At 39.5% G+C, this 71,787-nt stretch overlaps 4 protein-coding genes across 37 annotated transcripts; 1 reads left to right on the top strand and 3 right to left on the bottom strand.

The window, feature by feature from the left end:
• The first annotated feature begins 4,440 nt into the window (after window positions 1-4,440).
• On the top strand, window positions 4,441-15,736 carry LOC122866189 (alpha-synuclein-like). The gene is made up of 6 exons (XM_044175542.1): window positions 4,441-4,742; window positions 5,169-5,327; window positions 5,567-5,596; window positions 7,458-7,600; window positions 14,111-14,182; window positions 14,948-15,736. The coding sequence occupies exons 2-6, from the start codon at window positions 5,207-5,209 to the stop codon at window positions 14,963-14,965; spliced, it is 384 nt and encodes a 127-aa protein (XP_044031477.1). The 5' UTR covers window positions 4,441-4,742; window positions 5,169-5,206; the 3' UTR covers window positions 14,966-15,736.
• A 3,464-nt stretch (window positions 15,737-19,200) lies between these two features.
• On the bottom strand, window positions 19,201-30,503 carry nop14 (NOP14 nucleolar protein homolog (yeast)). The gene is made up of 19 exons (XM_044175539.1): window positions 30,301-30,503; window positions 29,648-29,830; window positions 28,585-28,719; window positions 28,044-28,185; window positions 27,426-27,571; window positions 26,699-26,836; window positions 26,471-26,593; window positions 26,205-26,336; window positions 25,747-26,071; window positions 25,480-25,610; window positions 25,288-25,373; window positions 25,056-25,191; window positions 24,427-24,528; window positions 23,817-23,970; window positions 23,545-23,704; window positions 20,251-20,398; window positions 20,046-20,164; window positions 19,771-19,926; window positions 19,201-19,680 (listed from the first exon to the last, which is right to left on the bottom strand). Exons 2-19 carry the CDS (start codon window positions 29,828-29,830, stop codon window positions 19,584-19,586), a joined length of 2,613 nt encoding a protein of 870 aa, XP_044031474.1. The 5' UTR covers window positions 30,301-30,503; the 3' UTR covers window positions 19,201-19,583.
• Window positions 30,504-31,037: 534 nt separating this feature from the next.
• Window positions 31,038-37,663, bottom strand: LOC122866188 (transcription factor 7-like 1-B). Its single transcript, XM_044175541.1, has 9 exons — window positions 36,386-37,663; window positions 35,112-35,614; window positions 34,326-34,403; window positions 33,471-33,538; window positions 33,257-33,343; window positions 32,745-32,901; window positions 32,373-32,480; window positions 32,181-32,229; window positions 31,038-31,669 (listed from the first exon to the last, which is right to left on the bottom strand). Exons 2-9 carry the CDS (start codon window positions 35,496-35,498, stop codon window positions 31,305-31,307), a joined length of 1,299 nt encoding a protein of 432 aa, XP_044031476.1. The 5' UTR covers window positions 35,499-35,614; window positions 36,386-37,663; the 3' UTR covers window positions 31,038-31,304.
• Window positions 37,664-38,123: 460 nt separating this feature from the next.
• On the bottom strand, window positions 38,124-66,899 carry add1 (adducin 1 (alpha)). 34 transcript variants are annotated; one of them, XR_006375627.1, is made up of 22 exons: window positions 66,741-66,899; window positions 57,140-57,348; window positions 56,177-56,339; window positions 55,751-55,902; window positions 55,360-55,440; window positions 55,038-55,187; window positions 54,796-54,939; window positions 54,516-54,614; window positions 53,958-54,131; window positions 52,597-52,947; window positions 49,509-49,604; window positions 49,317-49,409; window positions 48,881-48,898; window positions 47,608-47,694; window positions 46,502-46,658; window positions 45,373-45,753; window positions 44,402-44,491; window positions 43,423-43,456; window positions 43,270-43,318; window positions 42,822-42,878; window positions 41,137-41,190; window positions 40,526-40,568 (listed from the first exon to the last, which is right to left on the bottom strand). XR_006375627.1 is itself a non-coding variant. In XM_044175517.1 (22 exons), exons 2-21 carry the CDS (start codon window positions 57,332-57,334, stop codon window positions 41,180-41,182), a joined length of 2,541 nt encoding a protein of 846 aa, XP_044031452.1. In that variant the 5' UTR covers window positions 57,335-57,348; window positions 66,741-66,899; the 3' UTR covers window positions 40,526-40,568; window positions 41,137-41,179. The 34 variants fall into 34 exon arrangements, 27 of the variants coding, with proteins under 27 accessions (XP_044031445.1, XP_044031447.1, XP_044031462.1 ...); XM_044175517.1 differs by having other exon boundaries at window positions 42,822-42,837; XM_044175510.1 differs by lacking the exon at window positions 41,137-41,190 and having other exon boundaries at window positions 38,124-40,568; window positions 42,822-42,837.
• Between the last annotated feature and the right edge of the window lie 4,888 nt (window positions 66,900-71,787).

Here is a 71,787-nt window from a genome sequence, read left to right as displayed (position 1 = left end):
GTGTTCAAGCTCATAATATATTAAATATGTTAATCTTACTTTCTAATCCGAAACTATTTAAGAGTGACTATGTTGTAGTGTTAAAAGTACAAAGACATTGTAACCACTGCTGTCTTCTTAGAAATGAATGATATTTGACTGCAGTGTTGTAGCTAAGCTTAACATGAATTACTGTATGTACTGAAATAATCAATGCAGCAGTGCTTTTACAGTTTATATGTATAAATTGTATTTGTGAGTGTGTTGAATTTACATGTTCTTTACAAATTGTCACATAGAGGTTCTACATCTAGTAAAGTGAAAAAAATGGTTCTACAAAAATACATGGTAGAACACAGACTGCACACCTTGTCAATTGTCTTTCTAGTACTCTTATATCCCTCTCATTATTGCTTGTATTGGTTGATATATTGATTATTTTGCCCTGCTTTGGATCCAAAAGATAGTGATGTCACTCAGGCAGTCGAGGTTTACCTGTTTTTTTCCAAAATCTTGGCAACTACTGGTCACATTGCTAATTAAATTTGCTGTGGGTTTTCATAGTGGATGGTGATTCACAGGCAGAAAACATAGCAACAGACTTTGGCAGGGACTAGGGCTCTGAGTGGGGAGAGGACATTAGTAGAAACTTACAGAACGGTAGAGGAGTGGAAAGTGTTGAGGCCATCTGGTTTCTCAAGAAGGAGATGCCAGCTCCAGAGTTCAGTGGGTAACATTCAGGAAGCCTTTTCCATTAGTTCCATAAGTTCTAGACTCTCCTCTAAATTCTCATAATAAATCTTGTCATTTGTGCCTCTCAGACATAGCAATGTATTTGTTTCAGCGACATTCAGCTCTCAGTGGGTACCATTTCTTTTTAATTTCATAGTTGACATTATTGCTTTTCTGTTGTGCCCAACTAAATTCTACCTGTGCCAGCCTTTTTCAAACACACCCAATAGGCTTCACAGTATTAATGTTTGCCACAACAATGCAGTGCCTGGGCATAATGGCACTATAGTAAGCAATATCAGCTAACAATTTAGGATTAACCAGGGAAATGGCTGCAAACATTTTGCTGTCAAAATGCTAGCAAGCAGTGCCCTGGTAGCCAGTTGACGTATACACTGCAAACCTGCAACAGCTCCGGTTCGACTCCAGCCGGCAGCCTTTGTTGCATGCCATACACCTCTCTCTCCCCCCTTGTTTCCTGTTTGCCTCTCTACTACCATACATCCAATAAAGGCAAAAATGGCAAACAATGAGCTAGGGAGAGTGAAATGCGATTGGAGTGATTTGTGTCCCACCTATCAGAGGCAACACAAATTAAAGATGAAGTTCAATTTTAAACTAAAAATATTTAGGAATTCTTCACCAGATAAGACTGATTATTAAAGCAAAAGTGAACTGTTGATGGTTTTGGGGAGATAATTGGCTGTCATCTAAAGAGTTTAAGAATCTACAGCCACACTAGTGACTCTGTAAGGCTGTTGTAAAATATACTAAATTGATCAAATGATCAACGACCAAAGTCATTAGGATTCCTCTGGGGACCGTGAATCTATGTGGAAAATGTAAAGGTAATCGATTCAATAGTTGGTGCGTTATTTAAGTGGTGGACCAACCGACCAACTGACACTGTCATCACTGATGTCACACTGCTAGCTTGGGAAAACAGCTTTGATACAGAACTGCGTTAAGATTTCTCAGTCATCCTCATTCAGAAGCCTGTCAGATTTCCATGGCTCTTTGTTTCCTGATTGTTGTGATTGTGTTTTCATGAACAACAGGTCTCTAACAGCCTTGTCAAAACTCCAAATGTTTATTTAGACATCTCTTGAAGTAAACACATGATTTTTCTGTACTATTAAAGACTATTATAGAAATGCATAAAACTGATGACATGAGGTGCTTCCAAAGCGACACAAATGCAGCACTTTTCTGTTCAAAACGTTGTAGCTGTACACCAATGCAAGGATGAAAGTGGAGACTCTGAGACCACCCGGAATTCGAAAGGAGTGACACATCACTCAAGCAGCTCACAGTGTGAATGCATGGCTTCGCAATGATTTCCCTCTCCAGTGCCTGCCTGCTCTACCAGCCCAGTATCATAGGAATTCCATTCATTTTGGACAATTCCTTACCACACGATTTATGTCAAGTGCCAACCTTCACTGCTAATGCAGGAAGTAGTGTGCTCTATATGTAGCGAGGGTTGCCTAACCCTAACCATAGTTTATTTGCCATGCACAGATATTGTAGAAAGTGAGAAACGTGGCTGTAAAACAAATGTTGTTAATAAACGTTCGATGTTCTTGTCTAGAGAAAGGATTGGCTACACAGAAGGACTTATACAGAAAACCCCTCAGAGAGTCCTGGATAGTCCATGGACAATATGTGTTGAGGTTGCAATACAGAATAGAGAAACTAACCTGTGCAAAAATTGAATAAAGAATATTTGAATTGGAGTTTGTTGAGAAAAGGGGAATTCTCTCTCTGTCTCATAACAACCTCATGTTACTGGCAGTCAATTTAAGTGCCACAGTTATCTTTGGTGGTGGTGAGGCTGAGGTTGTGATTATGTTACAGCTTGTCTTACTCAACCCTTTTGTACTGTTATTTAAATAATGTTTTGTAAATTTGTAACAGGACATGTGTTGTCTGTTTCCGTTTTCTTCTTTCTCACATCAATCATACTTTATGTCCACAATTTCGTTTAATCATTTTAGGTTCTGTTCATGTTATCATTACTTTTTCTTCTTATTTTCTATGTAAATCACTACACATCATAATATAAGATTCAGAGCCATGTTTTCAGCAATTGATCTGTTCAATGGGCAGTTTATGTGGACAAGAAATTACAAGCATAAGAAGCCTGAGATTTGTGTGTTCTTTTCCCCAGAAATATCAAAGACAACACACTTAAATCGTATTTTTATTGGGTAGTTGAAAAATATAATGTTACGTATAGATTGGCTACACACATTGCATGTCTTGGACACTGATATTTATTCTAGAAAATGAATGGATACTGTATGTAAGTGTATTAATAGATGTTATTATATAAATATGTAAAAGGGAAGTATAATGTATCATGGTGGGGTAGTAGCGAGAAGAAGAAGTGGCTGTTTACAGCTTATTTGTGTCTTTTCATGCTATTTATTTGTGTATTTTTGTCCTTATGTTTTTTGTTTCTGGTTGTTGTGTGTAGTGTATATTATACAAATGTTGAACAAGAGTCTGATTTGTCTGAGGACAATTTTAATTTATAATTTTTCTTTTTCTTTGGTGGTCCATGGTACAGCAGCAACAGCAAACAATAACTAGTGTCTGAGGACAAACTGCAAAATACTCTGTGCTGGGTCATTGTTTGTATATTTTGAATGCATTATGCAAAACACTTTGAATGTGTATGAAATTTGCTATACGAATAAACTCGCCTTGCCCCTGTTACACACCATTGACAACCATATTACTCCAAATAGACTGGAAGTGTTGGAAGAAAATGAGACATGGAAAGAACACAAATCCACAAGGACAGAGAGAGAAAGGCAGATGGGACAGGGAAAAGAAGGTGGGTGAAGACCCAGAAGAAAATATTATCTAAGTTTGACTCATATATCATTCCATCAAACAAAGTAAATAGTAGTATTCATAGCCAAGTACAGTACCACTTTCTAATAAGGCACCCTTTTATAAAAGGCTTATAAGTTGTAACTAATGGCTTTATTAATGGTTGATGAATCATTTACTAATGTTGTATAGATCTGTTTGAAAACAAACAGAACTGCTTCATAGCTCAGTTACAAGTTATGCAATTAAACAATTATGGAGTTGCCAGGTTGTGTATATCCTTTCTTTTTTTGTAAGAATGAAGATATAAATGTTTGTAATCTGTTAATAAATGCTCATGGGTTCCTCACTTTCTAATAAGCCATCTATGCTGCAGTTATAAATGTGTAAGAAGTTGTTAATAAAAGCTTTTAATCATCAAATCTGCAGTTGTATATATATTAATATAATTTTGGTCCAGATGTGTCTGCATCCCTTTTCTAGAAATAAGTGGTTACTTAAAGAGACTTTTCACAACCTGGCAATCCAGAACTTGGATCCACTAATATTCCACTGAATATTAAAAAGTGTGTGTGTTGATCAACATTAATGTAATGATTTACTACAAGCCAATTCCAACATGGCCTTTTAATTTACAATGCAAAAAATTCATCACGGACCCGCTGTGCAGCTGTAGTTAACGTCTTACTCACACGTGGGAACACTGAATAGCCCAGTAGTGTTATCTTGCATAATTATACTGCCACTAATTGGTAGTTCGGCCGCAGATGCATTCAGCCGACTGGTGATTTTAAAGGGCCTGCTGCACCTACACGCTGTGGGCAACCCACGTACAGAAAGAACTACGTAATCTTTGTGTGTGCGCGCGCACGCGCGCGCGCGTGTGTGTGTTACAGACAGACAGACAGACAGACAGCGGAGCATCTCTTCTCTCGCATCAGCATCACGGGGTTTAATCGCTCTTTCTCCATCACCGAGGCGTAGGAGGCGTCTGTCAAACCTGTGGAGCGTCTGTCTGTCTCCCTCTGTCTGTGTCCGTCTGTCTGTTTGGACGACTCTACGCACATCGGTCTTTTGTAGTAGTTGTAGTTTGGAGACAACAAACCGGGCTTACGGCTCTCTTGGGGAATCTCTCTGTTATCCCGGAAGACTCATCACATTCTCGCCTTGAAGGAAGTTTAAGCGAACAGGTGCGTGACCCCACAGCTCTTTTATTTCTTGTTCTCGTTCCCTTAAAAAAAAAAAATATATATATATATATATATATATATATATATCCTCTATTTTAGAATATCAGCTACTACATTATTTAATTTCCTATCGCATTGCAATGTAACACGTCCATTTCCTCTTTTTATTCAAATTAATAAGAAATCCATTCCTGGTTTCTCAGTTGGGCTGTAACCAATTCCTACAGGTGGGATTTTCAGCAGCCTCAGAGCAGCTGCTTGTATCAACTGCACACATATTTCAGACGGTGATATTGGCTTGACAAACCTGTCACAGAGAAAAGTAGGGCGGTGGCATCGTTTTTTGTGTCTTGTCACATGTTTTAATACCGTGCGCTTCGATTCCGGGAGTGCCTTCTCATTGCGCCTGTTTTGACATCCTCACAGCTGTGTGTGCGTGTAATTTGGGAGCCAATCAAGCAGCCATGGACGCGTTAATGAAGGGTTTCTCTAAAGCCAGGGATGGGGTCGTGGCAGCGGCGGAGAAAACCAAGCAGGGAGTGACTGGAGCAGCTGAGATGACGAAAGATGGGGTTATGTTTGTCGGTGGGTGCTGGGAATTAATTTGATTGATGATCATGTTACTAGAAAAATGGGACAGAAAGCTGTAAAACGTTGTTGTTTCATCATTATTATTATTATTATCATTATTATTATTATTATTATGATACACAACTCTGACTATTCAGAAACAGGGCATTTTGATCATTTGTGTGGACTACTGTAGTCTACTATAGGCTGTACATATTTTTGACTAATTGAGCTTCACCTGCATTTCCTTTCAGGTACCAAAACAAAGGATGGAGTCACAACAGGTAACACCATATATTAATTCAGGCTTAAATGCAACTGTGCCATTCTCTTGTTGGTCTGGAGAAAAAAATCAGTATTGTATAAATTTACAGCCCTTCCTGTTAACATCAACAGCATTTCTACACAAATAGATCTTTGACATAAAAGCAAAAAGGGGTCATCTCACTGGCTCCTCAGGTGGTTTGTAAGAGAGATGTGCTGTAACTGTGCAGGTGTCATATTTCATTGCCTTAGTCAACACAACCTGCCTAACTCCCCATGGGCCAGGCCTTGCCATTTCTCATACATAACAAGCAGAGAAGCCAAGGGAGACCTCCTGCTGTATAGGCATCCAGGGAAATGGCTGTATTGTTGTATCCCGCTGCAAGTAAAGTGAGTGTTTTGGAAGCTGGGATTATAAGAGAAATGTGTGATGACAGAATGTCTTATTAAACCCAATAAATGAGGGAGGAGGGAGGATATGTATTTTTCTCAGTCGGACCAAGCGGCTTACATTCAGGCATTCAGGAGGTCCACATAGGGAGAGACATGCCCTATAGCAAAGTGCAGCTTATTTGTGATTAATTACTATGTGTAACACTCTTGGACTCCATTACTGTACGGAGCAGAGCATTGGCTCCCAACCTTTTTCGGCTTGTTGGCCCTTAAAGCAATTTCTACTTGTGGCCCCATGTCACTGATCGTACATGTACCAGTTGTGACCAGTTTGACAAAAAACAGATAAAAATCAACATTATTTTGTGCAATGTTTTTTTCCTGTCCTGCTAATAATCTCGTGTCCCCTCGAATTTGTGATCCCCAGGTTGTATCAAAATACAGTAGTGTTTAGCAATGAGTGACCCTCAATCGAGCACTAGTTGTAAAAGGATCTGCAGATGCATTAGTTAAATACTGAGAATGTCTATTTTGATTGATATTCTTAGCCTTAATTTAAGGATACCTCACTGAATTTAAAAATCTTATTTCCAACATACCTCTCCAAAACAGTTACACAATAAGGTCACAGGATGTAAACACATGTGGAAGGATCACATGAACTGTGGAAGGGTTTTGAAAGGGAAATGCCACCAGGCTGTTTGTGAGGTTTTTCAGTTAGCCAAATTACACTACAGGTGATGATCCTATTTTAAATAATTGTGTAGGGTGTTCCAGGTAGAAGCAGTTGAGCATTTAATAGCTTGTTTACCTGTATAGATTGCAGGTACAGTGCTGCAGGCAGCTTCCACCACATTCAAAAATAGGAAATAAAAAGGCAAAATAACAACAAAAACTTAAGATCTTATGATTGTTTGTTTTGATTTTCCAAATTTTTTCAAAATTTATCTCAATGCTACAATATCCTACATTCAAGCAAAAGCACTATATACAGTATAATGAGACTACGTAACTTTTCAAAGAAGAAATATCACAATCTTTCTCTTACAGATGAATTTCTAAGAAATAAAGCATACCCTTGTACAATTCAATGCATTTAGGGGTTTTGAGGCAACAGAAACAAGCAGTGATAAATCATTTGGTTGGATTACTGAAGTATTAACATGTGACAAGTGTTGACTGTGACCATATTTTGAAACCTAATTGTTGGATTTTGGTGAATTATGATTGCTCTTTTAGCGCCTTCATCGGGTCAAGCTAAGTAATAGTAAAGTAACAGGTAGTAGCAAATCATATCTCTGACAACTGGAGAGTCACTAAAGGGCAGCTCCACTCAAATTACATTTCCTTCTGATCACTGTGGAAGCTTTGAAATCCTGATTGTTTATCTATTTTTCTACGTTCTAATCCTCACAAGTGTTGATGCTCTATAGAGATATATGCCCTCCTCATATGCCCTCCTCCTCTCTTCTTCTTTCGTTCCTACAGTTGCAGGTAAAACTGTGTCTGGAGTGTCTCAGGTTGGTGGAGCCATGGTTACCGGCGTTACCGCTGTGGCCCACAAAACTGTGGAGGGTGCAGGCAATATTGCAGTTGCCACTGGATTGGTCAAGAAGGATCCAGTCAAACAAGTAAGAAAGATAATTTAATTTTTATTTTATTTTTATAAAAAATCAGTTTATATATCATTGGTGTTTGTTTTGACTTGATGTATACTTATTTGGGCAAATTTGTACCAAGATAAAGAAATCTAAGTACAGTGGTGTTTGCCAGTGGGTGCAAATTTTTGGGTCCAACTGATGATGAATGTTGGTAATTTGATTGGTGCAATATCTTTGTAGGCGCCACAGTATCAAGGTCCTCCCCATACACCCAGGCAACTCGATCGCAAGCAGGGTTCAGTTGTCAATCATGGCGTGAAAGCCCATTTATATAGTATTAAATAACTAATTAGAACCAAACTTATCAGAAAAATTGACACTTGAACATACATCAGAGTGATAAGAACTACCTAAACTGACAGAAACCATCTTTGGGAAAAATTTATTTGATGTGTACTTTGATTTTTTAACATGGAGTGTGTGTGGTTTATGACCTATACTGCAGCCAGCTACCACATTGCAATCGCGATGTTTTGGCTTCACTTTTGGGCAGTTGTGATGTCGTCCATCTTTATATACAGTCTATGATTGGGTTTAGGTTACAGGAGTACTCCCTGCTGTGAATTTTGTTAGTCTGGTCCAACCCGTTCACATTCCCAGGGCATCAAATGCCGTCGTTTTTTTCACGCACATGGTACCCTTTAGCATCTGTTGGAGACGCCTTCATAAACTACTTGGTTTGGTAGTTGGAAGTCACGTGACGGAAGTGACGGCAGTCAAGTGACTTCTAAGTCACGTGTTGGTTAGGTTTAGGCAACAAAACTACTTGGTTAGGTAGTCACGTGACGTAAGTAATGTAAGTCACGTGACGTGACTTGTAACGTAACAAAATTTTAAACTTTAAATAACTCAACATTAACCTTTGGTTTCAAACAGGACACGAACTCTGGTCTCCTGGGTGAAAGCCCTGTGTTTGTTCCACTTTTCATGTGGAATACAAATTTAACAGAACAATGGTTCCTCCCAAATATTGGACGTTGTAAAGGAGTAGATATCTTAAATTGCTAATGGTACATGGGATTGTTAACGTCTGTATCAACGTTCGTAGGACTGACTATGTTCTAGTCAGTAACGCAACATGCAAGTTGACTGCCCGTTTCCTAGCAACGTCAGCCCTCAAATGTCAGTCAACCGCTGCCAGTGGAAATGCCCACCCAGAGGCTTGAAGCTTAGACAGTTTCCAAAACAAATGTCCAAAAACAAATATCCTCTTTTAAAAAATGAAAAAAACATGCACAATAACTGGAATATCATTATAGCTTATATATTCTTACACAAAAAATGAGAAGAATTCAAATTTCAGTTTGACTTGAATGCTTTCATTTGTCTGGGCCACACTTGCTGAATGCTTACACTTCTCCACAAACATATTGATGTACTGTTAAACACACCTGTAGAAATGGTAGTTTGCAGCACAGCACATCCCTCCATTTCACGACAGTGGCTGCCAGCTATAACATTTCACTGTGTCAAAATGGCCTCCTGACCTTGAGTCATTTGTCATCACTTCTCATATCAGCTGTGTGTCTTTCTTCTCTGAAATGAAAGCCGTTACATATTGTTAGCTTCCTGCATTGCTCATCAGTCAGTCTGGCCATCGTTTGTCCAGAGGAGGAGGAGGAGGAGGTAAAGGCGGTTTACCGTTGAAAACAATTGACTGCTGCGACACAAGTCAAATATGAAAAGATTTTCCTTTCCTGTTTTCAGTGGGTTCTTTTATTCTATTTTTTGCCGTCTGTATCTTTCTATTTTACCTTCTCCTTCTCTCTATCAAGGATTTTGATAGCTGTTCATGTAGATTTTTGCAGGTACAGTAAGGGCCGTAGCTATCATTAGGACAGAGGTCATGTCTTAGGTATTTTTTTCTGTGAATTTGAGGCTTTAGCAAAGGTGGGGAGAGTTATATTCTACATTAAAAAACTTACAGGTTACAGATTAGGATGATTGCATTTATTTCACATTTAATATCACATGTGAAACAGCATCTTTCTTTTTGACTGTACATATACAGTACAATGCACTTCAAAGATACCCTGTGGAATTCTTGACCACTAGTAGTGCTATGGAGCAAAGTTTTCCCAAGCGGGTCCCTGTTTTGTCGTAAACAGTGCACATTTTAAAATATTTTGGCTTTACAAATATTTTATGAGAAAGGGCATTCAACATGTTTGTTTGACCTCAAGGATAAATACAATGCATTTTGGAAACACTGAATGTAAACATAACTTTTTTTTGTTAACAAGAAAACTCCACAGGGCACCTTCAATTATAACGTGCACAAGATCCCCAACGTAAATCTCTACATTTTCACTTTCACTTCACACCAGCTCCTCTTAATGCAGAAAGTCTTTCTTCTTCAAACTTTACAAGAGGAACAGATGGCCCTCATGTTCATGCTCTGCTTTTTTTTTACACTGAAAAACACTGTTATCACTGTTCTTCTTTTGTTGTCAAACCATAGCAGTTACACTTCCCTGTGGTTTATATCTGGATTAATAAGGTGTTAAAATTGGATGTAATTCTGAAGGGAGAACTAAATTTGCCTGTAATTACCCTCAGCTCATCGCTGTGAGTAGTAGGAAATGATAAGCCAATCAAATATTTCCCTGGGCAATGCAAACACTTTGTTGAATGTTTGTTGTGATGCTCAATCTCCCATGCCTTAATTATAGCGATGAAACACAGGGAATTCCATAACAATAACTTGACACACACACACACACACACACACACACACGTACACATATTTCTTCAGCTATGCTTTAATTGACTGTAATTAGTGAAAGGTACCCTATAAAGAGATAAGATACCAAAGAAATTATCTAGTTATTTTTTCTGCCATGTGGCAACAACTGTGACTTCTAAACAAAATGCTTTTCACCAGTTCTTTTATTGAGGCAATCAAAATTTTAAAATCCACTGCTTTCATTCAATGCTTTTGATTTTGTTATCAAAGAATGCTTGTGGTATTTCACACAAACATCCAATTGAATCCTTTCATCTTTGTTGGCAGTTGTGTTATTAAGGCAGCTAGATAGCTAATCGTGGTATTCACCCTGAGGGATGAAACACTGATGGAGCTCCACCTGGAATGTGATCAGCCTCATTATGAGTAATGTTGACAAGCCAAACTGGCAGGAAGAACAGACAAACAGATGGACAAACAGACGCAGAGTGTACTGACTGATGGAGAGATGGTGGACTGACTGACAGAGGAATAAACACACAGATTAAAAAAAACAAAATCCTGGTATTCCCAGTGAGAGATTGACATGCAGACAGTAGCAGCTTGTCCTCATTTAACCATCATTCCCAGGCGGCACAGCCATTAAACATCATTAATATTGATTTTATTTAAAAATTGATGCCAGGTTGAGAGAGACCATCAAAAATTGTCTCCTGTGTCTCACACGCGCACACACCAGCAAACAGAGGGTGGTGGGATGCTAATCTCCTCATCTAGTTGTTTCACCAATTCATCAGCTGCTGGTGACTCATATCAGAAGACACAAAAGCCTGAAAGGTAGAAGGAGATTAAAAAATGACAATGAGCTAGAAGAGCAGGCAGAGTGGTAGTTAGAGTGGTGGGGGGAGCTGAGGAGAACAGGAAATAGAAAATGGTCTCAACAAACACATCTTATTGCTCAGATCTTTTTTAGCGACATGCAATAAAAGAGGCTGCTGTATTTCACGTCCCTGGGAAGCGATTTTGGCTTGAAAATTTCTATGAAACAATACAGAGATTGTAGGTGAGGTATTACGTTGATTTTTCTTTGGAAGATTACAGTTTACACAGATATTTCAGGTTTGATTTGTCAAAAAGTGAACAAATCTTTAACTTTTGGACAAAGTTTAATCTGACCACTGTAAAAAGACAAGGCAGTGTTTATTCGCATGAAGTCTGAGTATGTGTGTGTGTGTGTGCAGCTGGGTGAACAGATGGAGGCTTGATGGGTGGTGTTAAATGCAACAGCAGGAGGAGAAGGTGCAATAACTGGTTTAAGGTTATGTCAGCCGGCGGTGAGCGCGTCACATCCACATACATGCACACGTCAGCACACTGTGACCGCTCCCCATTAAGGAAGGTCAGTTCAATGGCACGGTGTAATCAAGCACTTCATGCCTCGTTTAAAAGACAAAATACATCGTTTGTACCTGCCTTTCAGAACAACACATAGAGGTGTACATGTTGGACAATGTCATTTGTCAGTGCCTTCCAAAACTTTTACAAATCACAGCTGCAAAAATAAAACCATTTTCTTCTTACATCTTACAAGTATGGTTAAGGTTTGGTTTGGGTACTAAGGATAGGGGATCTGCGTCACCATGGTTACAATAATAAACATCTGGTTAAGGTCAGAGAACGATCGTGGTGATGGTTTAAGGAAACAAATGTTGACTAACGGAAGGGAATGGAAAGCGAACACTTGATTCCCATGACTTGAAGTTAAAGTTGTTTTGACCCGTTCAATTTCCCCGACCTCCTCCCTCTGCGGACTTTGTGGCTTTATAACAACGTCAAACTCCTTTGCTCCTGACGAACATGAGGGATAATTCCTGATGCCGCTAGAGGGATTTGTCACTTGAACGAAACAAGGCTGGGTGCTAGGTGGTGGAAGGGCAATTGCAAGTGGTACAAAAAAGAAGAGGAACTTCTGGAACTCTAGAGTCTATTTAATTACATTCACAAGCCTTCAGTCATAGACTTTACTCAGGTATACAAGGCAAAGCCACAGTGTAAAAAAACTCAAAGGTAATGTAGTCCCATGGCATTTGTGGACTACAAAGATGAGGGGCAATAAGGGATACAATGTATAATAAGTACAATGTATGTACTTTTATTGTAAGTCGCCTTGGATAAAAGTGTCTATTTAAATAAACTAATTAAATAAACTGTGCAGACTCTAGTGTGCAGAAGTTCCTCTTCTTTTTGGTAGATCTTTCTTATTTGACATCATATCGGGGTCAAAGTTTGTTATAATGGCCAAGTATGCTCCCATGGGTTGTGACATGGCAATGTTTCAATGATTATATGCACATACACAGAGATAATAAAGAGCATGTATATAGAGGACACATTAAAGTAAGTTTAGTTTGCTGGGTACATGTAGTTTAGAATATTTCCCTTGAATCATCACATGTTGATCAGAGGCTAGCCAGGATGTTGGCTCAGATGAGAAGGGCTTTGCTAGCATTCAAGAGAAATTGCAACATTTTTGTTGTATAGATTAAGGATGGTGGATCGCAGTGGATTTGTTGTTTTGGGGGTTCTAATGCACTCCGTGCTAATACTTATTAAGCAATCATTTTTGTTTTTAGGGATTAGGTCTCTCAGCAGAATCCTCGTCGCTTTTCAGATTCGTTGAAAGCTCCCTCAAACAGCAGAGCCTTTTCCTGGCAAATCTAACCGTATAACCATTTGCTATAAATGGTCAGTTCCTTGACATAAGTGTCTCTGACTGAACCATACATGAACATTAAATCTCAGTTAAATAATAACACCAGAAACTTTTGGCATGAGTGTGTCAGCAGAGTAATAGCTAGAAATGTATAGTGGCTGCACAGTACACCTGTATGAATATTATTGGCCAAGAAGCTGGTGAATAAGCCACAGATTGTGAGGCATGAATGAAGCAGCTGATGCCAATCAGCTAATGTGCATGCAACTTCAGTGCTCTGTCTGAACTAACACTATGCTTCATTATGTGAAATGATGTGCAATTCAAGTGCAATACCAGTATGAGCAATATTTAAATGTGCAGTATACACACAGCAGTATATAATATTGCGTATTATGGCATAATGGCAGTAAGTGTATCCAGATGTTCTTGCCCTGATAGTCTGGAGGTGCATCTGTGTTGAGGGCTGCAGCTAATGATTGTTTTCATTACTGAATTATCTCATGATTATTTTCTATAAAATGTCAAACAATAATGAAAAAATGCCTGTGATAATTTCCCACTGTCCAAGGTGACAAATATCTTGTTTTGTCTGACCAACAGTTCAAAACCCCAAGAATGTTTTGTTCAAAACCCTACATTGAGAAGCTGGAATCAGCAAATATTTGGCACATTTGCCAAAAAATGATTATTTGATTATTAAAATAGTTGCCGATTCATTTTCGCTTAATTGTCTAATCAATGCAGCTTTACCTGGGTCACTAATAGCACAAAGAAAAGAGGAGGCGAGTGAAAGAAAAAGTGAAGGAATTTAACATGATCATTATGCACAAATACAGGCACTTAACGGCACCAGACCAGAGTAGCTGCCAGTCCATGCCTTTTTGTGTTCTTCGTTCCATTAAGTGCCTGTATTTGTGCATATTGAGCATATTCAGTTCTTTCACTTTTCTGCATTCAACTGCCCTCCTCCCTCTATGTTTACAGTAAACATACAGTAACTCCCATAAGATCATGCATATATCAAATTGGATCATATTATATGCATCTTTTTTGAAAGCCGGCATCTTTTTTATTCCAGGGTGATGAAGCCTCAGCAGTACAGAACGTGGCAGAGTCACCAGTTGATACTGACCCTGCTGACGCTACAGAGGTGAGACTCCACTAGCAACTGGTTGACATAAAACCTACAGTCAATAATGTGAAGCTGCATTTCAAAATGAAAGAAGGAACAGCTGATGGACAGATAGACAGTTTCGGCCAGAGGTGGATTTATTGAAGAGCCTTAAATTCAAAACTTCAGTGAGAGTGAACATATTAGACCACTGCTGTATTCAAATATTTTAATGTGCTTGGAAGCAGTTTATGGACCTTAAGACATTAAAAAGATATAATTGGGGTCACACCACTGTAATCTGAATACTCCCTGGTAAGAAGTGGATTTATAGGGAACCCTGATTTTTGTTCTCTCATCAGCCCAAAACTATTTAACTAAATCAGCTGGAATATAAAGGTGAAGGAGCTAGGGGAACATTCATGAATACTATTAAAATATATAAAAGTTAAAGGTGTCTATATTATATGGCATTTGGTGGAGGCTTTCATCCTTAAAGCTGGCTAAATTGTGTACATTTTAGTTTGGATTGTCTCCAAAACCTATTTAATAATCTTCCAAAGCTGAAAAACAAATCAACATTTTTAAGGTGAAATCTTGCTGAGTGAGGAAAAAGACTGAGTGACTGAGCACAACGTGACATAAATAAACCTGATGGGTGCTGTAACATTACCTCAACTGGTTTGTACAGCTCCTGAGATGTAATATCAGCTGTATGCTGATGTTTTTCATTCAAGGTTAAAATGGAATCACAGGAAGTCATTTACGTACAGGACAGTAAATTCATTCCCTCTTCTCTCTCAGGAGGACACTGATGACTAAACTGATCGAGAGCTTCACAATCAAAGATCAATGACTGAAACATTCCATGTCGCTCTGCCAAGTCCAGTTGTGCCTCGTTTTTGGTCCTTTATGGAGTCTGTGCCCAACGTCTGTGTGTGTGTGTGTGTGTGTGTGTGTTTCTGTTTGTGTTGTTATGTATGTCTGTACAGCAGTAAATGTGTAAATGTTGTAGAGAAAGAGAGATTTTGTATGTGAGTGTGTGTGTGTGTGTATGTGTGTGCCTTTTACACATCAGTCCTGAAAGGGACCTCAGGTGTGTGTCATCCTCAACCAGCTGTCATTTACAGTGACTCCCTGCCACTGAGAATGCCACCTGGTCACTGTGTGTGTGTGTGTGTGTGTGTGTGTGTGTGTGTGTGTGTGTGTGTGTGTGTGTCTATATGTACGTTTTTTGTCTAACCGTGTAGCTATGTCAATAACTCAAACATGGAAACATACCACAATTTACCACTTCAAGCACCTAAGTGTCTCTATATAAATGAAGAATTTACAGTGATCTCTTTGAAATGGAAGCATAATGATATTCTCTATTTTTGTCTGTATACTGTCACTGTTTTTTGCGGTGGACTATAAAGTGCTGAGCTATTTGTGCATTCATATTGTATTTTTTAAGTTATCACTGCTGTAACAAATATATCTCATATTGAATGGACTTTTGAAAAACCAAGAGCATGTAAAACTACTCAGCTTAACCGCTGTGATATGAATTTATTTGGAGTTAAGTGTTGAATAAAATATGTATGTAAAGTGTGTTGCTGAAGTTTTGTTCATTTCTCTCTATGTTGACGTGTGGAGTCTATAATGTTTTTAGAGTCCCTATGAAAATAAGTCCCTGCAAGGAATTATGAAGACTATAGAATTGTGTGATTATTTATCTGAGGATATCAATGGGATGCAGAGCTCTAATAAACATACACTTTGGTGTATGATAACATTGCCTGTAACCCTCTACTGCAGAAACTCCTCTGGACCCTCACACCCTCCCATTTATAAATATTTAAATTTTCACATATAATCTCATGACATGTTTGTCATGAATCAAATGAGAAGCTGAAGTGGGTATAATGTTGCAATTTTGGGGTGGGAACACCCTTTCCGGACCAAGAGTCACATGTGGCACAGTGACAGAAAAGGCAAGATAAATTTGACTAACACCCTTAAATCAAAATAACTTGTTGGAAAAAATACAAGCATGTGCATGAATCTCTAAAGAAGCATAATTGATGGTTTAAAGTACATTGGCCCCTAAAGACAATACACATACTAAAGCAAAAATCACAAACATTAATGGAAATGTGATCCAAAACAAAAAACAACTGGAAAAGGAAAAACACATACAAGAGGAGAAAGGTACAAAAAGACTTTATAATCAGGAATTTTTATAAACCAGCAGCCGGGAGCACTTCCAGTTTATCAAAGACTTTTAGTAGCGTCTCTCCTGTAATGTATGTGTTTGAGTATTTGTTGCATTTTTCTTAATGTTTCTGTTTTGACTTTTGTACATGTTTTACAATTTGGAGCATTTTTAGATTTGGAGCACATTTCTTTAATGTTTGCGCTTGTTGCTTTTGTATGTATGTGTTTTGTCCTCAGGGGCCACCATATTAAAGGCATATTTTATTTTCTACAGATTCTTAAAATGTGACTTTCCATCTGTTGCCTAAAAACAATGAATGTTGTGCAGGTAGGCTACTTGTTATAAGACAATACCATGCTCAATGATGAGGATGTAATACGATCCAAAGTGTTTTTCCTTTCTACTATAATACAGGCAATAATGGCCACAGAAACATTTTATGGTGTAAAGGGTTCAATCGAGTGGTTAGGGGTTAGTGAGTTCAACAGCGAGGGAGAATGGATCCCACAATCAAATTTGAGAGGCAGTTCTGTTGGTTTCACCACTCTGTTGTATTTCTTATGCATGTACAGACTGCAGAAAATGTGATACTCATCATGTGTATTCATAATAATCACAAATCAGATTACCTAGGATGAAATTAGCATGGGATAAAACTTCCTTTAACTGCTGCTAATGAGTGTTTTCCTCATTAGATTGTCTTATCAAGCTTTTATCTCGTCATATTGTTTATTTTACATCCTGTTCGTATTTTGATCTTAGTAAGTTTTCACTTTCAGAATCCACACACAGTGAGGTGCAGGCCAGTGTGAGCTTCAGTGTCCATCCAAATTAAACCACATCACTCAACTCTTCTCCAGTACACCAAACATTATCGGCTATCTCGCCTTCATCAGGATGGTGTCTGATCCCACTTTCCTTATTTACAGTCAATCAATCAGTCATTTGACTTATAAATCACAGTAAAGTATACAAAACAACATTACCATCATCTTTTCAGAATAGCTGTAATAAAATAAGATATCAAGAGTTTAATGGATAATGATATTTTCAACAGAAATTGTGACCATGAACAGAAAACATGAAACACTTTTCAATACAAATATCAACTGGTAAAAAAGTTGAATTTTGGATACAAAACTTCACATTCTACACTCATTTTTCAAACACAGTGTATTCAAATCTTTTCGATCTCTTAATATTTATGGATAAGTCTACCTACAAGTCGATCTACAGTTGACCTCAACACATCCCTTCCAATGAAGTTCATATTGATCTCAAAGAATTCCCATTTTAAAAAGACACGTTTTAATTTGGATGAATATTATATGTTAAACATTGCAAGCAATTTACCCTGTAAATACAAAAAAATATATATTCCAAGTGTAAATTAAGACAGTGTAACACTGTGATGCCTGAACTCACGTCAAGTCGTCTTATCCCTCACATTATTATCTCATGAGAAAAAAGCCAGCAACAATATTGTGTGTGTAAGTGCGTGTTTGTGTGTACGTGAAACCATGCATGCGTCAGCTAGTTGTGAAACAACCATCTGGGAGACATCAGAGGACAACATGTGCTCATGCACCAATAACAGGTTGCTGTTTTAAGGATTTAGTAATATAAGGATTCACGATTAGATGTAGTTATTTTTGGTACACTTTCATCAGAAAAAAATGTCTTTTGGCATTTGGTTTAAAGGGAGTAATAATCCTGCCTGTAACACCAGTGTGTTATTATAATAAAGCATGTTGGCCTTGACTATGTGCTGTACCCAGCTGTCCAGCAGCAGGCTCTACAGTGTGTGTGGTAAGAAAGAGGAGATAGACAAAGTAACCAACTCCTCCAGCATCTTTCTTCCGAGACACAGTTCTGCTCCATTAACACCAAGACCACCAAATGCATCAACCGTTTTTTGCTGAACTACGTCCCATTTTTATTCGCCCAGCATCTTACCACCTGTACTGTGGTATGTTGCTCACTACTCATCCATGTGTAACTGCACTACATCATTTTGGACTTTTTGTGCTACACTACCCTCTTCAAAATACACGTTTAAAGCCACATCACTTGAACAGTTTACGCCAAGATCAGTACTCCCAAGAAAACAGAGTGAGTCATTTGAGTCTCTACTTTTCATCTCCATTTCTCACTAATGAATCCTGCAGAGCCCTGGACTTGTATGCACCATCATTTGTTATTGTCCATACCTGTCAACTGCCGTTTCCTGGAACATCCCTGCAGCCTCAAAGTAGTCGATGACTCCTTGTTGTTATTGTTCATCACGGCTCCATGTGGAGACAGGTACTGTGCCAACATGTTTATGTTTTGTATTTTTGCGTATTTCATGATTCAGATGTTATTTATTTTGGCCAGCCCTAAGAGGGTCCCGTGCATGCATAGAAAGCCACTGACATCTTTGGAAGAATTAATAGTTTTTGGTGTCCAAAAATCACTCCCTCACACCGCTACTATTCATTGTTTAGACATATACTCATTTGCAATACAACCACACAAACACGGCATTGCACCTACAGTATACTGAGATGTACAAATAAAACTACAAAACTGGCTTCACTCCCTCTAAAAGACGCCCACTGAACAATCCATAAGTTTTACATAATAGAACTGACGGTCATACATTTAAAATTACTATTCAATGAAACTTTGTGAATGTGCACAGACTTTGTTCCTTCTGTATACAAGTCATGGGGTTTGCATTACCAATTCCCTCTCTACCATAGCATGACTTATTGACATTATTTTACATTGTTATCATGTTGAGAATAACCCTGAGCTTACTTTACTGAGCTCGACTGGAAAAACATATGCCTCGCTGATGGAAAATAAGAGAACAGAAAGATACAGTAATTTATTTTTTCTGTATTTAAGCACATTATATTGACTGATTCTGGTGGGGGGGGGGAAGGAGAAAGCAAACCAAATATTCACTGCTGTGTTGACTGACACTTCCAACAACAGTATCCAATCATCACATCAAACGCCTACATCAAAATATTTCACAACTTGGTGTGCATATCTGACAGCTGGTTTTCAAACAGTATAAAATGTGTGTTGAGACAAGGAAGTTGACTTTATCCTATCTCACAATTTAAAAAACAAAAAGTACAAAACTGTTCCCAGTTCCACAAATTTCAACCTTGTACAGGTTTGTTATCCATGTCCATTTGACAGGGAACAGATGATGGAGAGAAGCGATGAAGACTGAGATTCTGTATTTCACTTCCTCTTCCTCCTCTTCAGGGCCTTCCACTCTCCCTCCTGAGTGGCCAAACTGCCAAAGAGTTCCTTCACTTTCCTCTTTCTCTCTGCATCTCTGAAACACAGAACGTGTAAAAAGTTAGAGGCTTTAATTAACAGCAGCATTTCTCAGAAACATTTTGGTTTGACACTGCGTTATTCACACCTGTTCATGACCTCATTGAGCTTCTCTCTGGCCAGGAAGCGTGAGTCCTTCCTGATCTCCCTCAGAGCGCCCTTGAACTCCTTCTTGTACTTGTGCTTCAATCGCTCCTTCTCTCTCTCCTCTCTGCTACTGCCACGCTTCTTTCCATAGTCCAAACTGAAAAAAATTTAAGAAACTCACAGCAAATTTGCATGCTTTATTTCAGCTTCTGAATGGGGCAATTCATTTCACCATCATTAAAAACACACTTTTGTATTCACTGGATTACCACTTACACTTCAACAATCTTGGGTGTGAGCAGCTTCAGAGGAATAGGCTTCTTCTTCTCTAAAACCAGCGGACTGTGAGTAACAGGAGCACTGCTGATGGTCTCCAGGATCTCACTGTGAAGCTCCTGCAACAAAACAACAAAATAAAAATAAGATACTTTGAGAGAGAAAGAGAGAGACATCACTGTATCAAATCATCTTTGGCACCAACCTGTAAAAGCTCTGGTAATGTTTGGGCTGAAAGGTGTTTGGAAAGCAGCGTTCTGATTGGCTGAAAGATGTATGTGAAGGACATGAGGTCTTTGTATATCAGGCAGCACCGCTTCACCAGGTCCAGGCAAGTAGACAGACACATCAACCTGCGGAGAGATACATCAACATGGATGAACATTTATAGTTTACCACTCATGGTTATTAGCCTCCCTACAGCTGACCTCAACAACAGAGCCATTACACCCATAGCACTCGCCAATAGCAATGCACATCGACTACCCCCCCTCAATCTACTCTCACCTTACTTCCATCCTTTCTACCCAAAATACAATACCTCGCTGAACACTGTATGTAAAGATGTGAATATGTTTATGTGAACAGAATAAAAAAAGCTGATTAAGTGAGCCGCTCTGTGCTTTAACATGACTAAGAGTCTACAGCCATGCTAGCAGCTCTGTGAACCTGTACTTAAGCACAGCAGTGCTTCGAGCTAAATGCTAACATCAGCATGCTAACATGGTGATGTAGGTAGAATGTTTGCCATTGTCACCATCTTAGTTTACCATGTTAGTATGCTAAAATGTGCTAATTAGCATTAAACACGAAGTACAGCTGAGCCTGATGGGGATGTCATTACTTTTGCAGGTATTTGGTCATAAAACAAAGTATTGGAGAAATCATAATTAATGGGATAATAATTTAATGGTGCTAGCTGAAAAGTTAGACGATCACCCAAGATTACAAAGATAACAATGCATCCTGAGGGGAGCATGAATGCACAAAATGTCACGGCAATCCATCCAGTAATTGTCGAGAAATTTCAATTAAAATCGCAACTGTCAACCTCATGGTGGTGCTAGAGAAAATCAGGGCATGATCAAAGTCAGTAGGACACATCATATGGGCACCATGAATGTCTGTACAAAATGTTGAGCCAATCCATCCAGTAGATGTTGAGATATTTCACAAGATAGGTGAAAACTTGTTTGGATGTGGAGGACAGAGGAGGTGCAAAACACTGAGATAAGTGGAAATGATTAAGACTTCTAAAGTGGAAACTCATTCTACTGTATCTAGTTATCTACAGCAACTGTTCCTCGCTATGACTCCATCAGTTCAACATTCAGTGTGCAAATAACGTGTATTCATCTTTACACATTTAGACACACTTTCATGCGGTATACACTTACTCTGTTCTTCCCTACCCAAAGGCTGTATCACCGTGGCAGTAATTACACCACAGCTACTAGACTCTTCACACACAGCTGCTGGTGTGCATGTGTCATTGTAAGGCCTGAAGGAATGCAGAAATTAGAATATGACTGGGCACCCAGGTGTGAGGAGCAGGAGTCACGTGTAGCGCTGTTGTTCATAACAGTGTGGAGGGGACTGGACCAGATCTTCAGGCAAGGCATTTTAAAGATGATTTACAGAGTAGGTATTTGGGGTTATAGCAAGCCTCAGTCTGAGTCATTGAGAGTGAGAGAGAATTAAAATACTGTATAACAACTGCTGCTTTCAAATTAATACATTTGATAAATCAGTGTGTGCTTTTGGTTAATCATTACAGACCAAAAAAAATGCTTAATGATTTTGAATTTCTAATCTTTGTCACTGATATTACATACATATGTTATTAAATTGGGATATTATAAGTTGATTCTGTAAGACTCATGCTGAATTATTTTTCTATTATAAATATAGCAAATAAATTAAATTAATTTAATTTCTCTCCAACATTGTCTCCAGGCAAGTATTCACTCTTGTTATTACATGGTATTGTCACATACTCAATTCTGAATGGCCAATTAAGGCATTGTGAGATCATTTGTTTCTGAATGCCACATCTCTGGGGGTCAGCTGTATATACAGAGGGGTATACACAATATGTCTGGAGGGGTTTTGTAACATATGGCATGATATGAGTATTAAATTTAGTTGAGTACGAATAAAAATGTATATTCTCACAAACTGTGCACAATCATGGTCCACTGAAGCCTGTTAGCAAGATTTGCTTTGTGCCCACACACCAGCTGCTGTGTGAAACCACTCATCAGAATCACACGAGTGGATGTATCAGCTCTGAGCCACACGGTCTGTACAGGTAAACGCAATATGATGGCTTATGTTAGGTATTAATGCAGACCCTCATCACATATTAGTTCTTTATCAGCACTGCGGGAGATGCTCATTTTTATAAAATGTTGTAAAGCAACTGGTTAAAGGAGAGATCTCTATAAAAATGGAAGCACAAAAACATGCAGTTTTTTTTGCAAAAGGCAATTAATCTGTCTTACTTAATTTCTTCCTGTCTTGCCATTTAATTTTTGGTGGTCTTATTCTGGTCCAAACTGAACATGAGAAGCTGTGTGAAGACAAAAGGTTTTCTCACACTTCATCTCCCTCCCTCTCTTCCTACTGGGCCTATAATTGTCTCCAGGCAAGTATTCACTCTTGTTATTACATGGTATTGTCACATACTCAATTCTGAATGGCCAATTAAGGCATTGTGGGATCTGTTGTTTCTGAATGTCACGTCTTTGGGGGTCAGCTGTATATAAAGAGAGGTATACACAATATGTCTGGAAGGGCTTTGTCTTAAAATTTGACATAATTTTGGAACAGTGAACAGGTAAACCAGGGGAAGTAATTTAATAAAGAAATTACAACGATTCTCTTGTCATCAAAATCTTTCTGACAAGCCTGGATAGGTTCACATTTTTTCAAGTCTTTCTCAAAACATTACTAACAAGCCCAAATTATACTGAAATCATCCTTTCTGTCCATACAGGCAGTTAAGACATCCTTTCCTAATGTTTCTCCAATGGAAGAGATCGGGTTCGTTCTGTTCTAAGTTCAACTCTAGCTAATATGAAAACTACTAACTAGTTTTGTTTTAAGATAAACTTAAAAAAAATGTGAACCTATCCTTTAACTAATGTTAGTTAGCATTAGTCAATAGTAATCATGACTCTGGTAAAATAAGCAGATGTGTGCAAAAGAATTGTTCAATGTTATGGCTAGCTTTCTTTGTTTATTCCGTACAATGACTGAAGAAGAAAAATGACTAGTTGTCATTTCTAGGGGGGGTTATGTGTGAGACTATTGCTTGGCTTTGTATTTTGTATTTTTACATTTGAACATAGCCAGGCAGTCCTGGCCTAACAGGCTTGTTTTTCTATGTTGTGGTAGCAAATTGTAAACTGTAAGATTTTTGGCCAACTGACTGAAATAACGTCAAATGAGTCTATGGTTTAGGGGTCTGACCAGCTTCTTTCCCCTCCCCTCCTACCTATGGTGATCTCTGTCAATGTCACTTTTGAGTTCCAGGTTTTGGGTAGCAGACAATGGAAGGCTTTTCTTGCTCCAGCTCTTGCAGGACTCGGGGTTTGACAACACCAGCAGATCACTGCACTTCCCCAATGGCCTAAAAGGAGGCACCACAGTGTAACCTGCAACACAATGTCAAAGTTTGTCTTCTCTGTTTCAACTTTATGAAAGCTGACACAAAAACATGCACGACAGACTTGAGGAAATGTGTTAAAAACATGAGTGTGCAGCTACCTAGAGAGTTCTTGTCCCGCACGGCCAGATGTAGTGTTCCAGCCAGGAAGTTGATGAGCTCAGGCAAGAAGCGCTTTGAGAAAGAGACATACTCCACTGCCAGACAGCACAGGACTAAACCTGACGACACATCCTGTAACGATCTCATTGGACACTAAGGACGTACAAATCATGGACAAAAACACACACAAGTATGATTATGACAGTAGTGCTGAAAACCAAACATCCATTTGTCCAGTGACATTGATTTTGCGGTATTTAAGAGGAGATTCACTTAAACATAACATGTCATGTAAACACTGAGTGTTTCAGCTGCAGCTCCGGAAAGAAAACAACAGTGTAACTTCCTACAGCTGTATAATAAATAATTTAAAATGTTTGAGGTGTATATATAGAAAATCTCTTCTTATGTGGAGAAAATGCACACAAAAAAGATGACTAATGAGAGGTGAAGGCTGGATTCAAACAGAATGAGAGATGGTGAAACCCCCTTACAAGTCACACAAACACATACATAGAGGCAGGTAGGCAAGAACAGTCAAAACAGTAAAAAAAAAACAGCTCTAACAACAACACAGACAATAACAAACACACTGAAGACTGTATGTACCTTGGTGAGAGCCTGGCTGATGTAAAGCAGAGCTGGAGTGGTAACTGGGTGTCTGAAGTCTGAGGTAGGAAACAGCAGGGCTGTTACCTTCAGGTAGACAAGCTTGAAATACAAAAATGAGCATACTGAAACTCTATTTGTCATATACAGTAGAAAGAATGAGCAAATATCCTCATTTGAGGGCATAATTTCCACTAGCCACTCCCTAGCTTGCTAGTGTAGGTTGTCAGGCATTTATGACTGAGAGGAAGACTACAGTCACTCAGGGCTGAAATAAGCACTTCCTCTACATGTGTTTTGGGTAAAAATAAAAATGTAATCTGTACTTTCATTTACAGTTAATATTCTCAGAAAAACACACTAAAATCGAACATAAAATCAAAGATATATCAGTTTTTGTAGTAAGGATGTAAATACAACATTATCTATCCTTTTTATTTATTTCCCCCCACTTCTGAAACCACACCTACACCCTTGACTAAGAGGACATAACATTTTAGCCTGAGGCTTGACCTATAGACCAACAATGAACACTGACCAAGTCAAGTAACATTTAAAACCTCAAAAATCTCTATCTACCCTGGTGAACATTCAACATGTTTATGGTATTCACAGCAAAGAATCCATACCATGTCTAGTGCTGGGAAAGCAACGTGCCCTTTGACCTCAAGAACCTCCTCCATGCTATGACCAGCGTCTCCGAGGATGCTCTGCATGGCCTTACAGGCTGCTTCCGGAAACATCTGACACAAAGTGTACAACTCTCTACAGAGAGAAAATGAAATAACAGAGCAGGAATGAACTGATATGTTTAGTTTGAATCACATAAACTTGAGAAAGAAAGCCCTTTTTTGAACTCACGGTATGAGCTTATCTATGGTGGTGAGTTCAGGTGGACTCCTGGAGGCCAGTTCTCCAATGTACTCCAACAGATAACCAAACAGTTTCTGAGACAAACAGAGATAACATTTTAAGTTCATACAGCACTGAAAGAAACCTAAAACTGGCTACAGAGACAGAAGTACCACACTAATTTACAGAAATATATAGTACCTGCAGTTTAAGTTTATTGCCTACAGCCAAACTAGGATGGTTGCATTTCTGAGTCCTGGCCACAATGAGGCGCTGGTTATCAGGGGTGTGGCCGTGGAGCAAATCTTTCAGGTCGCTGTAGCTCTCGGGAGCTGCGAGAGGAAGAAACACAGAATAGAAGTAAAACAGATTAAAAGTATCTTTCTTTGTAAAAATCAGAGTCCAAGTTAAATTAAGATCTGATTTTAATGAGCGTAGTTTCATACATTTCTATTTGTGTGTAGTTACCAGTAAATGTGTATGGGAGTTCTGCTTTAGCTGCCTCCTGCTGGGCCTTCACCTCCTCTTTGCTCAGACTCTTCTTCGGTTTGGCACTGGTCTCCTGTTTTCTCTCCTCATCCTCACTTTCTTGCTCAGACTCCAGGTCCGAGTGACCATCTTCTTCTTCACTGCTGCACTCCAGCTCCTCTTCCTCTTCCTCCCCTACCCCCTCTCCCTCCTCTTCTTCATCTTCCTCCTCTGCTGCTGATTCCTCCTCCTCACCACTCTCTCCCTCTTCTTCGTTTTCATCCTTATCTTCCTCAGACTCCTCCCCAATGTTCCACTTTCCATCCTGGACACACAAAAGAAATGTGAATTTAAAACATTCTGTATTAACATATAAATCAACAAAAAAGTGAAGAATATTCCAGAAATAAACCAGTTCTTCAACACACACACACCCTACTTATAGCATTGTCTCATACCTGATAAGACAGGGTCTTCTTGTCTTCCTTATCCAAGATAAAGCCATCATTGAGGTCATCGGCAGACATGTGGATCTGACTCTGTGCACTGTCCCCAACGTCATCTCCCATCATCCTCCTCAGACGGTCAGCCTGGAGAAAGCACAGAGCACAAAAAATCTACTATCACACGGAGCATTAAAAGATGTTGAAACAAATATTGTATGTGGTAATGACAAGAAGTTGTTTGCAATGAGATAAAAATGCACCTTGCACTGTGAACATACCTCTAGTTTCTGCAGCTTCTCCCTCGCCTCCCGAGCGAGCTCCTCTGGGGTTTTCATCTTCTCCGAGGGCTGAGCCTTCATCTCAAAGCCGAGCTCTCTGACCATCATGTCATACTCTTCCAGCTGGAACACACAGAGGAAGCAAAGAGATAGAACAAAGAAATATTAACACAACACAACATAATATTAACAAAATTACATTTTGCTGATTGTTTGGTGCAACCCTACCTTGGGCTTCTCCTCCTGTTGGTCGGCGCTTTCAGCTTTGGGCGTCTTTTTCACCATCAGAGCCTGAATGCTCTTCCACTCTTGATCCAGCTTCTCAGTCAGCTCCTGTGCCTCCTCTTTCTGCACCTGCCGTTCCCGCTGAAAAAGTCAAAAATAATTTAAGAAAACTAAGACCTGGACCACAAGACACATCTCCCCTCAAACATTGCTATAATCATTAGTCATTAAAAAAACAACATCCAGCGATATTTATAATCCCATGAAAAGACCAAAACCAACAATGTGTCAGTACTTTCCGACTTTCCCAGCCTGTCTGCATCACTCAGCAATAAGCCTTGTAGTGGACCTAATTGTTTCCTACTGAAGACGTATATCTTTAAAAATGGGTCAATAAGGAATAATTAAATTTTTTTTAATTTGCTAAATAATTTCCTTGATCAGCTGGGCAAAAGTTACTCAAACAGGGGTAAATAGTGCATTTGTTGGGGACTATTTTCAGCTGCGGATTTGGTGCGCTAGTGAGCATTTACAGGAGCAGGACAGTGTATGTGGGAACGACTCAAAATGAATTACAGTGTGTTCATAGTAATGGAGGAAAATGTAACCCAGTGCTACAGTGTGGCTCATTGGTGTGTTTTTAATAGTTTTTAGCAAATATCCATTTTTAACAGGGTGAAAAGGTCAGTGTGGAACCAAATTAATCAGCAGGATTGTGTTACTGGTTCACCTTCTCCTGCTTGGACTTCTGGATGAGTTCTTCAATGAGCTCCTGTCTGGACTTTGCCCTCTGGCTTCCTTCAACCTCCTGCTGATCCCCTGATTTCTTTTTGAGGAGACCCCCTCCTCCTCCGAAGTGGGAGGCGGTCAGCTCAGCTAGATGAGAAAGAGAAGTAGTGTCACTATTATGTACCAGCTCTATCATCTATAACACGACTTAGTAAATCCAGTCGTGGGCTGGGAATGATGAAACCCACCTAAAAAAGCCACCACGTTCATGGGCTTTGCGTTTTGATGATATAAAATTTGTAAATTCATGCATTATCATTTTTGTCTTCCTTTTTTTTACATAATCATTAACTACTGGGACAGACACACAATTTACGTATTTCTGTTAAAAAAAAGATAATTTTTAGACTGCGGTAAGCTCAATTGAAAGAGTACACAAGAACAACTGATTGATAAGATTGTTCACCAGATCAGAAGCTCAGGGATTGACAATAAAGGATGAAGGGGAAAAACTGACGGTATTTTATGAGGCTAAGAGGAAACAGCCTCAAGGCACCACATTCATTTATGTAGGATTAACTTTCTGTTCATCTGGTGTTTGGAGACAAGCAATACTCACCTGACAAAAGACCTTTCTCTTCTGATTCATCATCGCTATTCACAAGGTCATTGAATTTCTCCATCTCAGCCAGTGACTGGCCATAATGAGTCAGCTCCTCCTCCTCGTTCAGGTTGTAAACATCCTTCTTATCGTGGACACGCTGAAAGATGAAGCAAAGTTTAGGAGTTTAGTATACATTGTGAGATTTGATAGCTCTTACTTCCTAATTTTTAGAAGTTGATACTTTCGTAGCCCAAAGGGGGAAACTCAGCTTTGTCTCACTGGTGTTTGCACTATTCATTTCATACATGTGTGTATAACTACTACTAAAACCTGTAATAGAGATGACAGACTACTGCCTCATTTGAAGTCTTGAGTAACAAAAGATTCATGTAAAATATCAGAAAGCCAAAGCTACAGAAGTCAAAGTCAAAGTAGGGCCCGTAGATAGTGATGTTACTAAATCTGTTTTCATATCTATCATTATTGAAAACCTGCCATGTCATGACCTGATGTCCGGTGTGTCCTTACAGGTAATACATATTATTACATCACTGACCTGTCTCTCCATTGCGAACCTCTGTAGGATTTTGTCTTCTGGTGCCATCTTGGTGTCATACTCTCCAAAGCGTCTGTCAATCAATTTGTTGGACTTGTTCTTCTGTTTGTATTCCTTCAGAAGGGTTTCTTTTCTCTACAGATCAAATATCGAGAATTACGTATGATTTCTGTCCAAACACACACAAAGCGCCAATATGCTATAAAAACATTGATTCTTTATTAGAGAGTTACAAATGTGTTCCCTTTGAGTGTAACAAGAGTCAAGTCAAAGCTGCTTCACTGATCAATCAATCTGATAAGAAGCAAAAACTTTACATACACACACTCATACAAAGCCATGAATTAGGAGTAAAATTTAATCAAGTGTGCAGATTGTACTTTCATCCTCACTTTAACTTGTGCTTAGTTCTTTACATGCTTCCCTCTGTCCTTACAAAGCTCTCCGTCTCTCCTGCACAAAATCGCTCTCCCAGCATGATACTGTGAGCACCAGGCTTCACAGCACAGATAGTGTTAAATGGATGATGAGCTGTGACCCATGGCTGCCAGATACAGTGCTACAGTAGAAGAGTGTATCTTTTATTTTATTTTTCATTTCATCAGACGGCAGAATCTTTTATGTTTTATTCAGAGTCAGAGTCTGCCTTCCTGTTCTTTATTCTGCCATACTGCCCGGATCTGTCTCACGGGCCAACATCACTATACTGTCAAGACCAGTCATTTTGATTAAAAGTCTAAAATGTACCATATTAGATAGTACTGCAACTAATGTTTAAAATGTTCATTATGACCATTTTACATGACCTTACAAGAGAACATTAGGTAGCCTATAAGTCCACTAAGCTCACAAAGTAAAAGTAAATTAAAACAAGGGGTTAAATTCAGTTACTTGTGGGACCCTTAATTTGTATGAAGGGCTGTAAACACAGATTAAGGATGTTTGTCCATTTAAGGATTTTGGAAACTAAATGTAGCAGAATTGTTCTGGCTGTGTAATTGCTTGCAGAGAGTGAAGTTAGTATGGTGAATGTGGGGAACAACAACTTGATATTTCCTCTTACCTTATTAATGGCTTTGGATCGAGACACACCGGGCAGACCCACGTCATGCTTGGTTTTCCTTCCCAGAACATCAAATTTCTTCCTGTTGATTTTCACCTCAAAAGGGTTGTTTTTGATCTCAGTAGAGGTCTTGGTTTTGCGGACCTTGTCAGCAAGGCTCCTCTTCTTAGGTACCTTCCCCATCTGGAACAGAGTAGCGGACTGATGAGCTAACATCACTGACATTACAGCCTCAGACTAACTATCTGACAGACTGAATGAGTCAGATCATCTTGAAACTCTTTGAATTAAATTGCAAATGAATAACATGACACTTTGTTCTTCTTACTATCTCTATTCTGGTGATTGGTTGAGTTTTGAGAATTTCTGCTGCTATAATGGTGCAAACATCCCTCCTGAGTAAAATGTGTTTCGTCTCAGGTTACTCTTGCTAACATTAGCTATGAGTTAGCATTTAGGGCATTTTTAGGTGAACACTGACGTATATGTGTGAATATAATGTACACACCAAAGCAGAAGTCTCAAATGTAATGAAAACGACGATTATATGACAAAAGGCAAACATTTGAGCAACTCTATAGTTATCTAGCTTCACTATGAGCCGTCAACAGTTTGTAAACAAACTAACAGAATCACTCAGAGGCAGAGCTTACCTTTTAGTCGCGTTAAGGGGTGGAGTTATTAAATCCAGGCGGAGGAAAACATGGGCATCTAATGCTCTGCCAACGCCGAATTTACTTTAATTCACTTTAATCTTTTACCATCCACGTTGTTTCACTGAATTTCCATTTCCAGCGTGCACAAGTCTGAGTTCAAAGTTCAAAACACAGAAGCAGGCATGAGCTACTTCCGGTGTGCGTTTCCCTACAGCGCCTCTAGCGTTGATAATTGAAGGTTCGTTCTACAAAATAAGGGCACAGATTACAAAGAAAACTGGGTATATTATGGAGTAGGCTGCAACAATCGCCAGCACAAATACATGAGAATTAATTTAATGTCTTATCCCATAAGTAACTTAAAAATAAATATAGTTTTCATTGTAGTATCTGCAAAAACTGTATATTTTGCTCAGAAGCCAGACATGCACAGGCCCTCTGAAATGAACAAAACACCAAATAGTCTACACACATATTATGGCTCTAGAGATGACAATGTCAGTTGGTCCACCGCTTTGGTCCAGCGAGACATACATTATCTGGACAACTATTAGATAGATTGCTATTCAATTTTGTCTAGACATCTATGGTCCCCAGAGGATGAATCCAACTGACTTTGGTGACTTTTCCCCATCAGCCACAGCTGTGCTTTGTGTTGCGTGCTAATTAGTAAATGCCGCTATGATAACATGCTAAACCATTTACATAAAATAAAAACAAAACAAAAACTTAAGAACATTTTTTAATGTATTTTTTTGTTAAATTTTACATAATTTCACCACTTAAGGCCTCTAAAGATTATTCAAATGGAAGTCTTAATAGGGAACAAACCATGGCTACTCAATTTATTGCAATTCAGTACAACTTTATTTATCACACACAATAGGAAAAGAGACACGGTTAATCACTAAACTAAGAACAATCAAAGGCTACAAGCTTGAAAACTGTGTGTGGCATTGGCAAATACATTCATAAGTAACTTTTTAAAATTCATAATATCTTTAAAAAAAGATGTCTGTGTACGGAGAGGAGGGCAGCTGAGACTGTGCAGTGAGGGGAGGGGGCTTAAGCTGCTCAGTCGTTTGTATTTTAGTCGGTGCAGTGGGGGAATCCAGCTCTGTGGACACTGTTGTTGCTGGAGAGTCCAGCCAGTAGATCTCATACACCTGTGGCAGGTGACAGATGTCACACACATGCAGAGTCCCTGCAGTCTGTGCGTGAGGCGTCTGCATCAGGACTGTCTGTGTTTGAGGAGCCTCCATCACTGCTGTCTGTGAGGCAGAAGGCACCACCATGGCCATCTGCACTCGGGTCACACACAGCTTCTTGGCCTGTTGAGTGACCTCTCCAGGTTTAGATGCAAACACTGCAATACAAACAAACAAACAAAAACACTGATCAGTCCACTAAGACTTTATAAAACACTTTCAAAACAAGAGAAATAATAGTAATATTTTTGATACTAATGTTCGTTTGATCACAACGTGTGTTGTGTTTCTGACAAGTTCTGATCTTTTTTGTGAAAAAACACAATTCAGTCTTCAGTTGACGATAAAAGGAGGACTTGTACCACAGATTTATTGACAACCTTTGAGTGATCTAATTTCCCCTCCACAGTCTGATGTATTATTGTAAGTGTATTATTACACTTATGTACCATATATGTTCTACTGTATTATGTACTGTTGTATTTTGACTAGGATCTTTAAAAATAATTTTACAAAAATGTTTCCTGAAAAGTATGTTTATGAAATCAACGTATTTTGACAATCTGTGATCTAACCTAGTAAAATACAATCCCGTGTGGTCACATGTCATCGAGTTTTCATCACATTTCACATGAAAACACGTTGTGATCCAGAGAAATATTGTCTTACTTTTAACACTGGTGGGGGCCTTGCTCCTCATCCTCTTTCTCTTTTTGCCCTACACAAAAACAAACACATTAGACTTTCCATCAGATATCAGCTGATAAAAACAAGACTCTTTTCAGTGACTTTGTTTCATAAGCTCTAGTGTAGACTAGTGAGTAAACATGTGCGAGTTGTGTGTGAGCAGAGTGTACATACATAATTGTCCCTGGATGACCAGTTGGGGTGTTGCTGTGAGTGGAGCAGTCTCTCTTTGGCTGCCTTTTCATAATATTTGGCCTTTTCCTCATTTGACAGCGACTTCCACTGTGGACAGACGACAACACACTGTCAGCACACACACACCAATATATACACACACACACACACCCCCACACATGCGCGCGACACACAGGCCAGCTAGTGCACACGACACAAACAGGAGAATAAAAACACATGCATAAATATGCACAAAGAGTCACACAGTGCATTTGTGTCATTGTAAGAATAAATAAAAATAATTTCTGCAAACATGTCAAGATGTTTGTGTAACCTTGAGTGTCTAAAAACATACAGAGCAAACACACTTACCCTCTGTCCCAGGATAGTGTTTACTGCTGCGCTCTCGCTGACGTTCAGTTCAGCCACAACATTTGGTCTCTGCTCCTTCATGAACAGCATGAAGGCATTTGGTGGCTTCTTTACGTATGGCCAATCTCCATCCCACTGGTTTTCATGCTTTCTCTTTCTACAGCAATACAGGAAAAAAACACACATGTAAAACTGTGAGGAAAGAAGTATTTTAGAAGGAAACAGTAAAGCAAGCAGAATAATACAAACCATGGTTGTCTGTGCTGTGTTGCACATTAAAACCCATTAAAAGAGACTGATTATAATAATATTCAAGCTGGCATCTTGGTAGACAAATAACAAACACCTGCAATCAAACAACAGCTGCAAGAAATTAAATATAAAGTGAATGCGATTTGATTATGAGTCTGGCTTATTTATGGTCTTCCAGTTGGTGACCACTGCCAGAGATCATGAGCCGGTCACAAAAAAGAAAAGTACATTTTGACCCAAACTGGCCAGAGCTCGCTTACTGTGACACGGAGGTGTTCAGTGGAGGAGCAGCAGAGTAAGAAGGAGTGAAAACATCTGCTGCAATCCTGTACACCACCTCTCCATTCCTACATAGATAAAGAGAGACATAGATATTTTAGATAATAGAAACAGTGTGTTTGAAGAAACAAACAGAAGCTCAATAGCTGTGTTCACTCGTGAGTGTGTGTTTGCATTTATGAGTGAGATACTGACGGCACTGCAACAGGAGGCAGGTTCTGGCCCATGCCTTCAGGGAGCCTCACCACTGGCACATCGTTATACTGGAGACACGAACACAAACAGAACAGGTGATTAGACAAGCTGCAAAGGTGTCATGTGTCTACCAGGTGTCAGAGTTTCCCCTCTCTTTTAGTTATAGTAACTGCTTGCATGAGCTGCAGTGACATGTGTAGAGTAACAAGACTGAGAGTCATGTTAGCAGCTGTAAATAGGCTTAGGAGTGTGTACTTAAAAAGCTAGGCAAGAGCCTTTTTAATGCAGCATTTAGTCCCAGCCTCATTAAAACAAAGTTTTACCTCTAACTCTGACTTGCTCTCAAAAATGGCCATTTCCACCTGTGGACTGTAGGTTTTAGATTTCTGATGATTAAACTTGGTTTTGGAGATTTAAACCTTCTGTAAAAACAGTTACTAACTATGCTAAATTTCAGTGGTGGATGTTACTGTTATTACTGAATAACAGATCACTTTTTTGGGGGGTAACAGACCACTGTCAGAATGCTAGTATCAGAATGTGAAACCTGTTCCACATCCAGTCACATCACTAAAAGAAAATCTGGTCAATTTTGCTGGTTTACTGATCTAATGAACCTGCAATTCAACTTAATTATAAGGTGTACTTCAGCCTGACACCTGAAACTCTGACACAGACATCCTTTTGAAACATTTTTTCATTTATCCTAACAAATAAATGCATCTGAGTTTCAAGACAGTACAGCTTCAACTTAAATTTAAATAGTTCTAAAATGTGCCCTTTTTCTATTGGAGTTTTGAACTGGAAGACAGTGAAGATGGTTTTTAGAGTGTGTGTGGTTAACCAGGGTCTTACTGGGGATGGAGGAGCAGCAGGGTAACTAGCAGATGCTGCTCCTGGGACTTCATCCACAGGCCACTGATATGGCAGGAACTGTGAAGAGAGAGGGAAGGTTAGCCAGCTGCAATACTCAAACTCAAGAAATTATTTCAAAGACCATAAACGTAAGTAAACACACAATCTTTACTGTAAACCGACACAGAACACATTTTCAAACACAGTACTGGATTTCTGTCCAATAAAAATCATAATCACAGGAACATAGTCTGGAGATTGCTTGATCCGACAGTTTGTGTGCATCCTCCTTTAGTATTCTAATATTCTCCAATAATTAGAGGCTTATCACAGGGGAAAGTCACCATCACCTTGTGTACCTACATAAAACTGCAGACTCAATGCTACATTTCCTCTGGATTCTTGTCCAGAACAGTGTTGAACGGTGACGAAGTCACTACTGCAGGCGATCGAAATTCTCCTGTGTCTGGTTCAATTTGACACGGGTCACATCTCTCTTTACAGGAAGGATATTTTGGTCCGATATGTGTCCACCTCATTCTGTTTTCATATGTCTTCAAATTCCTTTTTTTGGTCTGACTAACAGTTTAAGACCCCAAAATATTCAGTTCGATATAACAGCAAATCAGTCAGCAAATATTCTCTTACCCTATACTCTTTTATCAAAATAGTTGCAGAATTTAATTTTTTGTTTATTGCCTTTCAGACCTAATTGATACGTATCTTTTTCGGTATTGATAAAGGTCTTCAGAAACCTATTCCTCTTTTCTTTACTTAGTATCTTACCTGTCCCTGGCTATAAGCACCTGCCTGACTGTATAGGTGACCTGACTGTGTGACGTTTTGATCATACAGTGGTCCTTGGTATATGATGGGAGCAGCCTGTCCAACGTTCACTCGCAGAGTAGCCATCAATGGACTTGGCTGCTCAAAGGTGTGGGGAGCTGCTCCCTGGGGGTAGCACCCACCATATCCTTTGTTCAGACTTTCCACTGGCTGAGGGTGGGTGTCAATTCTTATAAGCCCAGCAGAGACAGGAGGAGGAGGTGGAGATGGAGGTGGCGGGTTGGGTATGTCTCCCAATAGTTCATCAATCGCCGCCTGGAGAGTGGACAGCACGTCGCCCCACTCCATCTCCTCCACAGCACGTTCAACATCTGCAATGTGATCCATCTCGTTGGCAGATGTTTTGTATGCCGTCTCTCTAGAGTTTGTTCTCACTGAACTCGTCTAGAAGAATGACTCTTGTCTGGCCGTATCTGGAGGTTACTCTGCTCCTGTGACACACACTGATAGGAAGCTGGTTTTGAGACTATTTTAGGGAGTAACATCAAGGATAAAAGCTCCAGGTGAAAACTAGATTATTGGTTAGAGTCAAGCCAAGAAGGAGCAGCATTTGTGTAACTGCTGCCAGAGGAAGCACTACGATGAAAACAAAAACATTGCTGGACAGTTCTTCTACTGCCACTAAAAATACTGTACATTTTACTTCACTACATTTATTTGAAAGCTGTAGTTACTACTTACTTTGCAGATGAAGATTTGGTGTAGCTTATTTAACATATAATCAGTTTATAAAATAGGATGCACTGTTAAAAATTAAACTACCCAACAATATTTAAAGTTGTTCATTTGTAGCATGCAACATTTCAAGACATCTAACATGTTGATTATTCAGCATTAATAATCCAATAATATATGATATAAAACTTTGCAAGGAGCCAATCTGCATTATAGGTACTTTTAATTCTAAGCAATTTTGCTGATAATACTTCTGTACTTTCAATTAAGTAAAATGTTGAATTTGTACATCGTAGTACTGCTACTTCTACTTAACTTTGCTCTGAATACTTCTTCCACCGCTGCCCCGGGAGGGCTATGAGTGTTGCTGTATTAAACCATCAGCCAACATCCCAATAAGATATTCACTTTCGTCAACAATTCTTTGAGATGAAAAACACTGTTGTATTGACAACTAACAGTCCATAGAAAAAATATTCGGCTAATGTGTGTTGTGTGTTTACAACCAAGTGCATCTTATTTAATAATGAGTGGTTTACCTGTTTCTGCGTTTAAAAACACCACATTCAAACCTAGCTAAAAAAAAAAAAAAAAGCTAGCTATATCTACTGCGTTCACTGAAGGTTCAGTGAGCTAACAATCTTTGTATTTCTCTTGAGATGGAGACTCCAGTTTTCCTCGGGAACAGAAGTTGTTCACGCGGTGTAGTCTACAAGCGAACTGAAGCAAAAGACGCACACGTTCTGTACCACGTCACACACGTTACTTCGAATTTAGAATCATGATGTACATTATGTCATCATTCATTAATGCGAATATTCTATTCCCTGAGCAGGTCCAACAGGTTCACTTTATTACTGCCTGTTTCCAACACTTCTTCATCCATAACCAGTTCAGGCAGTCAGTGGTGTACATTTACAAGTGCATATACTGTACTTACAGTTTATAGGTACTTGTACTTTACTTGAGTATCGCCATTTTATGCTACTTTATACTTGCTACTCCATTGCATTTCAGAGGGAACTATTGTACTTTTTACTCCTCTACATTTATCTGCATTTATACAGATAGTAAATACAATCAAATACATTATACATTCAGCTACCCAGAAGTATAAAGTCATTCAAATTAGCCTCACCTTTACCAGCTGCAACATTAAAGTGATGCTTACACATTAATCCATTGCAATTACAATCCAATAATGGAATATATTTATAATTCAGAAATGTACCATTTTGCATAATGAGTACTTTTACTTGTTTATACTTTGAGTAGGCTATATTTTCATGCTGATACTTTTGTACTTTTAACAGAGTATTTCACTTTGGTATTGCTACTTTTACTCAAGTAAAATATCTGAGTACTTCTTCCACCACTGTATACACTTAATAACCATCACATCTATTATCAATGTCCCAATCTCTTCTCTACCCACTGCAATACTCCATATTTCAGTCCTATGCACCCTGGCCACCAGGGGTATTATTAATAACACACTTAATTTATATACACCTTTCATTCATAAGACGCAGCTCAAAGTAAACATGGGAAACCTTCTACATGTTAGCATGCTGATGTGAGCATTTAGCTCAAGTACAGCCTCACAGAGCCCAGTGGTCATTGTGGTCCCACACCAGGCCCTGACAATCAGCTATACTTCAAAAACAGGTCAAATAAAATGAAATCAAAAGTTTGAATAAAATGACTGTAATTTATTTGAGGCAAACATTGGATTAACCTATTTGATCTTTATAGATTATTTTTGCTCCATTTATGTTGTTTTTCTAATAATGATTATATTTTGCTGTTACGCATTTGTTGGTTTCATTGTCTGTTTTCATCTGTGATCCACTTGCATTCTAGTATTGATTGTTGTGCCAGTATTATTATACGAGTACTTATGGTATACATTTACTCAATTTGTGTAAAATGTAAAAATTGCTGCTGTATCTATACGAATTGCTGGTTTTGCTTAATCAGCTAATAAATTGTTGACATAAAATTAAATGATTTTACTAGTTGACATTCTTGATCCCTCTTTATCATCTACTTAACCTGGATGACTGATCCTGAACCTGAAGAAATACTTTTAATATTGACTCAAGATTGTGCACTGTTGGAGACAACTGAAATATGTTTGTGTGTGTTTTAATAGTCCAATCACTATGAAGAATGATATTAACTGCTAGGGCAAACGACATGGGGACATTAGCTTATAGTGTATTTCTGTATTATTTGCGCTGAGATTCTACATAAATGACTACAATCACACAACACTAACTTTCATGGTAGTGTTTTTTATTCATGGTTGTAAAAGAGGCAGAACCATGAGAAAACAGAGGTGGAAGTATTATGTCTGTAGATGGTATAATGATGAGACATTTAAATTGGAAGTAGATCAGACAGAATACAAATCAGCATAGCTGTGAGATAAAAAAAAACAACTATGGTTGACTTAAATGAAAACCATGACTACAAGGACTCTAGTATTGTTATTGGTACGCTAAAGCTAACATAAAATAGAATTAAAATAAAAAGGAGTAGTTACAGTCATTTAAAGGACAGTACACGCTCTAAGCATTCTACACATGCAGTCCTTCGTGAGTTAGACATTCTGTGCTTGTATGTAACAATGTAGATACGCCATCTGTGGTGAACAAAGGCCAAGGTTTATTAAGCATCTCAGATTAGGTGAAGCTTCCCATTAGTTTTGCCTTTTGGTTCACAATAGGTTAAATAGACTGATGACTGACCCTTCACTAAAACATGATGAATAAACACAAGTGGGGGAGCAATGCATGGAGATGGCCTTGGTATTAATGCCCTGCAACCTTAAGCACAGCTCACTTGCCATCACACAATCGGTAATATAAAATAAAAAATAAAAAAACTGAATTGCTTCTCCAGTGTACATTGTGTCTTTACTGCAACTGGAAACACACAGGTATTCAATGATAAAGTCTATTTGCCCAGAGTGGAGTTTTACACAGGAAAGTCCAGGCTGAGGGTTCTGAAATATGATTGATCATGCAGCTTCATAACAGCGACATTGTCATTTACATGTTCTGTAACAACTGTATCTATATTTATGATGATAGACTGTGACTATCTAAAAGCAACGTGTGTCCCAGACAGTGGTTTATAGAAGAGGAGGTTCACAGTGCTCTCTCACAGCAAGCAATCATGGCTCAATCTACTTTGTGAGAAAAAGCGCAAGTAGTTTAAAAAAAATGTTTTGTGTTTTTTAACATAAAATCAAGAACAAAATGAAATATGTAAACTCACAATAGGTAGCATTTCTGCCTGTTTCTGACTTTCACAGAGACAGAGAGAAATCAAGGGGCAAATGCAAAACAAAGCCAGGCTCAAATAATTCGAATGAACGCAAGACATAAACTGAGAATTTGTTTTTACACATTCCTTCATACTAAAGACTTACAGCCAGGAGCAAATACATTATCAACCCTTGGAATAATCAACAAGCACAATGCTTGCTAACACTTCCCGGGAGGACTCACACTTTGTTGTTAACCATGCACAGTATCACTAGGTTCAAACAATATCATCTGCAGGTTAGCAGCACTGCAGATGAATCTGGGGTCAATATTTCTCAAACCAATGTCCAAATCATATAAAGATCTAAAGCACTGTACAACATAACTGTAAGTTAAGGCTGTGTCAAATGGTTGTGGGTAGAAGACTTGGAGTTTTAGAAAAAAATCAACAAGCACAAAGATGTGATTTAGCTTGTGTGTGGATGATTTAATCAAAATATTGGATTATGGAGACATTAATATGGACTTCATATGACTGCACTTTCTGTGGGTCATTAATCCAATGTGAATATCCCAACTGTAGTTCTCTAGGCCTGCTAACATATAATTACATGGATGCACAGCTTCAGAGGTAAAATTAGCACTATGCAATTTATAGTTCTCACAGTCGGAATTTAAGTTAAATGAGAGAGTACACTCTTCTCTTTCTGCATTCACTGTTTTTAAAAGACACTTTTAAAAGACATATTTTTGATACAATCCCAATACATTCTAGTGGTTACAACTGTTTAGTAATACTCTTTTACAAATGAGGGCAATAAAACCCTTAAACCTCACATCAAGTGTGTGGGCCTGTAGTAATAGACATGCATAAAAAGGCGATGGAGTAGATAAGACCGAATCAATCACTCACTCACAACTAAAAGCCTCTAATAATTAAAAACTTTTATGCAATCAATCATTTTTACACTGTATACAAAATTGGCACACACTAACGAGGAAAAATAGGTTAATAAGCCAGCGACAAATGATATCAAAACAACACAAAGCATAACTGTGTGTAACTGTGGCTTGCTCGAAGGATGCAATGATAGCAGACAAAAAGCGGAAATGAAAAGAGGCAGAGGCCAGCCTTGAGGACCGATCCAACATTCTCCAATCTAGGACTCCATCTTTTTTTTGTTTTTCTTTAGGAAGGAAGGAGTGCGGAACTTCTTTTTCTTTTTGGAAGGTGATTTGCTGGGAGACTCTTCACCCTCCTGGTCGCCAGCATCAGCGGGTTCCTCCCCCTCAGCTCCGTCTGCGTCTGCGGTGGCAGGGGCAGAGGTGGAGTCTTCGGCAGGAAGGGCTGGGGCATCGGAAGGGTCATCAGGTGTTAAATCTGGAAGGGTCTGTCTCAGGGTGGCTGCATCACTCTCATCCTTATAGGACTGTTCTGGCAAGGACTCTGGTGGGTGGAGGAAGGAGAAAGTTATTGATCACAAACTGGGCAAACTGATGGATTTGCGCTGCTGAGCTTACGCACCACTGAGGCTACTACAAATCTACCACTGGATAAGCTGTTCACATGATTTGTCACTTGTCACTGCATGAGTTCACACAACATCCCCTCTTTAGTTGGGATGTAACAGATTGATGTATTTCAGTCAGTACAAGATACTGCCGACTTTCACCGATATAAAGAATACATGTGCTTCTTAGCTTAACAGAGCCTATAAGCACAAGACACTTCCACAGGCAGCATCCCCACTAAAAGCCAAAAGTGCACAAAAGTGCATAATACACCCAACACCAAAACCAAAAGCCAAAACAAGAAGCACTGTCTCTCTTACGTTACATAACAGAAAAGCATCTCTCCATGACTCACTATGTTTACTTCTTACCTTTAACAATGACAATAAGCAACTACAAATAAGACTTTGCTCTAATTAATCGTGGTTATTCATCGCTCTCCAACTCCTTTAATGTTTCTTATTTTGACAGGCCCAAGCTGGTACACAGCATTTGTGTTTTACCTTCATTTAAACAGGGAAATCTTAATGAGTGCAGTTCCCGTGCTCATTTGCACCCTGTGTACAAACAAACAAAAATAAAAGTCTACAACACAAAAAATACTGTAATGTTTTCAAAGATTGTAATAACATAACCACACAAGTGACATTACATAGCAAGTCAAGGGAGGGATAAAGTTATATTAATTCAAAACTGGAGCAGCTCTCAATGATAAATAAGTTAAAATTAGGCCTTGAATGATAATTCAACAAGAGTTAGAAAGCCTTAACCAGTGAGCACAGTATTACATTTGATTGCCATTTAATCCAGTTGCTGGGAGTATAGAAACTACCTAGAGATGCTCCCTCTGGTCTTAATAATGAGTGCTAGGAGAGAGTTTGTATGTCTTGTTTTCACAACTTACGCTATTTAGTGGGGCTACAGCTTACACTACAAAAGCCCTGGGAGCCGGTCCGGTTCTGGACGATAAGTTATATCAGAGTTTAGGCTTACGTTATTGGCTCTGCCTTGCTCTTTATTGTATGTGGGGAAGTTTAAGGTTACATTTCGGCAAACCCACCCCAGACTTGTTTCCTGAAATAGTGTCAAATACGTCAGTTAGCCCTGAATCTCAAAGCATTTTCTCTTGTAAAAGTTAAACATAATTTTTGACAATATGAACAATAAAGCATAAATCTAGCCTTTGTGTTTGTCCAAGTTTGATATAGTATGCATCTGTAGAGGGTTATGTTAGAATGAAATAACAACCTAATATTACATTTTATAATACTAGGGCTAAGCAGACCTGTGACCCTTTTGCAGATTTTCAATCATTTCAGTCGAGTCAACTTGAGACATTAAAAAGTCAGGTGGAGATGAATTTTTCAACCAATTTATGGGACTAACAATAATAGCTAGCTAAATAAAACTGCTGAAAGTGTCAGTTGCCATTTCAACCAGTAAAAATCGACAGTCACTGGCTGAAAACGAGATGCTGCTTTTGTCTAACTCTGTCTGAAATAATACAGCCATTGTTTTAAAAATGACCACTAATTTTGACTGGTAAAATCTAATATTAATCATTGTAAACTGCATTTTTGCAGTGCTACATTGGAAAGCTTGATAGGGGTAGCAACAGTAACTAAGGGGGGTGGGGCTTCCCGAATGGTCAACTGATTGAATACAGTTTTTTGCATCAGTAAATAAAATATCTTTAAGTACAGCGAGACTGCAGAAACTGGTTACATGTTTTGCTTTAAAAATACTCCCAGCAAAAAGAGTTAAGAAGCAACAAGTGCTGGTTCTGGATCCAGGAGGTCTGCTTCAGTAGACCTCCATGGATCAATAGCCCCAAAAGCATCCAAACTACTGCTTCAAGCTCAGGTACAAGCTCTCACAGAGCAGTCAGGTGCAAAACAACTACAGCTTTGTTCATTTTTAATATTGCTCACATGCTACAGAGTCTAGCGTGAAAAACCCTTTGTCAAGCCCTGAGAAAATACTACACCTCAGTCTTAATTTTACATCTCTCATGTCAGTCACAGAGATAAGGCCGAACACACAGACAGATAAAATGGAGAGTAAACACCACCACACAGCCAAGCATGGACCTCAACCATCTTTCAAGTTAAACCAACAGCGAGTCTCAGCAAAGCCAACAGCAGCAAGTTTGGTTTGAAAGCCACACTCAAATAAAGCACTGATGTACCTGGTGAAGGACTCGTCTGTAAGACAAACAACATTCGACACATTTTCAAAACATTACCTGATTTTTCCATGAAAGAAAAATACACAGTGTCATATAACATTAATATAATGTGCATATGTGCAAGAGAAGTTGGTTAATTTGATAGTGGATCATTGGCAGGAAGAAAAGAGAGGTTTTCTAACGTAAAGGTTTGGTGAGTTGTAAGGTTTACTTCAGAAACATCCTCCGCTTTTGTTTAGACCAGGTCACTGTCATTCGGGTAAATTTGACTTTAATGCATGACATTTCTTGCCATGGTCATTAAATTTTTTTTTTTTTTTTTTTACAGAAACTGGAAACAGTGACTCTTGGTTAATTACAAGAGAGGTAGGAGCTCTGAAATAACCCCCATCAACCCAGAGAAAGAGATTCAGAGGAGTTCAGAGAACCGAGTTAAAACCGACTCAACTGTCTCAAACCCCGGAAAATGGGTTATTTCGGACCACAGGACAGCTCTACTAGTGAAGCCATGCAAGAAAAAAAGGGTAAATGATTAAACACAGGCATGGAGGGTGATGGGTAATTCGGAAGGTGGTGAGGAGGTGGAACAGTACGTACTTACTATGGCAACAGGTACTCTTTTGTATTTCCATCTCCTGATTGTAATCGCAGCCACAAAGAAGAAAAAGCACAAGTAGAAACAAATGTCTATGCAGATCAAACCACAGGCACCGTGTTAAATTAAAAAAAAAGAAATTAAAATGTGAAATAGAGGGGGGGAAAAAAACACCAGAGGAAATATTTTAAAAGAATGGTTGGGAACCATTCTTAGTAACCCCAAAAAGATGGAGAATGGAAGTGAAGGGGTAAAGGAGATTCTGTACATAGAGACATATGTTATATAACAACATTTCAGGTATTAGATTACACCTGCGATCAAAGCTACTCATGCCCTTCCCCCATCATGCTGACTATAACAGTTTGCTGACTATAAGAAGAAACTTTAAGTGTATGACTGGAATAATGCCAATTATTGTTTAATAAAAGGTAACTAAGATTATAACTTCCTGGTGTTTTTTTTAGGCCAGTTCTGGTATCATTATGGATTATACAGTTCACATAGGTGTAATCCAATAGTAATAAAGACCAAGAGGGAGAAAAAATAAATATAAAAGAACAAAAATAGACAGACATCTGCACTGGGGCGCAATGCTACAAATACTTATTTTTCCAATATATCATATCTTTTCTATTCTGTATATCACTCACTGTCTTTCCAAACTATTTCCTGACATTACGTTTGGAGACTGTGTATTAAATCCTTATCTGCACCTGTAATTTCCCATCTCTCTTAGCGTAAACCTAATTAAATAATCAAAACCTCTTGGCCTGTTATTACAGAAAACACAACAGTACCCATAGTAGTATTATTAAAGACCACAACATGAACAGATCCCAAGACAGACAGGCAGGTGGACGGGCGGGAGGCCTCAGCATTCCCTCTGTAGACCCTAGAAAAGCTCAAAAACCCAGCCCAGGACTGGAGAAACCCATGCTGAACCAGGCGGGCAGGGTATATCAAGTATGTCAGGTCAACCTACCTTCTTCTGCTCTGATTGGGGTGCTGGGTGGTGTGTTGGTGGGTTTCTGGCCTTTGGGCTCCTCCTCACGTTCTACTAGCTCCTCTAGGTCTGAATGAAAATCAGCAGAAATGAAAAAATAAATAAATGAGCATTTAAATGATTTATAGGTTAACATTTTGATTGAACCCCACATTTAGTTTCAAAGTATCTTAAAATGTCAACACCAACAACATCGCAACACAAAGAAAAGGGAGGACAACACAAAGAACCAAACTAGGGAAGACGCCTTAATCAGGAGGACACTGCAAAAGCTTTCAAACGAATCCCAGTAAAATCTACCTTAAAATATCTCAAAGAGCAAAACAACCCTAATCTACCATTAGTTTTACTGGAAATCAGTCAGAGGCACAGGAGGGAGAGTAAACACCAACAGAGATATGTCCAGGACAGGTTAGCAGGAAGAGAGGGTGGACACCATTATTCATGTCATCATATGGGATGCTCTGATTGGATGACTGAGCTCAGACTCTGCTTCCTCAAAAGGTTAGCACAACACTCCACTGCAAAAGCACTTTTAGACCTGAGGAGAGAGCTCCCTCAAAGAGAGCGGGTGGTTTTAAATCTCAAAATGAGCTTGCTTTTACTCCTCACATCCTCTCTACTCAGCTCCTCGTCCAATCAAACTGCAGAAAGGTATCTGATCTGCCAGAACTCTGATGCCTTAGGACAAGACATCAGAGAGAGGGGATGGGGGGGAAAAAATAATCAAGCAAAGGCTTCGAAGATTGAACTGTGGGTAGGGAGGATGCTTGCGCATGGTAAAACAGTGGCAGCAGACTCCAAACCCCCAGAAAAAGGAGAGGACACAGCAGGCAAGGATTCCCATACTCCCAGTGCAGCGGTATGTAGTGAGACGGGCCAAGGCTGAGCAGGGGAGGAGGGAAGCAGAAGGCCAGATTTTAGGCACGACTCCGCTTCATCTGGTGTACCTGGAGCCTGATCTGTCTTAGCTGCCTCTACCACTGACGGCTCCTTGCAGAGGGCTCGCACCACCGCGCAGTGGAACTCCTTTTGTGGGGAATCTGGAGCTGAAAGAACCTCTTCTGCAGTCGAAAAAACATCATCCACAACTGCCTCTGCAGAGTCTGCTTCGCCCTGAGCTGGTTCAGCGCCACTCGAGAGGCCGAGGGAAGAAGAGCCCTGCTCAGAGGCTTGTGTGGCAGTTGCAGGTGGGGCTTTCTCTAAGCTGGGTGAGTCAGTTGCAGACTGTGGAGGTGTGGAGACAAAGGCTTGACCCCTCTGTAGCGTTTCAGACTCAGGACAGGGTACGCTGGAGGCTGATCCCTCCCTACTATCGTCCCGTCCCTGCACTGTGAATTGTGTATGTGTGTGTGGAGAGATAACATCACAGTTTGGCCAATCTTAAGTTCATTAGGTTTTTTCATGATTCTCATGAATATTTAAAAAAGAAAAAATCTTCTAATTTTATTAATATATGTTTAAAATAGCTGCAGATAACTAGAAACAGAAAACACAACATCAGATTTAAGTGAACATCAACACACAACAACTCAGGTGAGCTCTACTCGCTTCGGTGTAGATCTAAGTGACATTATTGTTTCTCTCAGTGTAATTTTCTTTTCTTGAGGGAGGTCAAAGAAGAGTCACTACAGAAGGAGGAAGCTGTGAATTACACAACGCACTTCCCTGTTGGTCAGGCAATGCAATTTTACCCTGAGAAGGATTAAAATTTGAAGTAATTAAACTCTCATCTGAATTGATATAAATGCTACCTACACTAGTCATTATGTACATGTATCATTATCAAATCAGAGTGGAATATAACCACAACCCATGGCCAAGAAATAAAAGTTTCACCTGCCATTTTGACAGACAGTGTAACCTTGTCAATGTCTATTCCTGAAACTTGTTAAAAACACCATGTGAGCTGACCACTGTGGTAAGCAGACAAATTACCAGTTGAGAATATCATTTCATCCATAACAGAATACCAAAAAATAAGAGAAATGCCAATACAAAGAGGTAGAGGGGGTGTGGAAAGTATGTTTTTTTTCTTCCACATTATACTGAGATTAATTCTCTACTCTTTAGCTTTACCTTCAGGCCCTTTCTGTTTCTGCTCCACCTCCTTGCGGTACTCCTCTAGCTCCTGGTCGGTGAGTTTGGTGAAGGGGTTGGGACCCTGCTTGCTGACAATAACCTTAGGCTGGTACTCCTTTTCGATGATGGCCTTGGACGCAGTCACTAGCTCCCCCTTCAGGACACACATAAGTAAGGCAGAATGAGATGAGACATCACGGTGATAAACAACAAGTTACTGCAGGTTACACATGAAGGATCTATATATTGAAAAGCAGCTCTAGTGTCAAATGCTTGCAGAAAATCTCAGTTTAAAAACTTGAACAGGATTATCAGATTGGAGGCAGTGTACACACATAATTATGTAGCATGAGCAGAAGTATCAGCCATAGATGAATAAATGTATCTTCATAGCACAAGTTAGAGCTAACAGGCCATTTGAAAATTCAGGAAGCACACGTTGTGATGTAAAATAAATGGTTACTTTAATTATATTAGGAAAGAGCAGGATTTTTCCTTTTTCATTCCATACAATAACACTGCTACATAAAAGCCAAGCACTGACAGATTTGAGAAAGAGTTCAAGCCAACAGTATATCACCAGGTGCACAGGAATTAATCACGGTCAAGCAAAAAAAAAAAAGCATGACTGGAGTACACTAACAAATAGCAATAGTTGTGTTCTTTAAACCAAAAATATTAGTTTTAACAGTTTTAGCCTTACTTACTTTCAAGGAAAATTCTGTACAATACATGCAGCAAACACCACCATCACTGGATCTAATACCTGCCCTCTTTACTGCCCACTTCAACTTGCAACAATATGTTTTGAAACAGTGGTGAAAATCTCTCCTGCAGACAGACTCATGACATCAATCTTCCACCTTAAGGATCCTAACTGGCACAAAAAACATCAACTCCACTGTATCCAATTCTCTGGCTCTAGAGTGCACAAACATGTAGAAAATACTACTGTAGGTCACATGAACATACTAACATAAGAGAGAAAATGGCCTCATTCTAGCATTATTATTCACCTCATCTATACTGGCCCAGATATCAAGTGCCTATCTGCAGGCTCAGAGGAATGACTGGAGGATGATGTGAAGTACAGGTGCAAGTACCTTTCTAATTGATTTAGCAGGACTATAGGACCCCTCGGACACATCAAGGCCATCAATAGTGTCTGTACAGTCAGACAGAGGGGCGTCCTGCAATAGTAAACCCAGTGAGGGGGGGCACAACCCAGCTCTTAAAAAACACCAGCACATTCAAATCAGCAGTCTGTCAGGCAGGCGTGAATGTGTGCAGACATTCGTGAACATACCACCTTTCACACACACAAAAAGTGGAAAGAGTACTGCAATATCTCACTCAAGTAAAAATACTATTTAAGTAATCCTCAAGAATATGTGACGCTACTTGTGTTGAATACTGTAAGTAAAAAGTACAAAAATAGCTACTTTGGGTAACATATTTATGGTCACTGTGAAAGGGCCAATTTATCAACCTGACCATAACAATGAGAGTATACACTTAAGAATCTCCTAAATGTAACGTTTGAAGAGCCTCATTTTAAGAGATAGCCTTTCAGAACAGAGGCTCAAAGTGAATAAGTCCTCCTGGTCATTAAAAAAAACAAAAAAACATCTGCAGGTGTATCTGTAATTCTGCCCTTTTTTTTTTTTTAAGTAGTTGCATCTCACACTGCATTAAAATCAGGGTTTCCATTTGTCTTTGATTAGTTACTTTCCATCTTTGCAACACACACACACACACACACACACACACACACACACTGGAAATGCATGCAAAGAGAGGTGGTGCTGGAAAGAGACGTGGGGCCGTGAAAAGCATAGCAGTGATGGAACAAATAGCCAAGATCATGCGTTGTGAAGACAAACTATCCACACAGGCAGGTGCTATACAGTATGTGGTTCATATAATCTCAGACTTAACACAATAACAACACATCAAGGACTCTCTTGTTCTTACTACTGACATGCTGGGTAAAGTTTTAGGTACCCCTAAAACTTGGTTAACGCACTTTAAAAATAAATAGCAGCTGCGTTTTAATTTCGTGGTGTTTTTGTCCATGCAAACTGCAATTTTTCATTTTTACTTCTCAAAAGGGGAAAAAGAGTGCATGCACAGAAATTAAACCTAAGTATATTAGACTGTAGTGGGGAATTTCTTAACATTGCAAGAGACCAAAATGACTAGCCTGAAAGTGCTGAGACAGATAACAGCCTCAACTCTGAATTACCGAAAAGAGAAGGCAAAATAAATAAAAACCACTAAGAAATGCAGGGAAAAAACAATGTATGAATATGGACACAACCTGAGCTGGCAGGTTTGGAGAGCAGAGTGAGGTTACCTCTCCCAAACACTACTTACCTGCCAGATTGACAATCTCTGTGGTCAAAGAATAATGTGAGAGTTACAAAGTCACCCCATGCTCTGGGACACAACATGGAGGACATGTTTTGCACTCTGTTATTAGTGGTGAAGTTGCTCCTTCAGAAACTGATGTCAGATCAGATTACAATGAATGGGTTTTTACTGCAACCAATTTCTGTAATTAAAGCTTAGTGTCCAGGACAACTTCACACACAATATTCACACTTTGCAACATTTTGCTTTAAGATGTGACTCCAGACCGGGACAGAATATATTATGGGATTTTTTGTTTTATTTTCAAAAGTATTTAAATTGAATAAAAGAGACCAAAATACAAAAACTCAAGTATTTCATCAGAATGAGACACATATTCATCTCCAGGTCAGGATAGCTGTGGCAGCAAGGTTTTTATGTGCAGAGTTCACAGACTGACCTGGTTAAAGGAGCGATCTACCATGGTGCCAGCACACAGAACCTGAGACTGGGGCCCTGCTGTCTTTATGTCCTGCAGGTTCTGCTCCCGGATCTACAAACAACATAATTTTAATTCATAAAAGAATGATAAACATACAGAGCATCAGGAGCCTTAGATGGTCACAAAAGTAAAAGGAGAAAAATGTGATACCTTATTCCTCATTTCCAGGACATCTTTTGGGTTGGTGTTCATTGGGATGAACTGATTGGCTACGGCAGCCTGGCGGAGTCCATCTTCCTTTGTCCACTGTAAATACCACATGAAGTGTTAAAAAACAACTAAGATCTGATATACTGAATGACATGAAAACCCAGGCACAAAAATAGATATAGACAAAATACTATGCAGGCTTCACAATACACGAATCATGCTTAACTTAAATGGACAAAGTTGGATGGCTGTTAAAAGGTTTGAAAGTGAACCAATGATGATGAGGTACATAACACGAGCGAGATTAATTTATACTTATATAAATTGAGTATGGGGCCGTATCATTACCTACATTATCTCACTGATGCTTACTTATCAACCCATGATATTAGACTTTATTTTCCCATGTTATGTGGGATGACATCATCTAATTCAGTCTAGCGCGTCTGATTTGTGCAGTGGGGTTCACACCAACGGGAGCAGGGACTAAATTATCTAAATAGAGAGCCTTAGGGCTCTCCTGATACATGATGGATCCTATTTTTTGTGCATGATTTTTACTGAAAAAATGTTACATAGAGCTGAAATGTCAGGGAATTTGTCACGAAATTCTAGAAAACTCGTTTATATCCGTAATAGTATTATATTCTTACAGATCGTTTCAGACAAAATAGCTAATGGTGGTATTCTGTAACTGAATTTTTTCCGTTCGTTCATAAGGCTCGATGCTAAAACCCTAGAAACTCCGAGTTGAACCTGCACAAGGCTGCTGCCAGTGAGAAGTGAAATCAAAGTTGACACTGACAGTTAAACAAAAACAGATGTTTAAAAATGGTGCTTTCACTTGCTGTCTGACATCTCTTAGTGAATTTTTTTGTGCAAAGGAGCTGCAGAATGTTTCATGAGCATATTGGATATGAGAAGGAGTCCATGATTTTTTTAAGCTGCTGAGAAGTAAAGCTTGTGTGACACATTTTAGGATCCCACACAGAGAGGAAACACTGTTTTAAAATCCTTCTGATGGTTATAAGCCCTTTTTGGCTTAATACTTCTGAGATGATCCGTGTTGGTGATGCTCAGTCAGAAACTGATGAAAAGACCTTGTGCATGAACAGTGTATTTTTCTACTACTAAAATCCATTTGTCATCATCATTGATGTACCATTTGAATGAAAAACAAACAGAAGGAGGACACTGAAGATCAACTGAAGACATCACAGAATGAGAAAAAAGGTGAAGGGGTAAGGGAGGGAGAAGTGAGGGGTGGGTGGTGGCAAGAGGTGAGGGAGAGTGAGGGATGGCTGGGCGGGTGACTGAGATGATGAGTCTGGCTTACGAAGCGAGAGTGGCAGTGAGGGGTGAGCTGGCATCACCAAAGTCATTTCCCAGGCTGATACACAACAACAAGGACGACAGAGATAAGAGAGAAACACACCCGAGGACACTCGCTCGCCCACGTTGGGACAAACAAAGCCATTATCACAACGTGACAAACTAAGACAAGCGTGTATCTTTCCTGCAGAGGATGAAACCTTTTGTCTTGTTATCTAACATTTTCCTCTTAATGTGAAAAAAATACCAATTCACAATGTGTTTGTAAACCTGGTAATGCTCAGCATGATTGAAGGAAAAAAAGTCTGTACCCATATCTTGCACCAAACTGGATGAGTAGCAGGTGAATATACAAATCAAATCTTCAGCTTTCATGCAAAATATTTTGTTGAACCTTTTTAAACTAGGCATGTAATTCATAGTGGAAAGCATAAGCTCATGACTTCATTCCTGCGTTTACTTTAAGCTTGGCTGGTTAGTTGCCAAACCAGGGGCTCGATGAGGAGGGGTTTCGGGATGGAAGTAGCTGGGTTGGGTTGGTTGAGTATGAGATGAACATGTAAACACGATATACTCACTGAGAAAGAGTCTCACAACACAACATTTCCTACTTTCCCAACAGGAGATAATTGATTCAAAAGTCAGGTCAAATTCCATGGCTTTTTTGTTGTTGTTTTTTTTTTTTCAAACAAATCCACTCATGCAGGCCTTGAGGTGTTCAAAATAATTTTCAGAATAAACTGAAACCAGAAGCTAGAGAGAATAGAAATAATAGAGGAAACGTTGAAGGTGTTTGAGAATAATAACAATCAGAAAAGCAGCCAGCATAACTCTTTAGCCAAGGAAAGTTTGCTTTGTTTATATATATATATATATATATATATATATATATATATATATATATTATACACATTTTTATATATATATTATACATTTTTATTATATTTTATTATATTATACTTTTTTTTTTTTTTTTTACATCAAATGTCTATAATGTATCTGGCATTATTCTGGTAATTAAAGATTTTCAGTAAGAGACATGCCACCTCCCTCTTTTATGCAGGCAATGTAAATCTTATCCCACAGAGCAAACTCACAGTTTTTTGTTGATATAGCCTCAAATCTCACTGTACTTGCTTTTTCTTTACCCTTTTAACTGAATCATGTTTGAGCAACAAAGTTAATAAAGCTAACTTCAAGATGCTAAGACAAAAACCAAAGAGTGTGTAGTACAGGGTGCGGTGAGCAATAGTGTGGTTAGCAGTAAAGTCACTGTGCCTTGCCACATTCACCTGCCCACTTGAGGACTCATGCCACACCCCTGCTGCTCGCTCCTCTGGGAAAAACATCAACACCAACAATGCATTTCACTACTACACATGCAGTGGGACATGCTGTGGGCAGCTGGCCTGGCATCATGAAGCATTAGGAGACCAGAAGGGAAAAAGAGCAAAGAGGGTCAACAAATAGTTACAGCTATGATAACAGTGCAGAGTTTACTGCATTAGAAAGGTGGGTTAATAGGACATCTGAAATTACAGAGTGAGTGAGCCTAAAAAAGTAGTGAAAAGTAGTATTATACTGACTTCGAATTTTAGCCTAGCAGTTCAAAAGGCTCAATAAAAGATGATCGGAGATTTGTACTATTCTTTTACTCCTCACTGTCCCCAGAACCTCAGGATGCCGACCACCTACCTGTTTCCACCAACAAGGTAGCTGTAAAATCTATACTATGAACAATAAGGTAGGCACAGACCAAGCAGTTGGTTATACAGCTTGGCACGCAGACACCAGACGAGAGAGACTGCAGCAAGGGTTTGACGTGATCGTGTGTTATGTTCGTCCACACCTTAGGCTTCGACTTGGGGCTGCTGCCATCGGGCCCGTCCTCGCAGGGCTCATCAGGCCGGCCGCCGGCATTGAGCCAGCGGGTCTTGTCACGCTGGCCGCGCTGGAAGCTGTGTTTCAGCGGGGAGCGAGCACCTGAATCACTGTCCTCCCCATATGAGTAACCACCGTGGGCAGAGGGAGCGATCTCCACGTCACTGTACTTTTTAGCTTTGTCTCGCAATGCCGGGCAGCGGTAAGGGTAGCCCGTCCTGTAGCCCTGGGAAACAGGAAGACAAACAACAACAGGGGTTAGCAAATAGCTAACACAGTAACTATCTATCAATGTTTAAAGAAAGACTATGTAACTATGACTTTGTTTTGAAAGAAGAAAGAACACATTCTGCTTCTCACAAACGAAACATTTAATTTACCTGCAATAAATCACACCCTTGTTCAATTCAATACACACAGGGGTTTTACTGCTACAGCCTTTTGGTCTGGTATTACCAGCAGCTTATGGTGGCTAATGTTAAAAAGCTTTAGATAGATTGCTGCATTGCATAGTCTTGCTTTAAAGCCTACACTTGTAAAATCAGTGTTTTTAATTGAGCTTTTAACCATGTAAAAGGGTCATACAGAGTGGAGAAGTGGGAAGAAATTCATCCAGTAGCCAGGGTTCCAGAACTTAAACAGCCAGTTTATCCAAAATCCAAAAAAAAACAAAAACACATGTAACCATGCAAATAGTTTAGCTCTTATTTTCATTGGTTTTTTTAGATCTCCACAACAGAGACTTTTGCCACTTCCTCCAAGTGTTCAAAATATTTTAAAATGGCACACTAAAAATTATTCTTTAAAACAATGTCTCAAAATCAAAAGAGACCATCATGGCAACATGTCATTGGGAGCTATTTTGACCCTGGTATCTGTACACAACAAGGTCTGTAGATTATCCTGAGTAATCCAGATATTATTCTGGAAAGACACATTGTTTAAAAAATTTAAAGTTTAAAAAATGTCATTTTTAAAAATTTCTATGAGGAATGACCCACTGTTTGAGAAAATACACATAAGTCAAATACGACTCCCAAGAAGCAAGAAATATGCACGCTGCTAATAGTGGGGTAAACACAGATCAAACCAGATTGTACTTGTTGAATAAATTGAGCAATTTGGAAGAATTCATGTTTTTGAATTTATTGTGGGTGTCTAGTCATCAGTAGAGGTAATAATATACTGCCACTCCCCTGCAGAAGTTTAAGGCTTTTCTCTTTTCTTTGTAATTACCAAATTGTCGAGCATTCTCATGAGAGCCTCAAACTCCTGCTCCCCGACTAGCCACTTGGGGTACGTAGAGGACCCGTCGCCAGCTGGCTCCGGGACCCGTGGGCGTGCCTTGTATTTCCCCGGGTCCAGCATCACCAGATTATCTGGCCCTCCAGCGCTGGCCAGTGTTCGCACCTGAAAGAAATTGGGGGAGGGAAACAGACAGACAAACCACAGACAGGATCCAGAATACAGAAAGAAAATAAAATGTCGACAAATACAGACACAAAAACATCCAACACACACACACACACGAAGAAAGATGAACAGAAAGATGAACATATATAAATTATACAAATATATTGTTATGAAAAATGCAGACAAACATATGGTGTCAAATATAAACTGAAATGAAAATACACCGTTTTATACATCATACCACAATGATAGCAAAGTGATAATCCTTTTATAAGGATTTTCTACAATTATTTGACATAAATAAATGCCCATGTGCTAGTCGCTCTTGCCAAGTGATATTTCAGAGGGAACATCCTTTACAGAGCTCAGTGTGTGTCCTACCTGGATCTCACAGGCAGTGACCAGATTGTGGATGTAATAGAAAGCTTCCTCCACTGTTTCGCCTACAGACACCAAGCCATGGTTCCTCAGGATGAGCACCTGGGACGGAGGAAAAATTAAAACTTGGCAAAGAAAAACCACATACAATCTCTGCTATTGGGCTAGTTAATGAAAAGCTGGTTTTATAATGAAACTATCAAATTTCAAATGGACACTTCCTTAGCTGCGGAAGCAATATTTCTCATTTTCACATACACACAGACACACACTCTGCTGTTACCTTGCTGTTAGGCCCGAGGTTCCTCTGTATGAGAGTACTTTCTTCCTCATCCACCAGTATGCCGTGGTAGTCATGATATGCCACCTCACCCAGGGACAGTGCCTCAGGTGAGATGGGCAACAGGCCGCATTTCATGGCTGACACCTGCAACCAAACAAAAAACAACATATGCTATAAGACTATAATGTGTCCATGTCTGCGTTTGTATTGGGTATAATTACTTTGTATACACTGTCCCTTACCGCAGCACCTGCAGGTGTGTGTACGTGTACGATACACTTGACATCGGGCCGTGCAGCGTAGATGGCAGAGTGGAGAGTGAAGCCGGCCTGGTTGACCCCGAGATTGGTGCTGCCTCGGTCCACTATCTCACCTTGAAGGTTTATCTTCACCTGGAGAGCAGAGCAGACAACAAGGGGTCACTCAAAGCAACAGGTTCAAGTTTAATGCCTTTAGTTATGAATCTCGAGCAGACAAGTACTGACTTGTTTCAACGTATTCACATGAGAAGTAAACTAATCTAACACAAGAAAAGACATCAGAGAGATCAGCACAGTTTCTCACCAGACTGGAGGCAGTGACTTCACTGTACAGGAGCCCAAACGGGACAACTAGGAAGCGCTCGTCGTCTGAATTCACCCTGACCTAAAAGACCAGAAAACATCATATTATAGTGTTACATGGAAATTGGCTCCAGTTGAGTTGAGCCAATGAATAATAAAGGCAGTTGCTAGGTACAAAAGCATTTACTTAAAGCCCATAAAGAATGATTTAGGAATGTATGAAATTAAATGGATATTAGTCAAGATTACATCTTGAAAACCTCTGCTTTAGTGGAACAAATTTAAAAAATGATGGGAATACTAAAGCCCTATTGTGAATTATATCGTGACTGAACTGCTGGATGACAAATTCAGTCAACATGGTCGGTAGTACAATAAAGAAAGAATCTTACTGTGAGGTGGTTGTAGATGAGCTCGGACCAGCCAAACAAGTCAGCGAGCCGATAAAAGGCAGCCAGCTTGCAGCGAAGCAGCTTCTCACCCTTGTCATAGGAAATAGAGTCTGAGCCACGCAGATCATTCACTGGAGTCACCATACCCAAACCTGAGAGGAAGAGATGGGGTCAGACAGAAAGACAGGGGTTGCTTACATCAATCTGTACAGAAAAAAATAAGAACCATTCCTGATCCCTTGCTAGCAGGAAAGAAAAAACCTCACTTACAGATAATAACAATTAGATGGAGTCTGCCTACTAAAATCCAACAGGACTCTTTGTCCGGAAATTAACTTTGGCGTATGCTGCATTACTCATTGTGAGCACAGACATAGCAGGGCTGAGGTCAAAAAGTCACACACACTCATTCTCTTCTCTGCTTACTCATGTTGAGCGCTGCCATGCCTCCTTGTGGTGCAGCAGGATACATGGAAGGCATGCTGGTGGTCATGAAGTCTGCGATCTGCTGCAGAGCCAAAAGGCTAGTGGGCGTCTTCCCCTTCTTCAGCTGATCCTGGATCATTGTCTCGAGCTCATCACAGAAGGCCTGAATGCAGACAGAAACGCACAAAAATGTAAGCGCAAAAAACGATGACCCAAAAAGAAAACAGAAAAGGGCATAAAGAGGTAAAAGACAGATAGAGAAGGCGTGGTTGAGGTTAAGACGTTAGGGTATATGGTACACTATGGTATAAAAATGTACTTAGAATTTGCTTGAGACAGGTATCCCATCACATATCTCCTTTTATTACTCAGTGTGTTATGTTGCTGAGTATTGAAGTTGCACGTACGTATATATTGATTTGAAGGTGTCTTATAAAGCAATAATGTAACTGACAAACTTAGTGGCAGACAGGCAGGCATAACTACACAAATACACACATTAGCCAAGTACACACACTGTTGCCAGTTTATTAGGTACACATAGCTAAAACTAATGTAATCTAATACAACAGTCCTGCAATAGATCCTACCTTCATGAAGGTTATAATGCTCAGTTTTTGTTGAAACTGTTTTAGAGAGGTGTTGATTCAGGTCTTGAATACATCAGTGCTTTTCATACATACAATAGGCCTTTAAACAGTGCGGTTCTCTGCCCTGTGTATTCAGCTGGTCACAGACAAGCTGTTGATGAGGAATAAACTGGATCCATCATGTGATGATGAGCACACTGCTGCCTTTACACTAAAGGAGCCTATTCACATTTTAAAATGCTGGTTATGGCAGTGTGCACTTATCAACTGTGACCACAGTATTTTGTCAGTTAATGTAGTGAATGTACAGCAAATGTAATGTATGCTACTGAATATGACTATATGAATGATTTAATAAGTCTGTTCCACTGACCGGGCTCTGTAGTATCATGGAGACCCTCTTCCTCTGCTCCATCATGTTGAAGTCCTGCCGCAGGTCGGGTGCCATGTTTCTCTCCCTCTGGTACTCCGGACTGCTCTCATCCACTCGGTCGAAGTACCGCTCCTTGTGGGGGGCTGTGGTGGGAGGGGGGGCCGTCACCACACCAGCACCTGACTCGCCGTTCATCCTGGCCTGGCCTCCTGCAGAGGTAGTGACGGATATAACCTTTAACTTTTCTATCAGTTAAAAAGGAATGGATAAAACCCATCACTTCCCCATACATCGGTTTCTACATTTAAGTACAGTAATCCTACCCCATTTGTCACAATCATACTGTTTGTGTTTAGGTATCTGTGTGAGGTCATATAGGACAAAGGATAAAGACTTCTGACCCTCCTTTTTCAGATGAATGATATGTTCTGGCTTAGAAGTAAACGTAAAATAGTTGGCTTGATTAGTTACACAACATAACTGTTAATAATGATCAAAACTAAGTGTCTGTGGGGTGGGATGATGGCTGAAAGAACACCAGGTTTTATATTATGCTTTCACTGATGTACATTGTTTTGTGTGAGCTTGTGTGGTGGGCTTTAGCATATGTTTTATGTATTTTAATATATTTAATGTTCAAGACACTGTATTTTGTGTTTCACAATCACAAATACCACATTCTCCCCTACTTCCTGTCACGATCATGTGACCACTCATCCCAGCTCAGAAGGACTTTCATTGATTTCCACAATGTGTTTCCTGGAATCACAACACCACTCAGCTGTCAAAGGCTGGGCAAAGGAAAGTAAAACAAAAACTGGAAATATAGCCAAAGGTCACTTACCATTCAGCTTGAAAAGAATTAGTTATCACTCAAGAATTTCTAATGTATGTTGTGGACATAATTATTACTGTACACTGTATGTTTGGGAATTAATAACCAACATTTAGCTCAACTGACAGCAACAGAGGGGGATTTAGAGACATAAAGAGAACAGAGAGACAGATTTCCTATAGATCCATGTCCATCCAGGCTGAGTGTATGTGAGGATAAATAGTCTCCGCCTGTCTGTCACAGCACAGACTACTCAAGCCCTAACTCTGAAGGACACACACAGACTTACAAGCATAGGAAAATGTCTGTGTGCTAGCATGCATGGGTAATAGGGGGTGCTTTGGCAGAAACTGATGCAGGCCATTAGTTTGCATCAATACAAATCTTCAGCCAAAACTGCCATGACAACTGCAGACCAAACCCAAAGCATCCAGTATCACACTGAGAGCTGACAGAGCCTCTCTCCGTTTCTGTCCGCTTTTATTGGTGTTCTTAGATTTTCCACAACATCAAACCCAACATTTTCCAAACAAGGTTTTTGTGTGTTCATGCTGTTTGGCTAATTCTAGGCCAACAATGTTTTGTCCATTTTCACCTCAGACACATTAAATGAAGGGAAATGAAATGAATGAATTACTATCTTTTTTATGTGGGATAACAAACTAAATTGTCAAGATATTAATTCATCATCATTGATACAGTATATTTCAATTACAAGAAACAGCTAGGGGGGAAAGTAAGTAAATACAGCTTTAGCCAAGGCTAGCTGTGGCTATCTCACCAGTGCCCAAGAAGGAGGTAGTTGGGGTTGAGAGTGAGACCCATGCCTTTGTAACATTCGCCCACAATTTCCTAAAACCGATTCCTTTCACATTCTCCTCTTTGCTGTCTCTTCTCTGCAGTTTTCCTTTATTCATAAATACTGTCTTAAAATTCCAATTACAAAAGAAATAATATGAGAAAATAACAAGCTGCTTACTATCTCTGCAAACATTCAGCAAGGAAAACTCTCACACGAGTGAGACTGTTTTTCTGTCTCACTCGTGTGATTAGGACATCAGTTATTGACAGAAGAATAAGGACATCAGCAATTAGGTCTGGTGCCAAATACTCATTAGGGAGAAAGAGAGTCCCAGTCTCTGGCCTGTTATTAATACAAATGTATCTCCATGTATTGCAAAAATCATCTGAGATTAGTTTGATGCCGGAAAATTAGCAACAACAGTGTGATGCAAATCACAATCCTGCCACTTCAAGACACTTCAAGAGATACAGATGGAATTAGTATGTCTAATATTTCAAGGAAGGGTACAAGACAATAGTCTCTGCAGCCCTTCCGAGACTGGCCCATTTCAGCCTGGTTTACAGGAAGATGGTCTTAATGCTTCTAGACGGCGAGTCTGATCTCATTCCCTTTGGTCTGACTTGTTTATGCTGCATTTGCTGTCTGTTGTTCATGTTGGTGTTCATTGCTTGCAGCAACAAAACAAATCAAACATGTCTGCTGACAACGGCACAACCAAAAAAAAAAGTGGCAAAACCCTAAAGGATTAAACATTCATGCTATTCTTCCTATTGACCTTTTTTGTTTAGAGAGGAGAATATGCTTGTTCAGAGATCCATCTGAGAGGTGAAAACAGAGTGGTCAGCATTTTCACTAATGTATCCAGTTCTGTAACGATAAACACAAAAAGGCCACAGAACCCTTATCTGTTGACATTTCACTGGAAAAAAATCTAAATTCATGTCATGACCAGAAAATACAATGTTTGATAAATCTGGTTTTCCACCCAATCCCAGTCTTTGCATATACAAATTCTGCCATGATTAATATTACTGGCACTTATTTTAAGCACCAGGCAGCTAGACAGTGTCTTAAGTTGTTGAAGAGCTTCTGGGTTTTACATAGGATGTAACATTTTTGGAGATGCCCATTACAGCTGCTAATGTTGCCAAAAGCATACAAAACATTTGGAGGTATACTGACCTACTTAAGTTTCATGAAGAGCACAGGAAATTATTTTAGCACTAAAACCAGAATTTAGGCTTGATATCAATGCTAATTTTACTCACAATAACTCATCTCTATGTACTAAAGCACTGCAACTGTGTAATAGGATCCAGATTGTCTCGAGGCTGCCATCAGTCCAACACTGCAGTGCACACTACCACAAAATCTGCTAACACCTGCAAATACAGGGTCAAGTCAAGTCAATTTTATTTATATAGCCCAATATCACAAATCACAATTTGGCTCAGGGGGCTTTACAATCTGTACAGCATTCAACACCCTCTGTCCTTAGACCTTCGATTCGAATGAGGAAGAACTCCCCAAAAAAAACCTTTTAACAAAAGAAAAAAAAAATGAAAGAACCCTCAGGAAGAGCAACAGAGGAGGGGTCAAACTTGGCCCAGGTAGCCAATCAAATCAAGCAAGAGGCGGGATTTACTGCTTTACCACCCTCTTTCTGTTGCTTGAGCAGCCAGGTGAATCTCTCTGGTGAGTATAATGCCGTTTACTATGCCAATAAATAGGCTAACTAGCTAGCTAGCGAGTAAGCTGTTGGACTGTGAGAGAGCTACAGAGCAGGGGCGCACACAGGGACGCTCCTAAGGCACACCAGCTGGCGCTTTGGCATTTTTGAAGTGGCTGCACCTATAGCAGTGCATCTCTGTGTGATCTTCCTAAAGACTGCAGGATGGAGAAAGATAAAAGAGGAGCTGCTGGAGTGAGGAGGAGGATATCTGATGATATGCAGAAATCTTCTCTGTAGCTTTCAAATATTCTCCTGTTTTCTGTTCTCTGCCAGTATAACCACCTCAATGTCAGAGTAAACAAAGCAAGGAGAGGTTAAAAAGGGAATACATTATGCCTTATTGTGCTTTAACAAATATTAGTAATGGAGTTAAAATCAGATCACTTCCACTGCCATCTCAAGGAGCATTTGTTTGAGTAACCTCATTTCCTGCTGCACTCTGCCTTGCCTCATGTTAACTGAATCACTCCAGCTGTGCAATACTAGACAACACCCCAGCATTAACATCTCTAGAGCATCGTTTTCTATGGTGTAAACTATGCTAAAACAAATTTCCAGATCCTAAAGTTGTTTATTTCTTGTGGACAATGTAGCAATAACAATGGCTGCAGATGCAGGAAGCTTTCTCCATCTATGTGCAGACTGTTGTCATCTCACAACCACATGCACCCCCGCCTCGCCAGACCCCCCTACTTCACATCTCTCTTCATATGTAGGTGCAGGGGCTCGGCTAGCCTCCACTCGTTAAGAGTGCAATCACTATAGAAACCAAACACATTACCATGGAAACACGGGACAGCCTTTAAAGATTACTATTATGTAAGAACAGCTGTAGGCCAACATCGTGCTGCAAGCCAGTCAGTGTCACAAGGCGCAAACCTTCAAACTAACGTGTTACTCATTTTACATTCAATTCAAAACATGTCATGGAATCAGTGTCTTATTCAGTCAGAACTGTACGTGCATTTAGGTATACACTGAATTAAAAATAGCCCATTTGTTTTAGATTAAGATGAAGTCAAGTTGGGAATCAAATACTATATTTTTTTTTTTGAAGAAGCATTTAACTAATATAATAAAATAAAATCATGTGAGTTCCCAAGATTACACCAACAGTCTCATAGGAATTATGTGACCTGGTTATAATCATAACACATGGAATGAGACTAATGTGCAGGGAAACTAAGATGTTTTAATGTTTTGTAAATGCACTTGTTCTGTATTAAGATGTTAACCAAAAACTCCACTCTGTTTGGAAATGCCACTGTGCATCAGAAGCACCTATCACTGGGCATCGGTGAAGGGTGGAGTCACTGCCATACTATGTTGGGACAAGTCATGACAACCAGAAAGTGCGCATCTCTTCCACCTGAACCTTTTTTAGGACAGATAGAATCAACTGAACATTAACAAAATGCAGTAATGGTACAAAAGGAACATCTTGTGATGGCCTGTCTCCCTAAAGGGAGATTCACCCTGGCTTCCATAACCGCACCCATTAAATTATCTGTATTGGAAAGTACCCTGTCCTCATTGAGTGAAACCATGGGTGTGCCTAAAGCTGCAACTCATGCACCACCCTGCAAATGTTGGAGAATTTACAGCAGCATGACTATCAGTATCTGGTCCTGCTACTGTTTTGTCTGACCTGACCAGTGTTCAGAGCCCTGCAGGTTTGGGAGAAAGGGCATAAGAGGATTCAGCTTCTCCAGAGATACAAAATAATAAAATATGTTTAAACAAATCCAGTTGTGAGGTGACCATGTAAAGACGGAGTTGCATATTGCAATCACAGATTAGGACAGAAACCTAACTACCTAAATAAAAAAAATAAAAAAATAAAAAAATCATCTTTGTCATTTGCATACAGGAGACACAATGACTGAGTTAGCCAGCTCTGGCTGATGGCAAGTGTCAGACTCTTTTATCTTCTCTTATGTACTGAGGGCCACTGATACGCAGAACATAAAAATTCTTATGCATACCAAAAGCTGCTATTTCTTCCTCCATTTTCCCTGTAGATGTGGAACACCCTTGGACTCTATGCATCCAAGGGTTTTCTTGTCTCCAAGCAACATGAAAATGTTGTGATGATGACTCAAACATCACATTCATACAGTACAGTATATGCCACCTGCTATTGAGTGAGAAATTAGAGGAGATTTGATTTGTGAAATAGATTTCACTTCTGTATGTGGCTTTAATCCTATAATGTACAGAATGTGTCATAGTGTAAGGAAATGTTCTGATTTATACTAGAAAGTAGTAATGGGGGATAAGAATAAAATCCTCTATCACAATATATCTAATACTGTATTGTGATATCAATTTATATTTTATGGTATATTACATTTTCTGGAACTTCAATTAAGAAACTGTTTGGATGGATAAAAACAAGACTAAAGCTGCCAGTATACTTCTTCAGAAGTGCTTGTCGGATGGTTGAATAGCTTACAGACATTGGATTGGGGGGGCTGTATCCAAATATTTCTGTAACTCTCCGAAATCGACAATACAACATTCAAACCCACATTCATGCAGTGATTGGTCAGCTGTGCGGAGGTGAGAAAGTAAGAGTTTGAACTTCTCTATCATTCTTGACAATTATTTCACTTTGGTTGTTCACAATCAGTCACTTTTCATGTGAACAACTAAATTACATCTTAATCCAACCAAAAGTTGTTGAGATATTTCATTCTGGACCAAAGTGGCGGACCAACAGACACTGCCTCCAAGCCTTGCTGCTAGCATGACAACAATCACAGTTGAATGTCTGTTTTGACTAATGCAGTGTATTAATTACCTGACAAATCAAGGTATTTCACCACATTGATGCAAAAATCGGATTGCCATAAAGCAATCCTGCTAATTGCGGAAGACACATTTACATATGTCATTTTACGGTATGTATCATCATGTTGCTCAAACGTAGCAGAAAAGTCTACTTTTCCAGGCAAAAGGCTCCTCCTAATCTTAAACCCAGAATTTGAAGTATGTGCCTACCAGGACTATGTCTACCTGCATACCCAAAAAGGAAATTGAATACGATGCTGTTGCACTAAACAAGGAATCGAATTTCCTCTCGATGATTGACTTAACTGATGTTTTGAACTTGCTATGCCACCACTCAATACAGATGTTTCCATTCTCCATAGAGCCAATGATGGGAAGAGAAAAAGGTAGAGACACTATATAAAGAGGAGCACCAGGCTCTCTGCTCTCCCATGGTGGCAGGCTTTTTTCTAAACTTTAAAGTGCCGGGCGTACATTATACATATCTCAATGTTATCATAATTCTCTTTTGAGAGACGGAAGCTTGGACTAAAAGCATCTTTTCAGCATGACTAAGCTCTCTGAAAAAAGAAAGCAATCAGAAAAAGGACCCATTCAGTTTGTTCCAAAAATATGCCAATCAAACAATCGCCAGTGGAAAAGATCATTGTGGTGTTAAAAAAAAATGTAAAAACTAAAAGGATGGCCTCTAAGTCTCGCTGACTTTTCTGGTTAAGAGTGTGTGTGTGTGTGTGTGTGTGTGTGTGTGTGTACAGTCAGTGTTTGAAGCAGTTTTCAGACAGACAGACATTCAAGAGAAGAACTCAGACAAGGCTCTTTATATTTCTGAGTTGGATGCCTGTCATTATTGGGGACGAAGAATCCACTAGCAACTGCTCTTTAGAGTGTGTGTGTGTGTGTGTGTGTGTGTGTGTGTGTGTTACAGACCTTGAACTACTATGACTGGTAATTGACATATACAAAGCGAAGTCGTAGTGTTATTTACAACATGAGCTAAACAGCAGACAAACAAAAATACAGTGTTCAACAAAATGAAGAGGCAACAATGAATGTGCCAGATTGCAAGAAACACGACTACAAATGAATGATAAAGTTGCTCAGTAACTGCTGGATTCGTAAATAAGCAACTTGTTTGCCAACAAGTTTATTATATCAACTAAAAAGGTGATATGTTGATGATGTGCTCATAACTTGTTTCCGCTGCCCCAGAGTGGCCAAAAAAAATCACTTATTGCAGGTTTAAAGAAAGCTAATTCTATTGAATTTTCTAACCATCACTAAATGAATGACCATCAGATGGATTAGAGCCGAGAGACACATTCAAGTTTCATTTGAGAGACAAGAAAAATAGCTCCTCACAAAAAGCAACATGCTTTTTAAAAAATGTACGGTGTGTAAGCTTCACCATTAGAGGGACTATCTGCATGGGAAAGGTATTATCTGTTGCTGACTACCACGGCCAGGCCAGACGCTGCGTTGTGTTAGCATGTGAGTACCGTGGCTTGGGGTTTATCTGGTTGTCGCATGTCATATGGGACAGAGTGACGGAAGATTGCTCTCTGAAACAACACACCCCTCCCTGTACAGTTTCCCTAGTCTTACACTCTGGCCTGTACTATCATCTGTATAGCATTTTGCTGGCTAGATACTTGACCCAAACATAGCTACATATATTGACACGCTCTTTGGTGACCTCTGGTGTGAATGAAAGTTCAAGAATGACATCATGCATCTCTAACTTGAAAAGAAGTGTCCTGAAACCGTGCTAAATGATCACATATGGGGAGGAAGGAAAGAAAGAGTGAAATAGAGAGAACGGACTTGAAATGAGGAACACATTTATAGCTGCACTGCAGTCAAGGGTGTGGGTGTGGGCAGTGGGAGTAAAACAAACACAGAGCTCCGTATCTAGAGTGAGTGTGTGTAGTAGTGAAATGTGTTGGAGGGTGGCAACATGGAGCCAGATTGACAGAGCTAAGCTCCCTCCTTTGGGAATTTCACTCATTCTAACAGAATTACCAAATCCAGGGAGTTACCATCCCTTAACACACCCACACACACAATTTATCTTGGCAGTTTGGCTTTGTTCATCCTCATACAGTATTGGGGGGGGCTTCACAGTGGACTTTAGAAAGAAGCCAGATACAGCAACAACTTAGTGGTTATGTTCTCCAGTTTGGGCCTAAAATCAAACAGCTAAGCGTCAAACAATAAGGCACATTAAACCCTTACAAACCTTGCACAGCATGATACAAACTCTCAGGTTATCATTACCTCTCAATCCTCCTACTTACACTCTTATAGAACTAGACAATTAGGTGTCTAGCTGCAAATAATAATTTTCAGTATATATTCATCTTTAAATTATTTTTTCGACTACTCTATTAATATTTAAGTCTATAAAATGTCAGAAAGTAGTGAAAAATGGCCATCACAAGTTCCCAGAGCCCAAGGTGACATCGTCAAATTGCTTGTTTTGTCCGATCAACGCCCCAAAACTTTTAGATAATCAATTTGAAATCATATAAAACAGAGAAAAGCAGCAAATTCTCACATCTGACAAGCTTGAAGCAGCAAATATTTGGAATTTTTTCCTCGATGAATGAATTTTGATTTTGGGTCAATCCACTTATGATATAGCTTAATTGCATTTTTGCACTACTAGTGTATATTACCTGGCATGCACTGTCATCGTATACTGTATATTTGGAGTGGTATGGGCCAAGTTTTACCTCCTTCCCTAGTTATAATTTTTGGTTTCTATAGCATGTTTTGTTTAATGCATTTCACGTGATATGACTTGGCTACTGTTACAACACAATTAATAAAGTACTCCATCTGATGCAGTGTGGAAAAATGAATGTGCACAGTTATTATTAAGGACACAGTGCCATCTGACCAACAGGAAACTGCTCCAGCACCAAACAACTGAATGCAGCCTGATTTTCACTGCTTCACGCCCAGACTAGAAAACAGACCTACCCATTACAGAAACACTACATAAGGAAACCTTTACGTTATCGATCTGAGCAGCACAAGAGTCCATATTAAATAGCTACTGTAACTGTGCGCATGTGAAATGCATAATAGTGCAACCACAGGCCTGCGCGGGCAGCAGGCTAACGATACTTGGGTCAAAACACGTATTTGGCTCTGGGCTGTTGTTATCCAACACAGGAAACCGTCTGAGCGGAGGCGGAATTCATTTATTCTCACTAAAACGCAGAAGTACTCGTTTTACAGTATAAAAAACATGCACCGCCACCTCTCTGCAGACTCAAAGGCAACATATTAGCAAAACAGTGAGAGAGCTCGCCACACTGAAACACAACGACAAACACTGGAGCAAACATTTAAACCCCCCCACATGGGTCATGTTGTAAAGGACAAACACTACCGCTGAACTGCAAAACGTATCGATTATTTCTGCGCTTACCCTCTCTTTGATGTGAAGTGATGAAATATAAACAATGTCGGTGAAAGCGGGACGGCGGTTTTACACTATTTTTATCCCCGACCCTGGTGATTTCAGAGTGGGTTTATGTCTCTGCGCTGGTCGTCGCTGCGTCGCTCCGCCCATCCACCATCATCCCACTTGGGTGCGGCAAACTGGTTAATCTGCGGCTCACCATTGGCCACCCGGAGGCACGTGACAGCACCGGGGCGAGTGGTTGGAGCACGAGCTCTTTGCCCGCCCCGCGGAAAGGAGCTTTGGGTATAAATACATGCATGGGTTTATATTTTACTGCTAAAGCTAAAACAATGAAGCCGATAAAGGCTTGTGCTGGTTAGATATAGAAATTCGATTTTTCCAGATGTGTATACTTGTCCTATTGGTGGCAGTAATGCACCGATCATTTGAAAGCTCCCGTAGAAACTGAAAGGAGATCACAATTCTGAAACCTGTGTTGTATATTCTAGCTGCTGCATCTGTTTTAACGTTTAACCTAAATGGTATGATACTGCATTTTAGTAATGATCACATGGCTTGGCTTTCAAAAACCAAATAAGGTAAAATGAAAGTAATTTTGCATGACACGATAATTTATTGTTAATCTACTAAATTACACAAAACAACAAAACACAAGCCCTATCTGTTTCTTTATGAAGTTTGAGTTATGAGCACTCATGTCCATGGAAAATGACACCCTTAGCTCATAATTGAATTGGACTGTCAGCTTACATTTTTAATGTATAAATGTCCTGCATTGGTGCTGCATTTAGCAATCCCTTTTATACTATTTCGTATAACACAGAAATAATTCAGACTTCAGGTCAGTTTGGATATGAGAGCTGGATATGCTGTGCAAAGACACCACTGTATCACTGCTACTCTTGACCTGGATAAGTGGACATGTTACCTTTATTGTACTGTGGTCGTTTCACTACTTAAAACATGTATGTTTGTCAATTCTTTTAAAAGTGAAACAAAATCATTAAAATCATATTGACATGAATTTAGTTTTTTTTCTCAGATGCTCTAGATATGTTTTGTATTTTTATTAATTTAGTTTAGATAATACACACTTATCTGAATTTATTTTAGCCAAAACACCTGAGCAGTCAAAGAGCATCGGCCCCACACTGCAGATTCGCAAACATTGCACAGTTTAATGTGCACAACTGTAAAGATAAAGCTGTAAATGCCCGCCAGGGGGCGCAGTTGATCTGTTGGAGATATGAGGCGGGATTTCCGGTGAAAACAACCCAACGTTCTCTTTGGCATAATCCATGGATAATATGACAAATATAACTTTATGGTCTCTAATGGAACAATTTAATGCACGGACACTGCTCATTATAACTGAAGCAGAAACGGCGCAAATAAGGACACCTATAGGTGCACGTGCAAGATACAGCCGAGTGCGCGCGGAGGGCGCATATATATACACACACACACACACACACACACACACACACACACACACACACACATATATATATATATATATATATATATATATATATATATATGGATGTTCGATATTTGCCACTAGATGGTGCTGCTTTGCCACACTCGTGTTAGTCAACCTGTAATGCTTTATTGCAAAATATTTGTTTCCTAAAGTCATTAAAAGATATTGAATAACCAACCTGGCCAGGGTGTATATAGTATTACTATTGCTATTATTGGTTTAGAAAAATGTGTAGGCAAATAATTAAGCTTAAGTATATATATCACTGCATTCACTCAACAAGGAAAATGGGAGAGAACACCTCAATGAGGAGAGGCCAGGCAAAGCCGAAGGGCACACCAAACTCCTGCCATTTCCACTTCTGAGTGGCCTAGTCCCACTGGCCCACAGGAACTATTTCAATTCAATGGGATTTAAGATGGCTGCTCAACAACATTCTCAGTAGGTGTCTGTTGTGATATTACTGTTTGTTACATTTCTTCAATAGTGGGAAACAGGGAAGACGTTCTGGTGAATATTTGGTTAGTCCATCACTGAGCAACATCACACCATTTTTAAGTGTACGATAACACTGTTTGACCCACTGTTAGACCTAGCCATACCCGTAAGACCTTACTCCTTCAGAAATATATTAATGAAAGTAGTTTTTTAATTGTCAGCCATAAAAGTCACAAAACTCTTGTAGTAAAAGTCATATAGTATAAGTCTATAGGACAATCTTCTATTTAAAACTCCTGAGTTTACAGCATATACTTTTGAAATGAGTGGCCCTGACCTCTGACTCTTGTCCAGTTGACACACATGCACTGTCCTCTTCACTGATCTCAGACAAGTGCTGGCCCTTCCGGTGTTGTGAATGATTGTGGTCTGCCTTGTAGCATGGATACACCAGCTAGGGACTCTAAATATATCCAACTGGTGTGTCTGAAGAGCTCAGGCATGAAGATCATATACTGACACTGGAAATCTACACCTAACTCTATTACTTTATTATGTATTGTGCGTGCGTGTGTGTGTGTGTGTGTGCATGTTTCTGACAGCATGTCCCTGCTACATTTACATTTTGGGCATTCATCTGATATCTTTATCTAGAGCAGCATTCAAATAAGCTTCACTCTGTAGTGTCTTTGTGTCCCAGTGTCTGTCTGTCCCTCTTTATTTTAACATGTACAATTTAAGCATTAAAATGTCATTCTTATAAGTAAATTAACTTGTATAATTTGTGTGTCCATGAAAGAGAGACAGAATAAGAAAGGGGGGACAGACAAGACACGAAAGACCTACATATATACATCAGATAAGTGCATAAAATATATCTTTCAAAATGCAGTTCTGCCTAACTGGCAGCAAATCATTTGAGCTCCAGTATTGCATTTGGATTTCAGAACGCATTCCTCGGTCACCTGTTTTCTCTTAGCAGCACATGTCACAGAGTGAGTGAAGATAAACCATGCTGCTTTACGTATTCATTTCAGGCAGCACTTACTGTCCCCTTTTAACTCCAGCCAGCCTTCAACTCTAAGCTCTCAAATCACCAGGGGCTGATATGAAAACAAACAATTTGTAGTAGCATATAGCTGATGCCTGGGAGTATTGGCATACTTAAGGATATGGCCTAACTCTTCCTTGTTGAAGTAAACGGACATTATCGACTTATTGCAGCTCAACTGGGCAGGTACATTTCTCAACATTTGTTGTTCAGTGAACCCACAAAGCAGCCACAGAGGTAGACAGTTATACTATCTGTGTAACATGTCTACACTGATTTTTACCAATGTTAGCTTGTCATTTAAAGAGCTTGATTGGCATTAAAAAGATGAAATTCCGTGGCCGTACATCCTAGATATAACAGAGGGAAATGGGGCTGTACTGACAACATAATTGAAGTAGAACAGTTTAAAATCAAACAAGAGCATACTTTTAGCAAGTTTAGCATATAGTGAGTTATTTGGCACATAAACTTATCACTGGGCTCTAGAGTGCGCACATGCGACCAAAAATCTGTCAAGTGTGACTAAACATTTTCATTGGTCGCACTGGTGCACCTAAAAACTTAGCAGGTTTTATTAAAAAATTATACATAACAATATTTTTTAACAAACACCAACTGGGTGTGCAGTGGTGATGCGTGGATCAGCTCTGACTTGATCCAAATCCGCAAATCATCCACCCGCCACCCACCCAGACTAATTCTTTTCTCTGATTTAGAGACCCGCATTTCACTCCACCTCTACCAGTCCCTGTAGGCTATTGCCTTTTAAATTATGTTGAGCAGTGCAAGCTTTCCAGGTGATTTCTTTATTCTGTGGTGTATTGATGTGTGAGTGTTTTCTCTAACAATTTACTTTAATGATTAGAGAGGCTGCTGTCAGTCATTTTAACGTTTCCATGTCGTTCCACCAACACAGCAAATATCGTGGGACATTTAAGCAGCAAAACTACTAACTGTAGCTATAAACTTGACAGAACAGAGGAAACTCTCCAGAGGAAACAGTATTCAACTTTTAGCTTCTGAAATACATTTTTAGACAGCTCTGATGGAGCTCAGGATTTATCAGGAGGACGGCTGTTTTATTCCAAACGATTTCACTGTATGAACCTGGACTGTGTGTGTGACCTTTTGGATGTGTAGAAGAACACAGAACATTAATTAACATTAGATCCTGACCGATCCTGACGACGTGTCGGAGATTTAAATAATTAATGAAGTTTCGCTGCTGTGCCTCATGCGTAAATGCACACAGCATCTCTCTTCAAGAGGAGAGGCTTCACCCGATTTCACCCACCCGCAACCCATCCGCTATTAATCAGAATGTTTTATGACCCGGCCCACCCACCTGCGGCCAGCCGCGGATATAAGTGTGTTACAGGCATCACTACTGGGAACAGTGCTTTTACTGTTGGAGCATTGACTTTCCAAACTGAACCGTTTAAAAAACACAATGTCTCCAAGAAACATGTCCTGTGCCGTGACTCGCACCCTGCCCTTATGGGGCAGCAGCTTGGGAAGTCTGTAGGGGACCAGAGGAGACCCAGTCTGCTGGCCTTCATCAAGGGTGGAAAGAGAGCGTCTTCACGCCATGGGACCCAACACTGTAACATTTTTGCTGTGCATGGGAAGAACAAATGATAAGACCCTTGTAAGGTCGTTTATCATTGACATCAAATTTGTTTATCAGTGTTATCAGTTTGCTTATTTGCATAGATTTGTTTCATGAGAATGTCAGGTATGAGCATTGCAGCCTTTCAAGCATCATGTGCCAGCCAAGGATCAAACACTAAGACACCTTTCTGTCTTGAGCTTCCCCTAGTGTGTCTGCCACTTTACTTTTCAACAGACCCTGTGCAAAAACGCAAAAAGCTTTCCAACTTGCGTTGGTCTGCATTCTTGATGTATCTTTGCAAGTGGTTCAATGCTGTCTGCTCTTTCTGTGACAGAACCACAGACTCTGTTTGCAGCATTTCAGTCACCTTCTTGTTTGTTGCTTTTTTTGACTCATACAAATACAGCACATTAACTTTGAGGTAGATTCAACTGCACATCTGTAATTCCAGCTTTGGAGACGT

The sequence above is a fragment of the Siniperca chuatsi genome, linkage group LG18 (genome assembly GCF_020085105.1).
Source record: "Siniperca chuatsi isolate FFG_IHB_CAS linkage group LG18, ASM2008510v1, whole genome shotgun sequence".
Classification (NCBI taxonomy): domain Eukaryota; kingdom Metazoa; phylum Chordata; class Actinopteri; order Centrarchiformes; family Sinipercidae; genus Siniperca; species Siniperca chuatsi.
This window is presented reverse-complemented; position numbering and strand designations above follow the sequence as displayed.

Coding starts and splice junctions, on each gene's coding strand:
- LOC122866189 (XM_044175542.1), top strand. CDS start 5,207: ATGGACGCGTTAATGAAGGGTTTCTCTAAAGCCAGGGATGGGGTCGTG. Junction 5,328..5,566: donor AGATGGGGTTATGTTTGTCG/GTGGGTGCTGGG, acceptor ATTTCCTTTCAG/GTACCAAAACAAAGGATGGA. Junction 7,601..14,110: donor AGAAGGATCCAGTCAAACAA/GTAAGAAAGATA, acceptor TTTTTATTCCAG/GGTGATGAAGCCTCAGCAGT.
- nop14 (XM_044175539.1), bottom strand. CDS start 29,830: ATGGGGAAGGTACCTAAGAAGAGGAGCCTTGCTGACAAGGTCCGCAAA. Junction 24,529..25,055: donor CTTTCCCAGCACTAGACATG/GTATGGATTCTT, acceptor TTGTATTTCAAG/CTTGTCTACCTGAAGGTAAC. Junction 23,705..23,816: donor GCGGGACAAGAACTCTCTAG/GTAGCTGCACAC, acceptor ATTGTGTTGCAG/GTTACACTGTGGTGCCTCCT.
- LOC122866188 (XM_044175541.1), bottom strand. CDS start 35,498: ATGGATCACATTGCAGATGTTGAACGTGCTGTGGAGGAGATGGAGTGG. Junction 32,902..33,256: donor CTGAACACCTCCGTGTCACA/GTAAGCGAGCTC, acceptor GTATTGCTGTAG/AAAGAGAAAGCATGAAAACC. Junction 31,670..32,180: donor GGCCCCCACCAGTGTTAAAA/GTAAGACAATAT, acceptor TTTGTATTGCAG/TGTTTGCATCTAAACCTGGA.
- add1 (XM_044175510.1), bottom strand. CDS start 57,334: ATGAACGGCGAGTCAGGTGCTGGTGTGGTGACGGCCCCCCCTCCCACC. Junction 54,615..54,795: donor ACCTCGGGCCTAACAGCAAG/GTAACAGCAGAG, acceptor CCTCCGTCCCAG/GTGCTCATCCTGAGGAACCA. Junction 49,605..52,596: donor GCTGTATAACCAACTGCTTG/GTCTGTGCCTAC, acceptor TGGTATTTACAG/TGGACAAAGGAAGATGGACT.